Source organism: Peromyscus leucopus, chromosome 1 (assembly GCF_004664715.2).
Source record: "Peromyscus leucopus breed LL Stock chromosome 1, UCI_PerLeu_2.1, whole genome shotgun sequence".
NCBI lineage: Eukaryota > Metazoa > Chordata > Mammalia > Rodentia > Cricetidae > Peromyscus > Peromyscus leucopus.
This window is the reverse complement of record NC_051063.1, coordinates 179,572,737-179,639,446: the sequence shown is the minus strand read 5'-3', so window position 1 is coordinate 179,639,446 and position 66,710 is coordinate 179,572,737. Positions and strand designations below refer to the sequence as shown.

Sequence of the window (66,710 nt, the reverse complement as noted above, 5' to 3'; positions counted from 1 at the left end):
GCAGGAGTGATGCAGGCACCAAGGAAGAGTGCTGCTTTCTGGCTTGGTCTACAAGGCTTGCTCAGCCTGCTTTCTTATCGAACCCAGGACCAATAGCCCACAGGTAGCACCACCCACAACAGGCTGGGCTGTTCCCCATCAATCACTAAGGAAATGCCTTACAGGCTTACTACCTACAGCCCAGTCTTACAGAGACATTTATTTTCTCTATTAAGGCTCTCTCCTTTCAGATGGGCTAGCTTACGTTAACCGAAAAGTAGCTAGCACAGATGTCTTGAACTTTCCACTACCAAATCAATTAGTTCATCACCTTTAAACTCAGCCTCAGATGTCCATGTGCATGCTACGGCATATTGTTATGTGACATTATTCCTAGGAAAACATGGAACAATATTGCTCACCTCAGATAGGGAGCCAATGACTCAATCCCAAAGAAGGATACAACCAAAGTCAAACTTGGTGAACAAATGATTTTTATTTGGGTTACTTTCAGGGCTTTGGGTGAGGAGTTACTTATAGGGCCAGATGTGACTCAAAGTCAGCTGCATCACCAAAACCTACCCCGGCATTCGTGACCGTTCACAAAACTGGGAACCCAGAGCACACTGCACAGACTGCAGGCAGCGCAACAGTATCCTCTCCAGGTAGCTTAGCAGATTCCTGCTTCTTCCCCTCCTCTCCCCTCCCTCCCCCCTCCCCTCCCCTCCCCTTTCTCTCTCTCTCTCTCTCTCTCTCTCTCTCTCTCTCTCTCTCTCTCTCCCTCTCTCTCTCTCTTTGCTTTTGGATATTTGAGACAGGGTTTCTCTGTGAAACAGTACTGGCTGTCCTGGAACTCATGCTGTAGACCAGGTTGGCCTCGAACTCACAGAGATCCACCTGCCTCTGCCTCCCCAGTGCTGGGATTAAAGGCGTGCGCTACCACCTCCCGGCCTGGGTTGTTTGCTTTTTTTTTTTTAAGTATTTTTTTGAATCAATCATATACAAAAGGAATCCTCCCCCCTTAGAAAAAACAAACAAGACTCTAACCTGAGCTCAAAAGTTCCAGAAAATCAGCTATTGATACAGTTTCTGAAAGTTACAAAACACACACACACACACACACACACACACACACACACACACACACACACACACAAACTCAAACAAAAAAAAACCCAAAATCTAAACCAAAATAACTCCTAACCAACCAACTAACCAACCAAACAAACAAAAAGAGAACAGACCTATCCATTCCTCTACAGTCTCAAAAAATGACTTATCTAGAGAAACAGCTTACTTTCCTCATTCTGCCTGTGGTGGTAGTTTGGATGACAGTGGCCCTCATAGGCTCATATATTTGAATGCTTGGTCCCCAGTTGGTGGAACTGTCTGAGAAGGATTAGGAGGTGTGGCCTTGCTGGAGGAGGTGTATCACTGGGAGTGGCCTTTGAGGTTTCAAAAGCCCATGCCAGGCCCAGTCTCTCTCTACTCCCTCCTCTCTTTCTGCTGCCTGTGGATCAGGATGTAAAGCTCTCAGTTACTGCTCCAGCACCATGCCTGTCTGCTTCTCACCATGATGATCATGGACTAACTCTCTGAAAGTATAAGCAAGCATCCATTTAAATGCTTTCTTTTAAATTTTTTTTTAATTTTATGTGTGTTTTGCCATAGGTATCAGGTTCCCTACAACCAGAGCTACAGACAGTTGTGAGCTGCCATGAGGGTGCTGGGAATTGAACCTGGGTCCTCTGGAAAAGCAGTCAGTGCTCTTAACTGTTGAGCCATCTCTCCAGCTCCTAAATGCTTTCTTTTATGATTTGGTCACTGTGTCTCTTCACAGCAATAGAATAGTAACTAAGATACTGTCTCTAATGAAGCCCTATGCTCTTCCTTCCTTACCCTAGGCTACAAACCCACCTGTCACCGGGCAGTGGTGGCGCACACCTCTAATCCCAGCACTCTGGAGGCAGAGCCAGGCGGATCTCTGTGAGTTCGAGGCCAGCCTGGTCTACAGAGCGAGTTCCAGGAAAGGTGCAAAGCTACACAGAGAAACCCTGTCTCAAAAGAACAAAAAACAAACAAACAAAAAACAAAACAAAACAAAACAAAAAAAAACCAAAAAACAAAACCACCTGTCAAACTACATACTGTGTGCTCTCCTGTGATAAGGTAACTGAGTTGCTGGGCTTTGAACCCTGGTTATGGTGTAGCCAGACCTTGAGACACAACAATTCAGGCAAAATAAAGTTTGCTCTTGCTGGAGAGTTCACTCTAAAATTTTATTCATGTCCCTTTACAAACTTAATTATTGTATACACTATGTCACAATCATATGAATTGTTTCTGTTACTATGTCATATACAAGATGTTAAGTTTCTACAGTGTTATGGTCAAAGGATTTCATTGTAAGTCACATCCTTAGCATGAACTGTTTGGTGTGACATTAAGTTTTATGTCAAGATACTCAGTAAGGTATCACAAGGGTTAGATACTATCTCCTAGGAACAGATCGAGGACCAGGCCTTTGCTTGGGATGTGCAAGTGTTGGACAATTTAGGCCTGCTAAGTTAACTGTTTTGTTGTTTGTTTTAATGATTTATTTTGTTTTATGTGCATTGGTGTGAGGGTGTCAGGTCCCTTGGAACTGGAGTTAGAGACAGTTGTGAATTGCCATGTGGGTGCTGGGAATTGAACCCAGGTCCTCTGGAAGAACATCCAGTGCTCTTAACCACGGATCCATCTCTCCAGCACCATGTTAACTGCTTTTTTTTTTTTGAGACAGGGTTTCTCTGTGTTGTTTTGTTACCTGTCCTGGACCTCACTCTGTAGACCAGGCTGGCCTCAAACTCACAGAAATCTGCCTGGCTCTGCCTCCGGAGTGCTGGGATTAAAGGTGTGCATCACCGCCAGGCCAGTTAACTGTTTTTTAATATTATTTTATGTGTATGAGTGTGTTGGATCTGGGGTAGCTCAGAGATTCAGCATGACCATGAATAAAATTTAATAAGAAGAGGATTAACCAACATTACACCAGGACTGCAACCCAGAGTGCTTCCAAGATGCAGCATCTAGTCATGTCAGTTCAAGGCTTATAAAGTCAAACCCCACAGGTTTATACATATTCTGTCTACATAGCGACAGGTCTCATTTTAACACCTATGTCTTGCAGTTGTCCTAGTCATTGGGCAGAGTTAGCAAGTTTGGCTACAAAAGCAGAAATAGCAGTTTGTGTTATAACCTATTATCTTGCTAAAGCAGCCAGTTTTTACAGGATCAGTCAATTTAAGAATAGTCTTCAGCCGGGCGGTGGTGGCGCACGCCTTTAATCCCAGCACTCGGGAGGCAGAGGCAGGCGGATCTCTGTGAGTTCAAGGCCAGCCTGAGCTACCAAGTGAGTTCCAGGAAAGGCGCAAAGCTACACAGAGAAACCCTGTCTCGAAAAACCAAATAGTCTTCAAGCCAGGGTGTGGTGGTGCAAGCCTTTAATCCCAGCACTCGGGAGGCAGAGGCAGGCTGATCTCTGTGAGTTCGAGGCCAGCCTGGGCTAGCAAGTGAGTTCCAGGAAAGGCGCAAAGCTACACAGAGAAACCCTGTTTCAAAAAAACCAAAAACCAAAAAAAAAAAAAAAAAAAAAAAAAAAAAAAAGAATAGTCTTCAATGTCTGGGAAAAAAGGGAAGTGGGCTGCTAGGATACAGCCTGTGCAAGCTAGGGGCTTACTTGTTTTTTGGTCTCTCAAGCATGGTAAGTCTAAATTATAAATGTAATGTTAACCATCACAAGATGAAAGGCCTCCAAGGTGCAGCTTCCATGAGGTTGTCCTACACAATGGGGTAGGACTTGATATAATTGTTTGGGGTCTTCTATGCTTTTGTAAGTAACCTTTTACCTGTACTCTGTAAGGAAGCCCAAGCTGAACTTGGGTGGGATTGTACTTTTGTAAGTGTTACAGTTTGAATGGAAAGGTGTCCTGGCAGTTGGTAGGTAAAGAATACCACAAAATCACATCTCACACAAGAGCTTTATTGGAGGGGAAAAACCAGAAGGGTGGCTACTTCTGTCTGGACAAGAAATAGCAAAGAACTGAGCAGAAGGCAGGATTTTATATAGAGTTTCTTGTGTGTGTGTGTGTTGCTGGAGAATTTCTCTCCAGCTCCCGCCCAAGTCCCGCCAGTCCCAGAGCCCACTTTTAAAATAAACACACAGACTCTTACATTATTTGAACTGCTTGGCCATTAGCTCAGGCCTATCATTGTCTAGCTCTTACTCATATTTAGCCTATTTCTATTAATCTTTACTTTGCCACATGGCTCATGGCTTACCAGTACTTCACATCTTCCTTGTCCTTGTCTCGGCTCCATGCGGTCTCCTCTTTCCTTCCTCCTTCCTCAGTTCTCCTCTCTCCTTGTCCCACCCCTACTTCCTGCCTGGTCACTGGCCAATCAGTGCTTTACTTATATAGAGCAGTATCCACAGCATGTGTGTGTGTGTGTGTGTGTGTGTGTGTGTGTGTGTGTGTGTGTGTGTGTGTGTTTGTAACTTTTCAGGGTGAAGCTTTTCAGGGTGGGGATTGGTAGGATTTCAAGTCCAGAGTTTGGGCTTTTTACTCTGTAGGGCAGGGGCAGCTAGCCATTAGGACAGTTAGAGTGTTCTGTGGGTGGAACCTGGCAGTTGGAGGTCCTCAGAGGAGGGGCCAGGCCACTCATGTGCCTTGAGGGACCTACAGCTTTGGTATGTCACTAGTGTGTATTTTGGAGGGGGGGGGGCGTGTCAAGAGACATTTGTTTGCATCTTCCAAGGAAACTTAAAACTACAGGGTTGTTGAATATAAGCTTAGGGAATGCTTGTGGAGAACTACCACACAGGGTCCCTGCCTTCTCTGAGTAGACACTTCCAGATTAGATGCTTTAAATTCAGAGAGCGTATCAGTGTTAAGTACAAGTGTACAATTGAGAAGGAGCCTCGGGGGGACTGTAAAGGTGGGTGGAGGTGGTCTAGGCTACCTTTTACTCCTGATGGGAGGGCAGACAGTGCATCAAAGTCCCGCAGTGTTCTGGAAAGAAGCCCTGCAAGAAAGTGGAAAGCCAGGCTACAGGGAGAAGAGACCACCTGCTTCTGCTGTCAGCTTGTGATAATTCTGAGACAACCTGTGGGTGACCGTGAACAGCTCCACTGTAGGAGACTATGAGCTTACCTTGGGGATGCTATCACAGAGTACCCCTAACTCACCTAGCCCCTCACTGCTCCTCACTCTGGCACGTAGCTCCAGGGAGCCATTCATAACCTTAACTAATCACTTAATTAATTCACTCTTAATTAATCACGGTCAGCTGCTACTGGGTCCTTGCACCTGGCACCTGAGTGCTTTCTCTTCGGTAAATGCCCTAGACTCCCCTTTACAGGTAATGTCACTGTGTCTGCCATAAACAGTGACAGCCACTTGGGGGCTTTACTCTAGAGTTCGGTTCCCATATCAATGGCCACAGACAGCTGCTGTGCACTCGGATCTGGCTCCCCTGCTTGTGGCCACAGCGGTGGAGGTGAGCCTGTGAGGATTCCTGGGGTTCAAGTCCACAGGCAAGGACGCAGGTGAAGATTCACAAGGCAGAGCGGACATACTACTCAGAGGCAGGCTTTGTCTTTTTAGCTTTACACTGTAGCCAGCTCTGCCTGGGGCTTCTACCATAGACTGCTGAGAGGTGATTAGGCCAAGTGAGCACATCATGAGGACATGTGAGGATGGGAAGAGGGTGGTGGGGTTGAAGCTTGAGGGTTATCTTGGATAATCTGCACATCTCTGTCTGATTCTGGCAGGATGTATGTGAAGGGCTGTCATTCTGAATGCAAACCCTCCCCCAAGTCTCAGGATCTGTCATCTTAGTGAAGAAATGACAGGCTCCTGCCCCAGCTTGGTCTCAACAGGGATATTTCTGTTTTTCAGTAGTCAGGATAGATAATGTAGCTCCTAACTTATAACAGGGTCTCTCTCTTTCTCTCTCTCCCCCTCTTCCCTCCTCTCTTTTTTTCTCACCTTCCTTTCTTTCCTCCCCATCTCTCTCTCTTTTCAATATCATCTTTTTATTTTTTATTTTTAAAGACAGGGTTTTCCTGTGTAGCTCTGACTCACTCTGTAGACCGGACTGGCCTCAAATGCAGGCATCCACCTGCCTCTGCCTCCCAAGTGCTGGGGTCAAATGTGTGTGCCACCGTCTCCCAACTTCAATATCATGAGTTCTTCTTCTCTTCCCAAGTGCTCTGTTCTGTGTCTTTTCTTTGATGTTTGAGGTTTTAAATTTTATTTTAAAAAATAGCAAAAATTAAATGTATACCTAGATAATAAATGTATGGTTCTATGTCTTTTTGTTTGTTTTGAGACAGAGTTTCACTATGTAGCCCTGACTGGCTTAGAACTCGCTATGTAGACCAGGCTGGCCTTTTAGCTCATGATCCTCCAACCTCACTCTACAGAGTGCTGGGATTACAAGCATGTGACATCACATCCAGCTTCTGTTGATTATGCTTTTAAAAAAATACAGTTTACTGACCAAATGTGGTAGCACATGACTTTAATCCCAGCCCTTGGGAGGCAGAGGCAGGCATCTGGATCTCTGTGAGTTCGAGGCCAGCTGGATCCACATAATAAGTTCCAGAGCAGGCAAGGTTACTTAGTAAGACCCTGCCTCAAAAGACTGAAAAGAAAAATAGTTTTCACTTATTTAGTGCGTATGTTTGTGTGTGGGTGTGCACGTGGAGGTCAAAGGACAACTTGTGGTAGTTGGTTCTTTCCTTCCAGCATGTGGGTTCTGGGGATCAGACTTAGGTTGTTAGGCTTGGGAGTAGGTATTGTACCTGGCTAGCTGTTGACTTTTTTTTTTTTTTCTTAAATTATGTATCCTGCCTGCCAGAAGAGGGCACCAGATCTCATTATAGATAGTTGCCCAGAACTGAACTCAGGACTCCTGAAAGAACAGCCAGTGCTGTTGAGGTCTGAGCCATCTCTCCAGCCCCTCTGTTGAGTTCTTGAACCAACACCGTGTCAGAAAGCAGAGTCTGTGGTGAGTGTCTTCCTTGATGTTTACTTTGGGTGTTTACACATTTTTCAGAACTCTGTTTCTACTTGCATGTGTTCAGGTCCCATTGCTGCCCCGTGGAGCTGAAGGAGCTTGAGTGGCATGTGGGAGTTGGAAGGGAGGCGCTCAGCACTTCCTTTCACAAGGACGCCCCTGTTCTGCGTCCTCAGTATGTGTAGCAGATGCTTCCTCCATCCTGAGAATGGAACAAGATCTGAGAAACGGGTCACACACCCCGACCTGCTGTGGCATGTATAGTCCAGCGGGAAGGCCTGTAGTTTCGGGAGGATCGTGTAACACTGGGGACTTCCTTGTTCCCATCAAAGTCTTCATTATCTGCTCATGAAAGTCTATGAAGAGAACGTGGATGGTGTCTCTGCATGGCCATCATATGCATTTGGAGGTAAGACTGTGGGGGGATGTGGGGTTAGCTCTGGGGTACAGTGCCAATCATGCGTGAGGCTTTGTTTCATCTGAATGTCACAAAATAATGAAAAACACATGGGAATTGTGTTTTTGTCTGTTATTATAATAACATATTGTTATTTTTTATAACAGACAATATAATAATAGCAACCCGAAGTTACTGTCTGACTAAAATTTTAATTAAAAACATTTTTAAAAAAGAAAGCAACTCTTTATATACCCTAGACTAATTTAGAACTCATTGTTTAGTCCAAGCTGCCCTTAGACCCAGGACAATCCTCTTTTGTTGTTTTCTGTGTGTTTGGATGACAGGCTGGGTACTCCTAGGCCCAGGCTGTTGCAGCTTCTGTTCCACCAGGTTGAAAGCAAGGCTAAGGCATTTCAATGCTCATGTACTAATTATGATGGCAATAAAAATGTCTAATATAAAATCAGAATTTTGTTTGTGGTCCTGGGGATAAGAACGAAAGGCCTCATGAATGTCAGGCAAGCTCTTTGAGCCGTATCCTCAGTCCTACAAAACTGGAGTTTAAGCGCCAGAAACTTCTTAGCAGCTTTCAGTTCAATTAAAAATTAATGAAGGCTGGAGAGATGGCTCAGCATTTAAAAGCACTGGCTGCTCTTCCAGAGGATCCAGGTTCGGTTCTCAGTTCCCACATCTTGACTCACAATTCCCATGTGTTTTTCATTATTTTGTGACATTCAGATGAAACAAAGCCTCACATATGATCCATAACCTCCAGTCCCAGGGGAACCAGTGTCTTCTTCTGGACTCCTTGGGCACTACAGGCATGTGGTGCACAGGAAATAAAAATAAATGAACCTTTAAAAAGCTAAAAAATAGTACCTGGAGGCCATAGGCATAAAATCTCCTGGAGCGGGGAGTTAGAGACAGCTGTGAGCCTCCATGTGGGCGCTGGGGCTTGAATCTGGATTCTCTAGAAGAACAGCCAGTTGGTCTCTTAACCACCAAACCATCTCTCCAACCACTCAGTTTAACTTTTTTAAAAAAGACTTTAGTTTGTTTGACTTGATTTTAATTTATTAATTGAGACAAGATGTCATGCAGTGCAGGCTGGCCTGGAATTTGCCATGTCCTGAAGGATGACTTTGACCGTGGATCCTTCTGTGTCCATCTCCTGAGTGCTGGGATTGCTGGTGAGTGCCACCACGCCCAGCTTGGTGGTGCTGACATAGAATCCAGGATGTCTGCATAAGTCAGGCACGCACTCTGCCTACTGAGATACATCTCCAGCCCGTCAGTTTAATCTTTTAAGAAAGGAAGACTTGGGAGCAGGGAGGATGTCTGAATCGGTTAGGAACTCACATTGTAAGCATGAGGACCCAAGCGAGTGTCCTCCACACCCACGTCAAAAGCCAGATGTGACAGCAGTACCTGTAACCTTAGCGCTGGGGAGGTGAAGACAGGAAGGTGCTTGGAGGTTACTGGCCAGCTAGTTTTGTCAGTCAGTGAGCTCCAGGTTCAGTGAGCCACCCTGCCTTTTTTTTTTTTTGGGGGGGGGGCTCTGGCTATCCTGGAACTCACTCTGTAGATCAAGCTGTCCTCGAACTCACAGAGATCCACCTGTCTCTGCCTCCCCAGTGCTCAGATTAAAAGTGTGTGCTACCACCAGCCAGCATGAGAAACACTGTCTTAAAAAAAATAAGGTAGAATACAATAGAAGAAGATACCTAATGTTGACTTCTGACCTCCCCATACATACATGTGGGGCATCCATACATACATGTGTACACACACATGTGACACCTTCCACATCTGCCTACATTCATAAAAATAAATTAATAAAGCCCCTGGATTCACTGGCAGTTGTAATCAAGCACAGTAATATCAATGTTTTTCTCTTCCAGGACACAACCTGGATCTCCATAAACATGGCACAAATGACGGTTGATGATATGGTCCTTAAGGTTGTGTTCCTGCTGCAGGTGGGCACAGGCCTTCTGGCAAACACTTACCTGCTCTTCATGCATAGCTCCATCCTTTTCACAGAGCACAAACCAAAGCCTACAGACCTCATTCTGTCTAATGTGGCCATGGCCAATTCCTTTGTTCTTCTCTCCAAGGGAACACAGCAAATTATGGAAGATATGGGACTTGTGCATGCCCTGGAAGGTTCTGGGTGTCAAGTCTTCTTTTACTTCCATAGGGCGTCTCGAGAACTTTCGCTCTGCACCACCAGCTTGCTGAGCGGCTTTCAGGCAGTCACAATCAGCCCTAGGCATGGGGTGTGGACAAGGCTCAGACGCTGGGTCTCTAGGCATGTTGGCTGCTCCTGCCTCTTCTGCTGGACTTTCAATCTGACTACCAGCACCATCTCTCCCATTGAGATAAAAGTCTTCTGGGATAATAGTAGTGATTCCTCAATGGGGAATGGCATCGCTTGCCAGTATGTGGTTGCCGTGACTGGATTGTATGCAATCCCGTTATCCATTCTGGGTGCCCTGTTGATGACACTTATGGTGGTAGCCAGCATGCACATGGTGTGTCTCCTACACAGACACCACCACAGGGTCCAACATATTCGAAGTTGCAGCCTCAGCCTCACCTCCAGGACCTCTCCAGAGATGAGGGCCACTCACAGCATCCTGCTCTTGGTGGCTGGCTTTATCCCCTTTTACTTCCTCAATTCAATCTACATATTTTATGGTATGAAATCATTTAGCTCCTACTTGTGGCTGCAACACTTCCTGAAGTTTCTTGCTACGTGTTTTCCCTCCCTGAGTCCCTTGGTGCTGATTTTCCAGAACCCCAGAACTCTGAGCTCCTGCTTTTAGATTCTGGGAATGTCCAGCCTAATTGCTGATCCATGGATGAACATCCGTCAGCTCTCACAAGTCTTAAAGGCGTGCGCCACCACTGCCTGGCTCCTTCACCATCTTTTATAAGAAACCATAAGTTCATGTTTTTTTTTTTTTTTAAGATTTATTTATTTATTATGTATACAGCATATATAACTGCAGGCCAGAAGAGGGCACCAGATCTCATTACAGATGCTTGTGAGCCACCATGTGGTTGCTGGGAATTGAACTCAGGACCTCTGGAAGAGCAGTCAGTTTGCTGTGGAGGACCTGGAAGGCTTGTCAAGAGAGGCACCCTTAAACCAAGACACGAGGACAAACACCACTACTTTTAAACCCATGATGCTTGGAGGAATAATAGTTCAGTGTCTTTTAAAATTTTATTTTTATGTCATGGTTTAAAAATTCTTATTGCTTGACAGATGAATGTGTTTATATAGTAAATTTCAGGCCTTGTGTGGAAGCACACGCCTTTAATCCCAGCACTCAGGAACCAGAGGTAGGCAGATCTCTGTGAGTTCAAGGCCAGCATGGTCTACAGCACAGCAAGTTCCAGGGCAGCCAGGGCTACATAATAGACTGTTTCAAAATACCAAAATAAATAATACATTTCAGTCATTTTTCACCCTCACTTCTCTTTCTCCTCCTCTTCCTTCTCCCCTGGAGCCCTTCTTAGCCAGTCTACCCCTTCTTTCACTTCTTCTTGCGTGTGTGGCTCACTGAGTTTAATAAGAGTTTCTTTTTAAAAAGGGGTGTGTGTGTGTGTGTGTGTGTGTGTGTGTGTGTGCGCGCGCGCGCGTGTGCGTGCGCATGTGCCAGTGCTAGCGGAGGCCAGAGCATGGGAGCCTTGGAGCTGGAGTTACAGACAGGTGTGAGCTGTGCTCTATGGTGGGTTCTGGGAATCCAGCTCAGGGCCTCTATAGCAGCAGATGCAGCAGCACTCATGTAGTAATAAAATGTCTATTATAAAATTAGAATTTTGTTTGTAGTCCCCGGGATAAGAACGAAAGGCCTCATGAATGTCAGGCAAGCTCTTTACCATTGAGCCATATCCTCACTCCTACAAAATTGGAGTTTAAGCGCCAGAAAAACTCAGCAACTTTCAGTTCAATTTAAAAAAATTAATGGGGGCTGGAGATATGGCTCAGCATTCACAAGCTACTACTGAATTATGGAGTCATCCCTCCAGGTAAGTCTTTCTTGCCTGAGCAATGGTGGGAGGTTGCTTTCTGGAGCAAGAATAACTTACCAATGCTATCACACTGAAGAAAATGACACCTGTCCCCAACGACTCTTAATAGTCAGTGGTTTTTGTTTTGTTTTGTTGAGATAGGGTCTCCTGAAGCCCAGGATGTCCTTGGACTCACTTTGTAACTGAGGACAACATAAAGACCTTCCACCAAGCTAAAACCTATACAGTGTTTCACTCCTTCCCAACACCTTCTCATGAGGACCAAGACTTCAACTCTTGGGCCATTGCGAGTACATTTAACTTTTTTTTTTTTTTTTGGAGACAAGGTTTCTTTGTGTAGCCCTGGCTGTCCTGGAACTTGCTCTGGAGACCAGGCTGGCTTTGAACTCAGAGATCTGACTGCCTCTTGGCTTCTTAGTACTGGGACTAAAGGCATGTGCCTTCACTACCAGGCTTTCATTTAACATTTAAATGATAGCAGACTTTAAAAAATATTCATGTTGGAACAGGAAACTGAATAAAATAAAATACAAAGGTATAGCATTTGTGTTTATAAAGTGTTTGATTTTTTTTGGGGGGAGGGGCGTCTGTATCATGCAATTTTTGAAGCTACGTGGTTTTAGAAAGTCTAACTACCCTGCTTCAGTATTTTTTCATATCATAGTATTACAGTAATAAAAATTATAACAGTGTATTAAAAACTGTGTGCAGGGGCCCATCAAGGTGATTCAGTGGCTACAGTGATTGCTCCACACACCTGAAAACTGGAGTCAATGGAGTAAACAGACTGCCTACAGAATGCAGGGAAATATTTACCAGCGGTACTTCAGATGGAAGATTAGTATCTGGTATACATAAAGAACTACACAAATTAAACATAAAGATTATCTATTTTTCACTGCAGTATACACACATAGGTAGAGTTTTCCTGTCCCAACTGCCTGCTCCCAAACAACCGACACAGAAGCTTAATATTATTTATAAATGCTCTGCCAATAGTTCAGGCTTATTATCAATAGCTCTTATATTTTAAGTTAACCCATATTCCTTATTTACCCTCTGCCATGTGGTGGTACTTTTATTAGCATGGCACTTCCATCTCCTGCTCCCTTTGTGTGTGGCTGGTGACTCCCCCTGTTCTCCTGACTCCACCCTTTTCCCTCCCATCATTCTCTCTGTATCAGGCTGTCTGGCCCAACCTCTTCTTTCCCTGCTATTGGCCAGTCAGTTTTTTGATTAACAATGAGCATAATCCATAGCATTTCCCCCTTTTTGTCTAATTAAAAAGGAAGGTTTTAACCTTAATATAGTAAAACTATATAAAACAGTTATTAAGAATTATAGTAAAATATCTAATCAATTTGCATTTGGCAAAATTAGAGAAAAAAATAATCTATCTTATCTTGGTGAGTCTAAAGTTTTGTATATAATTTACTTCCTATTATAACTAAGGAAAACTATAATTATAACTATTTAGTCCTCAGCTCCATCAAAGACCCCAGAAGGGTGAAATGCTACCTAATGACAGAGACATCAAGCTACCTGGACAGTCACCCAAAGTTCCTCTGTAACATTGGGTCATCCAACTCTGGCCTACAGGCCTAGCATATCTGACAGACTTTGCTGTGAAGCAGGGAACTTTGAAGGACTGTCCTACCTTGTCTTGGTAAAGTTCAGTAGTCACCTTTTTTGCATCCTGCTGGTCCAGTTTGGATAGTAACTGTCAGCAATTGAGGCAAGGGCAGTTTCTTTGCCCACTTGGCTAACTTTTGCCATAAAGAAAACAAACTCCATATGGACTTTCTTCTATGTCCATCATCCTCTTTGAAGCAATTGGTGCTGCCAGGAGCAGACGGGCCTCACTGTCAAGAAAAGTTTAAGTTCTTGCATGGGACCCGACTAGATCCTTTGCATATGAGATACAGGTGTATAGCTGGGTCTGCTTGAGGGGCCCCTGGCAGTGGGACCAGGATCTATCCTTGGTGCATGAGCAGGCTTTCTGGAGCCCATTACCTATGGTGGGATGTCTTGCTCACTCTTGATGCAGGGGGGAGGGTCTGGTCCTGCCTCAACTGAATGTACCAGGCTTTGCTGACTCCCCATGGGAGAACTTACCCTTTTGGAGGAGGGGATGGGAGGTGAGCTGGGGATGAGGTGGTGGGGGGAGCAGGAGGAGGGATAAGAGGAAGATCTGTGGTTGGTATGTAAACTGAATACAATTTTTTTAATTAAAAAAAGAAGTCTAAGTTCTTAAAAATATTTTAAATGTCATATTCTGTAGGTCTTTGAAGTGTTTGAAGATTGCCTATCTATCTGAAATATATCTCTGTATGACTTTGAAAACCTAACTAACATGACTATAGATTTGCTATTATAGACGACTATTAATCTGTATCTTTTAATTATATTATTTTTTTAAATGAGTTGCATAAACATAATACCCTAAACAAGATTAGAAATACATGCAGTGTAAGAAAATTAACTTTATTTTTTTATATATCTTTTTTTCCTTTTATTTTATTTTACAATACCATTCAGTTCTACATAACAGCTGCAGATTCCCTTGTTCATCCCCCTTCCTGCCCCCTCCCCTTCCCCCCAGCCCACCCTCCATTCCCACCTCCTCCAGGGCAAAGCCTCCCCCGAGGACTGAGATCAACCTGGTAGACTCAGTCCAGGCAGGTCCAGTCCCCTCCTCCCAGATTGAGCCAAGTGTCCCTGCATAAGTCCCAGGTTTCAAACAGCTAACTCATGCAATGAGCACAGGACCTGCAGGGGAGACACCATGATCAAGAAAATTAACTTTAAATTTGTATCAATAAACCCAAATCCATACCAATGTAAAATATGTAAGATTAATAGTTGTTTTTTGGATTAAAGTAGATTCAGTAAACTACCCTTTTATCCTATCATTTCTACCTACAATTCCCAAAGTGTGGAATGGGTGTAATAATCGGGAATTGATTTCAAATAGGTTGTATGGCAGCACAATGGTACTCCATTTATTCAGCCAAAAAGATCAGTATTATGTTATTGGCAAGAGTGTGGGTGGAATTCAGCATCATCATATTAAGGGAAGTTAAATCAGAATAGTAAGACAAGGATGATATCTTCTATCTTAGGTAGAATATAGAAAAAAAGATACAATTAGATGAGGGATTAAAAAAGAGATTTATTTCTATTTTATGTATATGGGTGTTTTGCCTTCATGTACTTAAGTGAACAATGTGCATTCAATGTCTGTGGAGGCCAGAAGAGGGCACAGGATCCCCTGCAGCTATACTTAGAGATGGTTGTGAGCCAAGAAGTGTGTTTCCACTGAAAAAGCAATGTTGTGGAATATTATTTTAAATGTGTAAAGGTGTGTTACATTTGTTTCTGCTGCCTTTGTTAATGATGCAAAGATGTATTACAATAGTTTGATTAAATAAAATTCACTTGGGGTCGGGAGGCTGGGTCTGCCACTAGCTGACAGGAAGTGGTAGGGAGGAGCTAAATGCAGCAGGGTTCTTTAGTAGGGGCTGAGCAAAAGGATGGCCCCTTTCTCAGGAGATGCATGCAAGGAGGGAAGGTTGGCTGTTTGCTATTCAGCCTCTCAGAACTATCAGGATTTCACCTCAACCTTTGAATCTTGAGTTCTATAGGACAGAGATTTAGATGAAGTTTCCTTCAGCAACTGTGATAGAGCTGGTGCCTGAGGGAACAGAATTCCCTCCTGGCTGAGTCCTGTGCATCCGAACTGCTGCTGGTAGCTGTAGAGTTGCAACTGTCGGTTAAGACAGCAGTTGCTCTAGGTGCAACCACTGTATTGAATGCACAACCTCAAAGCATGTGTGCACTTAACTGCTGAGCTATCTCTCCAGCCCTTAGAGAAAACAATCAATTTCTTGGTTTTTCTAGACAGGGCTTTTCTGTGTAGCCCTGGCTGGCCTAGAACTCTGTGTGTAGACCAGGCTGGCCTTGAACTCACAGAGATCTGCTGGCCTCTGCCTCCCAAGTGCTGGGATTAAAGGTGTGTACCACCACTGCCTGGCTCATAATTAAAAATTTTTTGGATTCATTTATTTTATGTATATGAATGTTTTGCTTTCACATGTGTCTGTGTATTATGTTTACCCTGGAACTGTAGTTATGGATGGTTGTGAACAGCTGCGTGGTTGCTGAGAATCCAACCCAGGCCCTTTGTGAGAACAAGTGCTCCTAACCACTGAGCCATCCTTCCAGCCCCTAAATGAAGTTAAGTTCAGAGATGATGGAGATGAAACGGTGGGGTAAGGAAGTGAATACAGAGTAATGGGAGTGTGGATAAAACCAACTACATAATACCCAACTATGAAATATGACAACAAGACAAAGTGATCTACATAATGTATATACACTCACAAAAATGTGGTGGTTTTAAAAGATGCCAAGTGGGAGAGATTTATTTTACAGTTATTTATTTTATGAGTGTGTTGGGGCTTGGGGTTGGAATGAGTGCTGATGCCCACATGTGCAGGTCAGAGGAGAACTTGGAGTTGTGCTCTCTCCTACCATGTGAGGTGTTTTACCAAGCTTGGTAAGTGGCAAGTGCCTTTACCTGCTAAGCCAACTCATCAGCCTTCAAATCCCATGGTTTTATAGTTGAAATCTACATAGGCATTAAACCTAGAGAGTCTATGTGAACCATTTGAAAGGTTTGATCCAAGAGGAAAGGCAAGAACACATTGATGTTCGAGGTGCACATTTTAGGGTTTCTGAGTTATTGGCAAAATTTTGATAAAGAACTTGGGTTGGGTATACTTGCACAGACCATTTATTTTTAGGATTGCAATATACATTGAGTAGGAATATTTAACAACACCAATATTTGAGCAACCTCTACCTTCTTACTGTAGTAAACAACTTTAAAATAGAGCTTCAAGCCAACAATGTGTGTTACAACTGCGACTGATCCCTGTTCTGTAGATCAAAGTCAAACCCACATCCTGGCGTCATGTCCTCTGTGGAGCATGAGGGACTTTAAAGCACACTGTAAGAGCAGTGGCCTCGGGTGTAACAGTGAGAGTGTTCTCTGTGGCCCTGCTCAGTGCTCCGCTTGTTCCAAGGGCTGTCCTAATTCCCACAGTGGCACAAGAACTTTTAATGACTCAAGTTTTGGAAGTTTACTTTATGATGTAGTTCAACTTGGGAAAATGCACATCGTTGACAGATACTTTGCACTTTTAGCTTAATCAAGTCATCCGAGATATGTGTTGCATCTGGAAGAGAGATGTTTTCATCTGGGTGCATCAAAGGATGTTCAGTAAATAAGGTCATTAACATCATAGGTGACAAGCTGGTTTATGTGCACTGGGAGGAAGAGTCCTGTTATGTTGCCGAAGGGCTTCTCTGCAGGTTCCACCAAGCCTCACAGTCCCACAGTCCACGTATAAAATAATCACTCAGACGCTTATATCACTTATAAACTGTATGGCCGTGGCAGGCTTCTTGCTAACTGTTTTTATATCTTAAATTAACCCATTTTTATAAATCTATACCTTGCCACGTGGCTGGTGGCTTACCGGCGTCTTTACATGCTGCTTATCCTGGCGGTGGCTGCAGTGTCTCTCCCCTTCTTCCTGTTTCCCCAATTCTCCTCTCTCCTTGTCCCACCTATTCTTCCTGTCTGGTCACTGGCCATCACTGTTTTATATATAGAGAGTAATATCCACAACACTGTTATCCTGGCCTTGATTTAGCCCTTGATTTGTCTTAGTGTTCAGAGCAAGAGGGAGATTTGGCCACATTCCCACCACTCCTCTTTTCCAGTTTGACTTTGATTTTTTTTTTTTTTTTAGTATTTTCTCATACATGTATATATATATTTTTTGAGACAGGGTTTCTCTGTGTAGTTTTGGTGCCTCTCCTGGATCTCACTCTGTAGACCAGGCTGGCCTTGAACTCACAGAGATCCACTTGGCTCTGCCTCCTGAGTGCTGGGATTAAAGGTGTGTACCACCACCGCCCAGCCTTTAATAGACACTTTTACTGTTTTCTGTCTTTATTACTACTTCAACATGTCTTTTGGCCACTATTCAATTTCGTATGGGAGGATTATCTAGTGCTTCAATGAATTCTAAAACATTTCACGTAAAGTTTGGTCTCCAACTTACTGTTATCTATTAGATTTCTTCTCTGATTTCAAGGATGAGACTGTAAATGCAGTCTGCAGATAATAGACGTTTTCTTACTGTGAAATCACTGCTGAATGTAAGTGTAGAGCATAACCACTGTGTTCCATTCCTGAATAGAATGAAGCAACTCAGGAACCTATTTTTCATACATCACCGCAGTCATGGAGGTGTAGAGACACTTCTACCACACTGGAGAGATGGCTAAGCAGGTATGAGCACCTACTATGTGACCTTAAATCTCCAGCACCTCCATAAAAAGCTGGATGTGGTCCTGTGCACCTGTAACCCTGGTGCTGGGAGAAGGAAATAGGGAGAAAAGGCAGGAGGAATTCTGGGGCTTGATGCTCTTCAGGCTAGCTCTAGGTTCAGTGAGAGAGTCAGTCTCAAGGCAATAAAGTGGACAGAGACTGAGCAGGACACCTGACAACCTCCTCTGGCCTCTGTACCTGCACACACATATGTGCACATATGGGGCCCCAGACATATACCATAATTATCTCACACACAGCACACAGCACAATATACCATACACATACTGCACACACAAAGACAGATATAGAGACATACAGACAGACAGACAGACAGACACACACACATATATATACCATACACATGTACACACATACTGTGCGCGCGCACACACACACACACACACACACACACACACACACACACACACACCACTATCCTTAACACTTAAACAATGACATGAGTACAATAAAGCAAAAAGGATATCCAAAAACCTTACAAATCCAAAAAACAAAAACCAGACAAACAAAAAACTCCTACCCTGAAATAAAGCAAATACAAAAAATTTTCTTTTCCAAATATAAGCCTGTAAAAATGTTTTACATGGGGATGGAGAGATAGCTCAGTGGTTAAGAGCACTGACTGCTCTTCCAAAGGACTTGGTTTGATTCCCAGCACTCACATGGCAGCTCAAGACTGTAACTACAGTTCCAGGGGATCCAATACCCTCACACAGACATACATACAGGCAAAACACCAATGCACATAAAAATACATAAAGAAATAAAAAAATGTTTTATATGTTGCTGGGTATTGATGCCTTTAATCCCAGCACTTGGGAGGCAGAAGCAGGTAGGTGGATTTCTGTGAGTTCTGCGTCAGCCTTGTTGACAGAGTGAGTTCCAGGACAGACAGGGCAACACAGAGAATCTCTATTTTGAAAATTTAAAAAAAAAAGTTTTGTATGGCTGAAACCAGGCAATACTCTCATATCACAATTATGTAGAGTTCTTTTTTCTTTTTTCTTTTATTAAATTTTCTATTACAGCTGGGCAGTGATGGCGCATGCCTTTAATCCCAGCACTCGGGAGGCAGTGCCAAGCAGACCTCTGTGAGTTCGAGGCCAGCCTGGACTACAGAGTGAGTTCCAGGAAAGGTGCAAAGCTACACAGAGAAACTCTGTCTCGAAAAACCAAAAAATTTTTTTCTATTAATTTTACATAATTACAGATTGCACTCTCCTCCGTCCTCCCACTCCAGCCCCCAGCCTTCCCCACCATTCCACCTCCCTTTCCCCCATCCTCCAAGGCAAGGTTTCCCATGAGGAGTCAGCAGAGCCTGGTGCTTTCAGTTGAGGCAGGTCCAGGCCCCTCCTTGAGGCACCAAGGCTGCAAAAGGTGTTCCACCAAAGGGAGCCTGCCCATGCACCAGGGATGAAAGCTGATACCATTGCCTGGGGGCCCCACATATAGTTCAAGCTAAACAACTGTCTTGCCTATCTTAGTCCAGTACCATGGGGGCTCCATAGTTCATGAGTTCCCACTAGTTTGGCTTGGTCATCTCTGTATGTTTCCCCATCATGATCTAGATGTCCCTTGCTCATAGAATCCCTCCTGTCTCTCATCGATTGGATTTCTGGAGCTCAGCCTGGCACCCGGCCATGGATCTCTGCATCTGCTTTCATCATTCACTGGATGAGGGTTCACTCATGACAGTTAGGGTATTCAGCCATCTGATCACCAGAGTAGGCCAGTTCAGGCACCCTCTCGACTATTGCCAGGAGTCTAAGGTGGGGTCATCCTCGTGGATTCCTGGGAACTTCCCTAGCACTCTGTTTCTCCCTATTCCCATGGTGTCTTCATTTATCATGGTCTCTCTTTCCTTGCTCTCTCACTCTGTCCCTGTTCCAGCTTGAACATCCCATTCCCCTATCTTCCCATCCCCCATCCCTTACCCTTCATTACACTCCTCATCCCCAGTTTGTTCACATAGATCTCATCTATTTCTTCTTCACTGGGTGATCCCTGCATCCTTCCTAGGGTCCTCCCAGCTGGCTAGCCTCCCTGGAGCTGTGGGTTGAAGTCTGGTTATCCTTTGCTTTATATCTAGTATCCACTTATGAGTGAGTACATACCATGTTTGTCCTTTTGAGTCTGGTTTACCTCACTCAGGATGATAATTTCTAGTTCCATCCATTTGCCTGCAAATTTCATCATGTCATTGTTTTTCTCTGCTGAATAGTACTCCATTGTGTATGTGTACCACATTTTCTTAATCCATTTTTCAGTTGAGGGGCATCTAGGTTGTTTCCAGGTTCTGGCTATTATGAATAATGTTGTTATGAACATAGTTGAGCAAAAGTCCTTACGGTATGATTGAGCATTCTTTGGGTATACCAAGAGTGGTATAGCTGGGACTTGAGGAAGATTGATTCCCAGTTTTTTGAGAAACCACCATACAGATTTCCAAAGTGGCTGCATAAGTTTGCATTCCCACCAACAGTGGAGGAGTGTTCGCCTTGCTCCACATCCTCTCCAACATAAGCTGTCTTCAGTGTTTGTGATCTTAGCCATTCTGACAGGTGTAAGATGGTACCTCAGAGTTGTTTTGATTTGTATTTCCCTGATGACTAAGATGTTGAACAATTTCTTAAATGTCTTTTAGCCATTTGAGATTCTTCTGTTGAGAATTCTCTGTTTAGCTCTGTAGCCCAATTTTTTAATTGGATTGTTAGGTATTTTGATGTCAGGTTTCTTGAGTTCTTTATATATTCTGGAGATCAGCTCTCTGTCAGATGTGGGGTTGGTGAAGATCTTTTCCCATTCTGTAGGCGGCCTTTTTGTCTTATTGACTGTGTCCTTTGCCCTACAAAAGCTTCTCAGTTGTTGCTCTCAGTGTCTGTGCTTCTGGTGTTACATTTAGGAAGTGATCTCTGGTGCCAATGCGTTCAACACTCCTTCCTACTTTCTCTTCTATCAGGTTCAGAGTAAGTGGATTTATGTTGAAGTCTTTGATCCACTTGAACTTGTGCATGGTGACAGATATGGATCTATTTGCAGTCTTCTATATGTTGACATCCAGTTATACCAGCACAATTGTTGAAGATGCTTTCTTTTTTCCATTGTACAGTTTTGGCTTCTTTGTCAAAAACTAGGTGTTCATATATGTGTGGATTAATTTCAGGGTCTTCAAATTCTATTCCATTGGTCCACCTGTCAGTTTTATGCCAATACCAAGCTGTTTTTATTACTATAGCTCTATAGTAGAACTTGAAGTCAGGGATTGTGATGCCTCCAGAGGTTGCTTTATTGTACAGGATTCTTTTAGCTATCCTACGTGTTTTGTTTTTCCATATGAAGTTGAGTATTGTTCTTATGAGGTTGTTAAGAACTGTGTAGGGATTTTGATGGGCATTGCATTGAATCTGTAGATTGCTTTTGGTAAAATTGCCATTTTTACTATGTTAATCCTACCTATCCATGAGCATGGGAGATCTTTCCATTTTCTTACTTCTTCAATTTCTTTCTTCAGAGACTTAAAGTTCTTATTATACAGGTCCTTCATTAGCTTAGTTAGAGTTACCCCAAGGTATTTTATATTATTTGTGGCTATTGTAAAGATGTTTCTCTGATTTCTTTCTCAGCCCGTTTATCATTTGTATATAGGAGGGGTACTGATTTTTATGAGTTATCTTAGATTAATCGTGTATCCTGCCACATTACTGAAGGAGTTTATCAGCTGTAGGAGTTCCCTGGTAGAATTTTTGGGGTCATTTATGTATATTATCATATTGTCTACAATCAGTGAAAGTTTGACTTCTTCCTTTCCAATTTGTATCCCCTTGATCTCCTTCTGTGGTTTATTGCTCTAGCTAGAACTTCAAGTATTATATTAAATAAATATGGGGAGAGTGGATAGTCTTGTCTTGTTTCTGATTTTAGTGAAATCGCTTTGAGTTTCTCTCCATTTAATTTGATGTTGACTGTTGACTTTCTGTAAATTGCCTTTATTACATTTAGGTATGTTCCTTATATTCCTGATCTCTCTAGGACTTTTATCATGAAGGGGTGTTGGATTTTGTCAAAGACTTTTTCAGCATCTAATGAGATGAGCATGTGGTTTTTTTTTCTTTCAGTTTGTTTATATGGTGCATTACATTGACAGATTTTCATATGTTGAACCATCCTTGCATCCCTGGGATGAAGCCTACTTGGTCATGGTGGGTAATCTTTTTGATGTGTTCTTGGATTTTGTTTGTCAATATTTTATTGAATATTTTTGCATCAATGTTCATGAGGGGGATTGGTCTGTAATTCTCTTTCTTTGCTACATCTTTGTGTGGCTTGGGTATCAGGATAACTGTAGCCTCATAAAAAGAGTTTGGTAATGTTCCTTCTGTTTCTATTGTGAGGAACAATTTGAAGAGTATTAGAATTAGCTCTTCTTTGAAAATCTGGTAGAATTCTGTCTTGAAACCATCTGGTCCTGGGCTTTTTTTTTTTTTTTTTGGTTGGGGGATTTTTTTTTTTTTCTCGAGACAGGGTTTCTCTGTGTAGCTTTGCACCTTTCCTGGATCTTGCTCTGTAGACCAGGCTGGCCTCAAACTCACAAAGATCTGCCTGCCTCTGCCTCCTGAGTGCTGGGATTAAAGGCATGTGCCACCATTGCCTGGCATGGTTGGGAGAATTTTAATGACTGTTTCTATTTCCTTAGGGATTATTGGTCTATTTAAATAGTTTATCTCATCTTGATTTAACTTTGGTATGTGATACCTATCCAGAAAATTGTCTATTTCTTTCAGATTTTCCAATTTTGTGGAGTATAGGTTTTTGAAGTATGGCCTGATGATTCTCTGGATTTCCTCAGTGTCTATTGTTATGTCCCCCTTTTCATTTCTGATTTTGTTGATTTGGATTCTCTCTCTCTGTCTTTTGGTTAGTTTGGATAAGGGCTTGTCTATCTTGTTAATTTTTTCAAAGAACCAACTTTTTGTTTCATTGATGCTTTGTATTATTCTCTTTGTTTTTATTTCATTGATTTCGGCCCTCAATTTGATTATTTCTTGACATCTATTCCTTCTGGGTGAGTTTCCTTTTTTTCATTCTAGAGCTTTCAGGTGTGCTGTTAAGTCAGTAGTGTGAGATTTCTCCAACTTCTTTATGTGGGCATTTAGTGCTATGAATTTTCCTCAGCACTGCTTTCACAGTATTCCATAAGTTTGGGTATGTTGTACTATCATTTTCATTGAATTATCGGAAATCTTTCTTTATTTCTTTCTTGACCCATTGGTGATTCATTTGGGCATTATTCAGTTTTTAATGAGCTTGTAGGAGGTTATTCCAATTTTTTTTGTATCTGTTGAGTTTTGCTTTGTGACCGAGCATGTGGTCAATTTTAGAGAAGGTTCCATAGGGTGCTGAGAAGAATGCATATTCTTTTGGTTTTGGGTGGAGTGTTCTATAGATACCTATTAAGAACATTTGAGTCATAACTTCTGTTAGGTCCCTTATTTCTCTGTTAAGTTTCAGTCTTGTGGATCTCTCCAGTGGTGAGAGTGGGTTGTTGAAATCTCCCACTACTAGTGTATGGGATTTGATGTGTGATTTAACCTTTAGTAATGTTTCTTTTACAAATGTGGATGCCCTTCTATTTGGGGCATAAATGTTCAGAATTGAGACTTCATCTTGATGGATTTTTCCTGTGATGAGTATGTAATGTCCTTCTCGATCTCTTTCAGATGATTTTAGTTTGAAGTCTATCTTATTAGATATTAGGATAGCTACACCAGCTTTCTTCTTAAGTCCATTTGATTGGAAAGTCTTTTCCCAGCCTTTTACTTTGAGGTAGTATCTGTCTTTAAAGGAGAGGTGTGTTTTTTGTATACAGGAGAAGAAGGATAAACCCCGCTTTCATATCCATCCTGTCAGCCTGTGTCTTTTTGCGAATTGAGACCATTGATATTAATGGATATTAATGACCAGTGGTTGTTAATTCCTGTTATTTTTTTGGTGGTAGTGTTGTGTGTTTCTCTTCTTTGTTATTTGTTGGTGTGGAATTATCTATTGCCTGTGTTTTCATACGTGTATCTAACTTTCTTAGGTTGGATTTTTCCTTCTAGTGCTTTCTGTAGGGCTGGATTTGTGGATATTTATTGCTTAAATCTGGTTTTTATCATAGAATAAATGGTTTAATCTGTCTATGTTGATTGAGAGTTTTGCTGGGTATAATAGTCTGTGTTGGCATCCATGGTCTCTTAGTGTCTGCATAACATCTGTCTAGAACCTTCTGGCTTTCAGAGTCTCCATTGAGAAGTCAAGTGTTATTCTGATGGGTCTGCCTTTATATGTTACTTGACCTTTTTCCTTTGCAGCTCTTAATATTTTTTCTTCATTCTGTATGTTTAGAGGTTTGATTATTATGTGGTGACGGAACTGTTGTTTTTATTTTTATTTTTTTTAGATCTAGTCTATTTGGTGTTCTATAAGCTTTCTGTACCTTCATAGGCATTTCCTTCTTTAGGTTGTGAAAGTTTTCTTCTCTGATTTTGTTGGATATATTTTCTTTGCCTTTCAGTTAGTATTCTTCTCTTTCTTCTATCCCTATTATTCTTAGGTTTGGTCTTTTCATGGCATCCCAAATTTCCTGGACATTTTGTGTTATCACTTTTTTGGCTTTAGTTTTTCTTTGACTGATGAATCTATTTCCTCTATTGTATCTTCAACACCAGAGATTCTCTCTTCCATCTCTTGCATTCTATTGGTTATGAGTGCATCTGTAGTTCCTGTTTGATTACTCAGATTTTCCATTTCCAGCCTTCCCTCAGTTTGTGTCTTCTTGATTGCCTCTATTTCAGTTTTCACATCTTGGACTGTTTCCTTCACCTGTTTAATTGCTTTTTCTTGTCTTCCTTTAAGGGGTTTATTAATTTCTTCCAATTTTTTTGTTTGTCTTTTTTTCCATTTCTGTAAGGGAAATTTTCATTTCCTCTTTAAAACCTCTATCATTTTCTTTTTTAAAAATTAATTTATTTATTAAAATTATTTTTCTAGACAGGGTTTCTCTGTATAGCTTTGCACCTTTCCTGGAACTTGCTTTAGAGGCCAGGCTGGCCTCGAACTCACAGAGATCCACCTGCCTCGGCCTCCCAAGTGCTGGGATTAAAGCCGTGCACCACCACCGCCCGGCTCATCTTCTTAAAGTCATTTTTAAGGTTGTTTCCTTCCGACTCTTGTGCTTTGGGATGTTCAGGTCTTGCTGATGTAGAACCACTAGGCTGTGATGGTGCCATAGTGGTCTTTATGTTGTTGACTGTATTTTTGCACTGGTGTCTTCCCATCTCTTCCTCCACTCCATGCAAGTGTTGTCTGTGTCTGAGGGAGCCTCTCTTGGTCTGATTGATATTCTTGGTCTAATGGGAGCTTTTGGTCTAATCTGGACTCTGGGTCCAATGGGTGCTGATGGATTCTGTGTCTTAGTGAGCAGCTATTCCCAATCAGTGTAGGGTGGGACCTGTTTTCTTGGTGAGGGGGCGGGGGAAGAGGCAGCTGCTCAGTCCCTGGGGCTCAATGGTTTGAGGAAGGGGCATGTAATGTGCCTCCGGGTCCTAGGGGCTGGAGCCCTGGTCTGCTCAGTCTGGAGATGGGTCCTTATCTGTTCCCAATCAGTGCAGGGTGGGCTTGTGACTCTGGTTTTCACTTGTGTCTTGTATAGAGTTCTTAAATACTACTTGGAGCACTGACTTCCTTATATATGGAATCATTTAAGTGACACTTGCTTATCAGTTATCTCTTGAGGTCTACTACATGGTTTTGATTATTATTATTTTTTTAATGTGTGATGGGACTATGATATTCCATTTCTTCTGTGACTCTCATTGAGTTCCACATGCCATCTTCACTGTCAACTTATTTGGATTTAGAATCGCCATGGAAACCTATGTCTGGTTGTTTGTGAGGCAGAAAAGCTTCAATGAGGAGGAAAAATGACCACCGGTGTATGTGGGCGGCATTGTTTCATGGCCTGGAATCTTGGACTGCATACAAAGAAGCAAGTGAGCTCAGCGTGGTCATTCATCCATCCCTCTCCACTTCTTGACTGTAGCATAGAAGTCCTGCTACTGTGACTTCCTCACGGTCATGGACAGCACCTTACTTAAATTGCTTTTCTTAGGCATCTTGTCACAGGTATGAAAGAAGACTCACTAATATGTTTTCTTTCTCACTATGGTGGTTAGTATTGATAGTCCAATACACAGTACAAAATGTTCCAACCACATCTGCATGCTCATTTGTACCCATTTGTACCGAATTAAACAAATTCCTTCCTATTTGCATATTAATATTTAACTTTCTTGACGTCTAAGCTTCATTTGCATGTGGTGTATGTGTGTGTGTGTGTGTGTGTGTGTGTGTGTGTGTGTGTGTGTTTACATGTGTGTTCATGTAGTTGGGAAAGCCCACAGTTGACTTTGGGTGTGAATGTTCCCCATTTTATGCATTGAGGCAGAGTCTGTCACTGCGCCTGGAGCCTTTCAACTCCGGTTAGCTTGCTATCTCACCTTGGGTCTCTGGACTCTCTGTTTCTGCCTCCTGAATGCCTGGATTATAGGTGACCACCAAGCTCAGGTTTTCTGTGGGTTTTGGGGATCCAAAAGCTTGTTCTCAAGTGCTTTATTTGCTCAGCCACCACCTCCTCAGCCCTGGTGTAAGTTCTTTGCCCATCCCTTTCAAGTCCTTTGCATGATCTTATTTTTCTGCTCAGAATTAAATCATGGCCTGGCTCAAGAATCCGAAGATTAACATTGGTTTAGAGTCCACAGAAGTATATCCCACGGAAGCCCAGAATCCAGGGTGTGCCTTGTGCATATTCCTTCATATCTCAAACCTCAGAGAGTGCACATGTCTGGTTCCTAAGCTCTTGGGAGTGAAGAACCTCTCATTTCTTCTGTCTAGAAACATGTGATCGCTCTGGAAATCAGTAACTGAGCCAAAGCTTTTCAAGAATTACTTTGCCTCCCCGTGTGTGCCCCATCATTGTTATCACAGGTGAAATAATTGTCATCCCAGGGGGAGATGAGGTCACAGGATCACAACATCATATCCCAGACCTGACTGCCTCCTTTCACAAACCATGGTTGGAGCATCATCCAGGATCACTGCCCCGACAGTGGGAAGAAGTCAGGTGAGCATTTTATAGTTTGGTTTGTGAGGCTCAGTTTGCAAGCAAGGAAGTGAGTCAGGGGGCAGGACTAGTGATTTTTTATCAGAGTAAAGTGATTCTTCTGACCTGGAAACTGAGAGATGCTGAGTCACACAGGAAAAGGGAAATAATTACTGAGTCATTTCAGGACTTTGTGGAAAGCCAAAATTATAGACCCATCTCTAGGTGCTCTTTAAATTTCTTAAATTACTTTCTTATTACTATGGGTGTTTTGCCTACATGTATGTTTGTTTACAACATAGATAAATGGTACCCGTGCAGGCACAAAGAGGGAACTGGAGTTACAGATGACTGTGAGCAAAGGGGTTCTAGAGGGAATCAAACCTGAGTCCCCTGGAAGAGCAGTCGATGTTCCTCACCACAGACTCATCTCTTTAGTTGCCTCCTTGCCCTGTGTTTTAAATTAGTTCTAATAAATTTTTATTGTTCTTCAGTGTGGGTATAGGGAAAAGGGGCTGACTAAAGAAACCCATCCTCACCCTGGAGCCCAGAACTAGGGAAAGATGGGTCAGATCAGGGCAGAAAGTCAGATCAGAGCCATCTCTGCCCCTGGCCAACTGACATGAAACCAACCAATCACAGAGCATGATAGTAGGACCCTGGTCCCGGGATTGACTCCACCCCCAAGACATTGGATGTAAACCGCTCTTACTGGTCAGTTAGTTAGAAAAACGGCTGTTCTCTCCATCCTGGTAGGGGCAGCTACTCTCCAGGACTCCTCCTTCCCAAATAAATGTCTTTCCCAAAATAATTTTGGGTGTGAAGATCTTCATTCACTGGCATAGAGAAGATCCTTGCTGAGACGTCCCTCAGTGGACAAAACAAGGGAGAGTTTGGTGAAAGAGCAGAGCAAGGAGGAGCTGCACAGAAGATCTTTTCTGAGATCTAGGGGACACAGCAAGAGACAGCTGAAAAGTCACACTTTTCTCCAGAGCCTGAGGAGATTGTAACATTTCTGCAGGGGTTTTCCCTTTTGCAGAGTGAAGCAAAAGAAGCAACATCTTAGGCCGGAGAAGCAGAGTTCTGCTAGGAAGCCCCCTTAAGTGGTGGCTGAGCAAACCTCAGCTGTAGAGGCGCTACAGGAAAGGAGCAGGATTGCTATATTCTGCGGGGAGACCATCCCCCATCACACCAGGTATACCTTAACTTTCCCAAAGAGTCAGAATAACCTTCCATGCTGAAGCAGTTCCAGGTCTGACTGTCCTGAGAAGTCAGAAAAACTTCCCTTCCAGGGCCGAGCTGTCTCTTAACATCTCCAGCCATCAGAGCTGTCCTAAGCAGCTCAAGGCTTTGCCTGACTCCCCAGGTAGTCGGGACACCTTTCCCCAGTGTTGTTACAACCAATTTACTTACATTTTTGGTGCCAAAACCTGGGACCAAACCCATAGAGTTGCAAAATTTACTTACAAAGAGTTGGTTCTTTGAGAAAATAAACAAGATAGACAAACCCTTCTCCAAACTAAAAAAAAAAAAAAAAAAAAAAAAAAACAACAACAAAAAAACCACAGAGAGAATATCCAAATTAACAAAATCAGAAATGAAAAGGGGGATATAATAACAGACACTGAAGAAATCCAGAAAATCCTCAGGTCATACTTTGAAAGCCTGTACTGCACAAAATTGGAAAATGCAAAAGAAATGGATATTTTTCTGGATAGGTACCACATACCAAAATTAAATCAAGATCAGATAAACAATTTAAATAGACCTATGACCCTTATGGAAATAGAAGCAATTATCAACATCTCTGAATGTTGATAAAAGGCCAGGGCCAGATGGTTTCAGTGCAGAATTCTACCAGAATTTCAAAGAAGAGCCAACACCAATACTCTTCAAATTGTTCCACACAATAGAAACGGAAGGAACATTACCAAAGTCTTTTTTTTTTTGAGGCTAGAGTTACCCTGATATCCAAACCACATACAGACACAACAGGCAAGAGAATTACAGACCAGTCTCCATCATGAAGATAGATGCAAAAATTCTCAATAAAATACTGGCAAACTGAATCCAAGAATCCATCAAGAAACAATCCACCATGATCAGTTAGGCTTCATACCGGGGATGCAGGTATGGTTCAACATACAAAATCTGTCAATGTAATCAGCCATATAAACAAACTGAAAAAAACAACCCACATGATCATCTCATTAGATACTGAAAAAGCCTGTGACAAAATTCAACACCCTTTCATGATAAAGGTCTTAGAGAGATCAGAAATACAAGGAACATACCTAAACACAATAAAGGCAATTTACAGCAAGCCAACAGCCAACATCAAACCAAATGGAGAGAAATCAAAGTGATTCCACTAAAATCAGGAACAAGACAAGGCTGTCTACTCGCTCCATACCTATTCAATATAGTACTCAAATTTCTAGCTAGAGCAATAAGACAGCAAAAGGAGATCAAGGGGATACAAATTGGAAAGGAAGAGATCAAACTTTTGAGATTTGCAGGTGATATAATATACATAAGTGATGCCAAAAATTCCATTAGGGAACTCCTACAGCTGATAAACAACTTCAGTAATGTGGCAGGATACAAGATTAACTAAAATAAAAAATCAGTAGCCCTCCTATATACAAATGACAAATGGGCTGAGAAAGAAATTATAGAAACATCACCCTTTGCAATAGCCACAAATAACATAAAATATCTTGGGGTAACTCTAACCAAACAAGTGAAAGACCTGTATGACAAGAACTTTAAATCTTTGAAGAAAGAAATCGAAGAAGATATCAGAAAATGGAAAGATTTCCCATGTTTGTGCATAGGTCGGATCAACATAGTAAAAGTGGCAGTCTTACCAATAAAGCAACCTCTGGAGGCATCACTATCCCTGACTTCAAGCTCTATTATAAAGCTATAGTAATAAAAACAGCTTGGTATTGGGATAAAAACTGACATACGGACCAATGGAATCGAATTGAAGACCCTGACATTAATCCACACACCTATGAACATATGATTTTTGACAAAGAAGCCAAAATTGTACAATGGAAAAAAGAGAGCATCTTCAACAAATGGTGCTGGCAAAATTGTATGTCAATATTTAAGATTGTAAATAGATCCATATCTATCCCCATGCACAAAACTCAAGTCCCAGTGGATCAAAGACCTCAACATAAGTCCAGTTACACTGAACCCAATAGAAGGAAAGTAGGAAGTAACCTTGAACGCATTGGCACAGGAGAACACTTTCTAATTATAACATCAGTTGCTCTCACACCAAAAGCAACAATTAATAAATGGGACCTCCTAAACTGAGAAGCTTCTCTAAGGCAAAGGATACTGTAAAGAAGACAAAAAGGCAGCCTACAGAATTGGATACGATCTTCACCAACCCTACATCTGACAGAGGGCCGATCTCCAAAATATATAAAGAACTCAAGAAACTAGACAGCAAAATACTAAATAATCCAATTAAAAATAGGTTACAGATCTAAACAGAGAATTCTCAACAGAAGAATCTCAAATGGCCAAAAGACATTTAAGGAATTTTCAACATCCTTAGTCATCAGGGAAATGCAAATCAAAATGATTCTGATATACCATCTTATACCTGTCAGAATGGATAAGATTAAAACCTCTCCCTGAAGCTTTGCCAGCATTTCTTGTTAGTTGTTTTCTTGATCTTAGTAAGATACAGTCTGAAAGTAGTTTTAATTGGCATTTCTCTGATCACTAAGGATGATGAACACTTTTAAAGATATTTCATAGCCCTTTTTGTTTCTTCTTTTGAGAGCTCCCTGTTCAGAAACACACTTCTGTAGATGAAATTCTAAATGGTTTTACTAAATAAGAAACACAGAGCCAAATACAGAGTTAAAAGCCCAAGAGATCAGAGCAATAGCGAAGAGCCAAGACCACCTTATCTTACCACCTCGCTGCCATCGCTTCCTCAGAGAGAGAGAGATCTTCTTCCTGTGTGACTTATCTTTTTAGTGCCTCTCTGTTCTGCCTTCTCATTGGCTATAAACCCAATCACATGACTCCCTTGTCACTGCCTGTCTATACAGACCTCCAGGTCCCTATGGTTGGTAATGGGATTAAAGGTTCGGGTCACCACACTTGGCTGTGTCCTTGACCACAAAGAGACTCTGCCTATGATTGGATTAAGCACGTGGGCTACCACCACCTGAATTCTGTTCCTGACTCACTAAGGACCTCTGATCTCCAGGCAAACTTCATTTATTAACATACAAATAAAATCACATTTCAGCACAATTATTAATCACAACATTCATTTTTTAAATAGTGCTGCTCTTTTCCTAAACTACATAGTTTCTAACTGTATTCTAAACATGTATATTTACATCCACAGTGAAGCTCTCACCCCTAATCAATGAAGGTTGTTTTGCAGCAAGGCTACAGTAGAGATACACAACTTGTCAAAATACAGAGGGTAAGTGATTTTGGGGTCCCCAGTCTCGATTGATTTGCAACACAACGCCTATTCCTAAGTCTCAGAGAACACTGTGGAAGAGTGTTCTGAAAGATTGCAACAGCCAACATACTAAGATGCTCACTTCTAGGTATGACAGGGAAGCTGCACCCTTGAAATTTCAACACTATGGTTGTCCATACAAGGCCTTCATAATGACAACACCAGTTGAAATGCCAACATCGTTGGAGGAATTTTGACAAGGCTTCACTCCTAGATGAAGAGCTACAGATAATGGCTACTGAGAGAAGAAGAATCAGCACTTTCTAGGGATAAAGCCCCTGATAGTTTATCAGCCTTAAAACATATACATACAAGCAACACTAACTGACTCAGCTGGTTACATAGAAATGTAATGTGTAATATGAGTGTGTGTAATGTATGCATATAACAATAATTATAGAAGAAGAGGTCCTGACTTTGAGAAAGTGTAGGGGTGATGGGAAAAGTGGCAAGGTCAGAGGGAGAGGTGGAAATGATGTAAATACAGCACTAGGATTTTCTTGGCAGACACTCCATCCCAATTCATATTTAAATATATAATGTTCTGTTTAGTTGTCAGCTGTTGCGAATGACCTTAACTTGGGTTATATAAATCTACACATCTATTCACTCCACATAGAGGAGGCCATAACAGATCAAAGGATTCTGGCCAAGGACAGATTGTTGAAAATGTTTTATTTGAAGAAAGAAGTTTTATTTGGATTCATTACAAAAGTATGGGTGACCAGACACAGGTAGGCAAATACATGTTTTCTTTTCTCTTCATTTCTTACTCCAAAGCCTCAGATGAATAGGAGACCATCACAGAAAACCACAACTGGTCACAACGTAGTAATCGACAGGTCGGGAGAGCCCAGCTCCAGTGGTTACATCTCCATCCCAGCCCCTGCATTGATGGTTTAGGGAACATTTCAGAAGAGGGTGTGAAAAAGGTTCTAACAGCCAGGATATCAGTAAGTCTGCTGTGAATGAGTCTATCCTAGAAATGTCTACATAATTAAGACTGGATCAATGGCAACACCAATGGGCATATTAACACGGAAGGGGGAAATTTCATGGGGTCCCACTCCTGGATAAAGAATTAGAGGTAACAAATGACTGCAGGGAGTAGAATTAGTCTCCCCCAAGGATGAACCCCCTTATTGGTTGTCCAATACAGATCGATCAACACTGAAATAGTATACAAACAACAGAAACAGACACAGCAGATTGTATCTATATTTATTGCTGCATGTACATATGTATACACACATATGTGTATGCAACAATAATAATAAGAGGAAAAGTGGCTATCAACTTGAGAGTGTGGTTTGGGTATATGAGAGGGAGGGGTTTGAGGGAAGGTATTTGGGAGGGGCTGGAGAGAAGAAAAGGATGTGAGAAAGTGATTTAATTCTATTTCAATTAAAAAATACTAAACAGTCAGGCTTGTGATAGTCTATGGGTGTAACTTCTGATACTACCAGGTGACACCACCCCACAGCAGATTCCCTCATCCTCTGGCTCTTATAGTCTTTTTGTTCCTCTTTCATCAACGTTCCCTGAGCCTTAGGTGCAGAAGTTGTCCTGTAGCTACATGCACTGGGACTGGGCTTCACTACTCTGCAGTTGGATTGGTTGTAGTGTTCTGTAATAGCCTCTATTGTTGCTAAAGAAATTTCCTTGATGCAGGCTGAGGACTGCACTTAGGAGGCCTTAGCCTTACACAAAGAACTACAGGCAACTAAGGAATGTCAGGAGTGGGAGAAAGTCATCCCCAGGAAAAAGCACACCAACTAGTTATTCAATATGGAATGGTCAGCCCTGGAAACATATGCAAGTGTCATTATACAGACTGAGCAGGTAGTACTTAAGTATTTAGTGATACACAGATACACACTCATGTATATAACAACAATTAATAAAAAAAGAGGCCATGAATTTGATAGAGAGCAAGGAGAGGCATATTTCTAGAGGGCTTAAAGCGAGGAAAACTAAGGGGGAAATTCTATAATTATAACATAATTTCAAAAATAAAAATATTTAAAAGCATACTAAAAATGTAAAGAAAATATGGGTGACTCAAAGACAGCTATGGTAGGAGGACGTTCATTGGGTAACTATCAGTTATTCCACAAAAGAGTCCCTCCCACAGCAGTATTTGAGGTAGGTAATAGTTAAGACAGGGAAATTTATTTGTTCAATGATAAAAGACGTTCCTGAGGACAGAACACTCCATAAAAAACACAATACATTCTCCAAATGTTATTTTAAATCTTTGCTTAGAAATATATATGTATTGTTTTTTGAGACAGGGTTTCTCTGTGTAGCTTTGGAGTCTTTCCTGGAACTCACTCTGTAGCCCAGGCTGGCCTGGAACTCACAGAGATCCACCTGCCTCTGCCTCCCAAGTGCTGGGATTAAATGTGCGCCACCACTGCCTGGCAGAAGTATTTTAATAGGGAAAAAAAATCAAGAAGTAGAACATTGTTCAGAATACTTAAAATATAGTCATTTTGCCCAAAGTTTTAAATCTGAGTGGGTAGTAAATGTCGATTTTATTAAAATTATGTACACAGAGTTATATTTAAGAAAAATATTCACTACCTGAATTTTAATAGTATACAGAATGTCTGAAGTATAACTAATGTTCCATCAGGCATTCAAGGTCCACATTCAAATTCTTTATCCTATAGAAATCATTAGGACAGTGTTCTAATGATATGAAAATGTGGGTTTCAGTTCAGCCATGAAGTGCACTTTGAAAACAGGTCTATTCTCACTACAGAAAAGAAAGAAGTGAATTGCAAAATAAGTTTATTATTCTTCATTAGTAAAAAAGGGCAGATGGTTGGGTAGCATGTTGTCAAAATTACATTAATTACTTCCAATCTTGGAAGTTTTGTTTGTGCATAAAAACCACAAAGGGTGATGAAGTTGTGCAACAAATAAACAAACACAAAAATGCTCACCATCAACAAGATGCTGTGAGTGGCTTTGCGTTCAGGAGATGGCTGACAGGAGAGGCTGGAGCTGTGGAGATGCTGGGCTCTCTTGCGGTGTCTGTAAAGGAGAGTCACCATGTAGAGGCTGGTCCACATCATGAGGGTCAGAAAGACGATGTCTCCTATTATGATAAGACTCAGGAACAACCCTGGATTGGGGTACTCAGGTGGTCTCATTTTACAGTAAGCATGAGAATATCCATAATCAAGATCAGTGTAATTGATTTTTGCTGCCACAGTCTCCACGATTTGCGCATATATGAACAGGTTGATGAGCCAAGATAACAGGAAGGCACAAAAAGTCCAAGTCGAGAGTTTAGGCTTGAGCCACGCCCACTTAGAATTACTGGGCATGATGGTGATGGCTTGGAATGCGCTTAGAATAGAGGTGGTACAGATGGACAGACCCCGGGTGACTCTGAATAGGTATAAAACTGCCTTACAACCAACATCATCTAGAAACCTGGGTACTCCAAAGGATGACATGATATGTGATATCATAGCAAATATGATCGTCAACACATTGACTATCATCAGGTGCATCAAAATGGGATCGATAGGTCTGCTAAAGTGAGATTTGACTAAGAAGCTGTACACATACATCATGAAGAGCAACGAGTTTCCTATGATACCCACACAGAGCTGGGATACATAGAAACCCCCCAAGATGGTGTTTCTTCGAAAAATCATCTCAGTAATGCTTAGGATATTATTAGGCTTGTCAGGTCTTCAGTGAAAGCTAAGTGGATTTGAATTATAGAACTAATTACATAGTGATGTTCATGGGAAAATATACCGATTGACACTTGAGAAGGAGAGAAGGTTGGAGAAATGTTAAACTCTGTTGTTTTTCAGATCTGAGAACCTCAGAGGACAGAAGGTGTTGGGGCAGGTAGGCTCAATGCAAAAGTCTTCTGAGGGCTGTTATGTTAAGTGTCAGGATCGGTTAATAACCTGAAAGGCAAATTTGCATGTTATAGAGTTTTATTCAGTAGATCAAACTGTGTATTTAAAAAAAATCCCATTTGAAAGTTGTGATCTTTCCCCAGATATTGTGTAAAATACAGACAGTAACATGAATATTTAAAAACCCTTAGAGACTCAATTGCATGCAAAACTCTTCCAAGATAGTAATCTTTAAATTTTCCACAAAGTGGCTGCAGAGTTGGCTCAGCAGTTAAGAGCACTAGCTGCTTTTCCAGAGGACACAGGTGTGATTCCTAGCACTCACTTGGGGGGCTCACATCTGTTTGTTACTCCATTTCCACATATGCTGGTACCTTCTTCTGGCCTCTGTGGGCACCAGACATGCACAAACTGCACAAACATACATGCAGGCAAAACACTTGTACACCATAAAAGAAAAGAATAAATTAAGAAAACGGTTGTCCACAAAAGTAGATTTTCACATGGGCTTTTGTGTCTAAGTCTAGTCTATGGTCACTAGCAAATTTCTGCAGCATTTTAAGGACTCAGGCCAGTGTAGAGCTGCAGAGCACAAAGAGACAGAGCTACTATACAAGCCCCAGTGTTGAACACATTCTCAGAGAAATATATTCTTGTCACTATTTCTATTATTTGCAGGGAAATGAACAGAACTGCAGATCATCGTGTTATGTGAAATAAGGCAATCTCACACGGATAAACACCATATGTGTCCTCACATGTGGAATCTGGTAGAGAAATTTACAAACCCAATGGGGAGACTCTTAACCGTGTATAAGAAATGGAGGTTGGAGAGTGATACAGAAGTGGACTATGGGAGAATATAAGGAATGTCACATTTGTGCATGTATATAAATGTTATATTGAGACATACAAATAAGGTGTGTATTTGTCATTATGATTCAATAAATTTGTCAATATGATTCAATAAATTAACAACCATAACAACAAAAACCAAATTGTACTAAATGGATTAAGTGTATGTTTTATTTTTATCATATTTCGAATATGTCATGTATCATTACGCAAACATCACGTTCCAGCTACCTCTTAGTCTATCCATAGTTTAACAAAAACAGAAACATGTCAGCAGTAATTGATGGGTACAGTTACATTGTGTAAATGCTGATGAGCACAGAGCTGCACTGCCCAAAGGCACATTAAACATTTACTCCTTACTACAGTGCAGACAGTTTGGGTGGCAAAGGAATGGCAAAGGGGCTGGGGACATGATGGCTAGTGATTGAGAGCACTGATGGGTTCAGGTCGCAGTACCCACATGGCTGCTAACAGCCATCGGTAACTCCAGCTCAAGGGGATTCGGCCTCTGAGGCTCTACACACGGTGCACAGATATACATGCAAGCAAATTATCCAGACATATAAAATAAAGGGAAGGGCCAAACAGCGGTAGCAATACCTTTAATCTCAGTACTCGGGAGGCTGAGGCAGGGAGATCTCTGTGTTTGAGGATAGCCTGGTCTACAGAGTGAGTTCTAGGACTTTTAGGGCTACACAGAGAAACCCTGTCTTGAATAAACAAACAAACAAACAAACAAACAAACAAACAAATGGAATAAACTTGGGAAGCAGATGATAGGGGGACAAGGGGAGTTGGTGGGAGGTTTTAGTGGGTGCAAATGATCCAAATATATTGTATAAATGTATGAAAATTTCAAATAAGGAATAAAAATACTAGTAAAACGTTTTTCAACTTAACCAACAAAAATCTGTCACCTTAAGTAAATAATGTCACACAAGGAAATTGTTAAGGGAACAGAATTACTTATATAAGCAATCCGATGTCTTTTTTACATTCAAGTTGTATCATTTATCTTCTTTTTAGTGTTAAATACATATTGTTTTATTTTTTAGAATATAAGATAATTCCAAGAATATAAGATAAGGTCAATTCACCTTCTCTTTCCTCCCTCCAAATCCTGAAACATACCATCTCTTTCTCTTTTTTAAATTCATGACCTCTTTTCCTTAATTGTTGTTATGTACATTCATAGTACATGTATGGAATTCCTAAGTACGTAAATACAACCTGCCCAGTCTGTATAATGTTACTTGCACGTGTGTTTTCAGGGCTGACTTTTGGTATTGGATAATGAATTGGTGTGCTCTTCCTTGGGGAAGACTACTCCTCCCACTCAGTATTTCTTGCATTCCCATGTCTTTAATTACAGAACATTGATATCTGTGTACAGAAATATTATGACATGTAACACTATATATCAAACTTATGAAATTACAAAGAGGAAGAAGATAATGAATAATACAGTGAGGTTTTTTGAGAAGTCTTACAGTATTCAACAAGTGTAACAGACGTAAGAGCAATAGCATTTAAGAGGTCTGAGTGAGACCATTTATATATTCTTTTTTGACTGGGTCTCTCTAAGTAGCCCTTGATGTCTTGACCACATAGATCAGACGGGCCTAAACTGGCCTGCTTCTGCCTCCCAAGTGCTGTGGTTAAAGGCATGCTCTATCACGCCCAGCCTTGAGACCATTTATATCCTTAACCTGACAGCACAATCAGCACAAATACACATCCTTCTCTATCAGACACACAGGAAGCAGGTGGAAAACAACACTGAAAGCCATTTTGCAGAAAAGTTTCATTTTTTTTGGTAGCAATTATGAATTCTAGAGAAATTACACAAGCATTTCCCAATACATTGAAAACAAAAGTCACATATTAGTAACCACATAATGAAAAAGTTCATGATGAAAATGAGTTACAGAGTGTCTGTTACAGGAATATGTGTGGGTAACAGATGAGAGGTTTGAAGGTGCAACGACATTAAAAGGGAAATAAAAATGGACTTTTAAGTAGCGAATTGATTTGAAAGATGAAAGCAGCTTCTAGGAAACAACTGAGGATGAGACATGACTTTAGAGACAGTCCTATGTAGAGATAGCATCAGCATTAGAATGTTGGGGCTAAGATGGGTGTGGTGGGGCACACTTTTAATCCCACTACTGGGGAGGCAGAAGCTGTCGGATTTCTGTGAGTCTGAGGCTAGCCTGATCTACAAATTTCCAGGACAGTCAGAGCTGTTACACAGAGGAACCCTGTCTCTAAAACAAACAAATAAACAAACAAGCAAGCAATCAAACAAGCAAACAAACATGTTGGGGATAGAAACTGCAAAACTGCAAGCATTTTTTTTCAAGATTATAGTATAATTACCTTTGCAGTGATTTTTGGAAGTTTGAGTGACGGCAAATTTCTCTGAGCTTGAAGTTCTATTGCAAGAAGATAAAATTATAGAAAGGAATAAGTGTCTATGCTTCTCAGGAAATTGAAGAGATGCAAATAGATAGATAAACAAACAAACAAACAAATAAATGGAAAAAATAGTGAAAATAATATGGATAAAAGACATGTATTGTTACGAAAAACCAAAAAGATACAATTTAGTTGACTTGAAAGAAAGCCATGAGAAAAAGAAATATGAAAACCAAAATCCTCTGTTTAAGAAAGGGTAGACTGGGGAAGAGGAGCAGTGGGGTCATCATAGCTGTTTGTTGCAGTGAGAGCTGAATACTGGGAGCCTTACTCAGGGCAGTGTGAATCCAAGTGTCTTGGAAAGGCTGCCTAGTAGGAGCCATGACTAAATCAAGGACAGGGTAACAGGACTTGTCCTCCCAGTGGACTTGAATCAGCTTGTCACCCATGGTGTAAATGACCCTGTTTACTGTGCATCATTTAGTGCACCCAAGAGGAAAATAATATTCTACCTGATGAAATGTGAATCTCAGGTATCTTGAGGAGGCTGAGAGTGTCAAGTCTGTATCTGAAGATGTGTAATTTCCCAAGATGAACTATTCCAGAAAGTAAACTTGAGGACTGAGGAAGTTATAAGCATTGCAGCTTGGATGGAAAGGTATCCTGGCAGCTGGAAGCCAAAGAATACCACAAAGTCACACTGCACAACAAACCTCACACAAGGGATTGATTGGGATGGAAAAAAATTAGGAGTGTGGCTGCCTCTGTTTGAATATGAAAAAGCAGCAAACTAAACAGGATAGAGGGCTTATATAGAGCTTCTTGGGAAGAGGGTGTAGCTTTCTGGTGTGGAGATTGATGGTATTTCATGTCCAGAGATTGGGCTTTTTGTTCTGCATGGTGGGGGCAGGGTCCAGCAGTTAGGGCAGTTAGAGAATTCTGTGGGCAGAACCTGGCAGTTAGAAGTCCTCAGGGGAGGGGCATGGTCACAGGAAGGGGGGCTATGTTATCATTAGACTACTTCCTGCTAAATCAGGGCATGGAGGTTCTTTGGGCAATCTTCATCTTCATCATCAGGATGTAACTGGGTGCTGCAGGTCTCTGGCTCTGTAGCTAGAGGCTGGTAATCCTGTAATAGTAACTGGTTAAAAGTCTGGTTATAAACCTCTTGGAGCTGTTGTTGAAGAAATTTAGAGAAGAAATTTCCAAGGCAGGGTACAACAAGTGGGATTAAGAAAAGAAGGAAAGAGGGTTTGAGAAGGGCATCATCAAGTTTCATATTGGACTATCAATGATCTATTGGCCAGAGGCATCAGCCTGTTTCTTAGGTTTTTGAAGGTCTGTCTGAAGTTGTTGGATCTTATCTTTTATAGGATTGCTAAGGGCAGTCTACACCTGGTCAATGTGGATGGTGATCTCTAGTTTGATCATAGAGAAAGAAGCAACAGGGGACAGGCGTTTTAAAAGTTGCTTTAGGTGTCGCAGGGATACGTAGCTCCTTTTGGTACCCGGTTGGTGAGCAGTCTCCAGACCTCACCGTGCAAGTGCTCTGGTTGAACCACTAAGTATAGATTTAACAGTAGCATAGAGGGGAAAGAAATCTGAAACATTTCCATCACCCTAAATCACTTCCTTACACCTTCAGAACTTTCATTTACATGACACTTTAAAATACTTTCTTATTCCTTCAGAACTTTCATTTACATAGCACTTTCTTAAACCTTGAAACTTACTTAAGCTTTCACATCCTCAGACAACACTTTCTTAGACCCTCAGAACTTAACTTATCCTCAGTCCTTCCTAAGATTTCACATTCTTAGATCTTTATAACTCTTGTACATTCCCGTATGAATACACGGAGGTGCAACTTTAATACCTTATGAAACAAGCATTGTTTTTTAAATTCTATCACAAACCCTGTTTTTATGATTTTTATCTTCAGTAGTGGAATTACACAAGAATAGAGAAAACATGCACAGGTGATAAGGTACACTGAAGGAGAGATGGATAAGGGATTTAGGGGACTGAATGAGCCTTTGACAGCCTGGTATAATTTCCTGACCCTATTAGGATGGGCTGCTCATTAGAGATGAGAGTTACTTGGACGATAAACATCCATATGTAAGAGCTAAGCCGATAGGTGTAGGTAAGAAGTAGAGAAGAAAGCATGTTTAGATATAAGAGAAGTTTGGATACTTGGTGCAGTGGTAGAAGTCATTATTGAAACTTAAGAATGCCAATTATGACCCTTTGAATTGTACTTCTGCCAGAGAGAGGCTTTTAATAAAATTGGAGTCTGGAGGAAGAGGGGAAGGGTCTCCAAGTGAACTCCGCAGGAGGGACTTTCTACAAGCTCCAAGTGGGAGAGACAGGGGGACAAGGTTGCAGAGGCCCAGATGGGCTTAAGGAAGCTGTGGGGACTTAGGAATCAGCTCCTAGGGGGAGGCGGCCAGGAAACAGGGATGGTTCCAATAGTTGCCCACATGGTGTGGCCCTGTAGTGTGCAGCAGGCTAGAGGAGCCAGTGAGAGGACATTTACCAAATAGGTGAGGAGAGATGGATGGTTAGAGTAGGTGGAGGAAGAAGCAGCTGAAGAATTTGGAACCAAATATGATGGGTAGCAGAAGCCAGCAGAAGCAAATGGTCTGTGCACATCTTAAGAGTCAAGTCAGCATCTTGAAACATTTTGAAATGTTAAGACATGGGCACTAGGGGCTGAAGGGAAACTACCTCTGAGTTGATAAGTTGGAGATCCTAAACCAAGCGGTAGGTTCCTTTGGTTTTTATAACTGAGAGTATGGGGGTATTAAAGGGAGAAGTGGGGAGCAGAAGATTCTTTCTTAGAGGCCAGAGATGGGAGGCTAAAGCCTCCTGAGGCTTTGGAGAGAAAGTGGGTATTGAGCCCAGATAATATATTTGGTGGTGTTTTGTAGTTGAATGATAAGGGGTGTGATGATTGGCTATAGAGGGATTTGAGGTGTCCCCTACCTAGGGATCTACCTGAGAGGTTGGTAAGGGAAGAGGTGTGTTAGATCGTGTGGTTTGGGGGAGAAGGAGGAGGGAGATGGCTGGCAAGCCTGGGGTCAAGTGGATGGGGGGAGCTAAAGAAAGAGAGGCTCCCACTTTAGCCAGAGAGTCCTTTCCCATCAAGAGGATGGCACAGGTTGGCACCATAAAGAAGGAATGGGTTAGGGGAATACCCCTAAAGATACAGCTAAGTGCTGGGGTTTGGTGAAGCTGGTAATGCTGTCTCCTTACTCCAACAACCGAGGAAAGAGAGGGAGAAGTGTGTCCCCAAAACTCCATCAGGACCAAAGAAGTGGCCCAGTGTCCAGAAGGAAGGGGATGAATCACCCTGATACTGTGATAACTACCTGAGGCTCCCTGTCAGAGATATGGTAGTCAGGCCAAGGAAGCCCAGGCCCCCTCAGTTGTTCACAGCCAGACCAGAAGAAGGGCGATCTGGGCTTGAGGTCCCCATCCTGGAAGGGACATAGGGCAAATCAACACCCCAATGCCCGTCTTAATGGCACCTTGGACATGGTCTGGGTGGTTTATGAGGGTTTGGACAGGCCCAGGCTCAGACCCAGTGACCCTTCTGGCCACATTTAAAATAAGGACACCAAGGTTCTTGGACTTTAGTAGGAGACCTGTAAAGGTCCCAAAAAACATTAGGATCTAAGGTACTATTAGGTGGCCCTGTGGACTGAATATCTAAGGGGTATTGGAGCCAAATTTGATTGCAAAAGTGGATAAATTTAGGCTCCTTAGGTCGGGTGTCAGGTGGAGGCTGGAGGTTTTCTAAGAGGCATCTGAAGGGGGAATGGGAGGTTATGGAGTGCTGAGTCCCATGGATGAGAGAGGTGAGGAAAAAGGTCACTGCAGCCTGTAGTCTCGGGCATCCCCTGAACTCAGGGAGGAGAGAAGGAGGACCAAGCCATTCAGAGGGTCGTCAACCAACTCAAGGGTGGTCAAGTGTAGCAAGTTTAGCATGGCTAGGCTGGTTGAAGAGACTTCTGTGCCTGGTCCCAGGGCTTCCGTAGAAGCAAGAAGGCAAGAGAAAACCATGCTCTAGGAGGGCGGGTCTCATCCAGAGCCAAGGGATAGATAAAGGAGGCTTTTGTGGCATCTTTTTCAGGGGAAGACATGGAGAAAACACAGGAAGGGATGCTGTAACCCAACTGGGCCTAAGAAAACTGTCTGATTGCCATTCCAAGGGTGGGGAGAGTGTGGTCAGGTGAAGAGGGCCAGCCGTAGCCTTAAAGACCGTGGCTGGGGGTACCTCCGTTTCCAAGAGAACTAGAGGGGTGCCGGACACTCAACGGTCACTTCCTCAGACTCAGGGAAACGATTACACTGACCAAAGAGAAAACTTACCCAATTGATGCTGGTGGATGGGATGCAGAGCAATCAGTGAGGCAGAAGTTGAGTCTGTTGCGGGTGGACTGGAGAGGAGAGATAGGGTCCCACCCAGTGCAGCTTCCTGCGGGAGGGGAAATGCAGGCACTACGAGAGCCTATCTGAGTCCCAGCACCAGATGTAAGCATTTCAGCTCGTATAGAAAGGTATCCTGGCAGCTGGAAGCCAAAAATACTAGAAAGTCACACTGCACAAACCTCACACAAGAGATTTATTGGGAGGGGAAAAAAGCAGGAGTGTGGCTGCCTGTGCTGGAGCAAGAAACCGCAGCACACTAAACAGGATAGAGGGCTTATGTAGAGCTTCTTGGGAAGGGGGTGGAATTTTTCAGGGTGGAGCTTTCCGAGTGGAGATTGGTGGGATTTCATGACCAGAGATTGGGCTTTTTGCTGTGTAGGGTGGGGACAGGGTCCAGCATTTAGGGCAGTTAGAGTATTCTGTGGGTAGAAGCTGGCAGTTAGAGGTCCTTGGGGGCGTGGCTTGGCCACTCATGTGGCTCCAGGGGCTTACAGCAGTCATTAAAAGTTTTAAGACAGTGGTGGGAATTATTACAGCTGTTGGAACAAGCTGAGCACTGAGCAAGGCCACAGAGAACACTCACACCGTTTCATTGGAGACATTGGGCTTCTGCTCTTATGGTGTATATTCCTTAGAGAACATGGTCTTCTGCTCTTATGGTGTATATTAAGGTTCCTTAGAGAACATGACACCACACTTGGAGATTTACTTTGACCACGTAATATGGGGATTAGTCATGGTTGTATCACATGTGTTGCTGAAGAATAAAGTTTTATTTTAAGATTGCTTAGTTTTGCAAAACAGATTAACCCTAATCATCTTCCAAATATTTATGATTATATCCACAGACAAGTCCTGATTCTGCCAGGATCAGAGAAACTTCCTATCTGAAGTGGATGGTTAATACAGAGATTCTTAAGCATTCAAAGCTCTGAGGATAAGTGGGTACTATGTCTGGATACCTAAATATGACACCCATTACATCATCTCCAAGACCCAGAAAATACTGGGAGGAGAGGGGCAAACGTTCCAAGATCCAGAGGAGCAGTGTCATCAAGACCTGCATACAAAAAAGAGCAAAAAAGGATGGTGGCTGGGTGTAGTGAGTCCCTTTAATCCCAGAACTTGGCAGGCAGAGCCAGGCAGATCTGTGTGAGTTCAAGGCCAGCCTGGTCTACAGAACGAAATCCATGACAGGTACTAAAACTACACTGAGAAACCCTGTCTCAAAATAAATAAATAAATAAATAAATAAATAAATAAATGAAAAGAAAAAGAAAAAAGCTTACATGCTTCAGGTGCATAATTGATGGTCTTTTTGTTTTCTTTTTTGGCAGGGTCTCTCTGCAGAGTTCTGGATGTCCTGGAACTTACTATGTACACCAGGCTGACCTCAAACTCACAGAGAACTGCCTCCAAAATGCTGAGAGTAAATGTGTGTACCAGCACATCCAGCTGCATGATTAAATGATCAATTTGATATCACTCAAGATATTTTTTGAACAAAACAAAGCCATTTATTATAGGAATATTTTCAAAGCATGTTGGAAAAGGCCCACTCTGGCAGATGTGGTGGGGTGGAGATCACACAGTTCCCATTACCATTTTCCCATGTGTCATCATCTAGGCCAGTTACACCCTCTATACAGGGATCTTCTCCAAGTAACCACACTGCATCAAGGACAGTCCTTTGCCTTTATGGCAAGGGCAGTTCTTATTCCCAGCAGGACCCCAACCCCCATCCTGATTCATGCAGATCTTTGCTGAGTTTCAGGGATCACAGAAACGCCTTGCTGCGTGAGGCAGGTATTGCAGGGTACTGGGGGACTAGGGGAAGGTGTCTTGAGCCTGGTGCACCCCGGTACCATACAGTCCTCCTTCCCCTTGATCTGCTGCAACGTCAGCACTTGAAGCTGCACTCAGGTCATGTGAACCGGCTTCTCCTCCTCATCTGTCTTTCCCTCACCAGACTCACTGAGAGTGCCTTCATCAGCAACTCCACTTTGTTCACAGTGACGTTAACACTTTTAGAAATTCTTCAAAAGAGAGCTGTCCCTGTTCATCCATTTACCTGCAGTTTTTTTAATTTATTGTTTTACAGCTGAGTTATAATGTGTAAAGGTACTATGTTTTCCTTATCCATTTATCAGTAGATGTAGGTCCAGTTTGATTCTATTACATAGATTTTGTGAATGTTGTTAAAATTACATTAATTCCCTCTAATCTTGGATTTTTCCCAGGTGTATAAAACAAATAAATAGTGACAAAGTAGTTCAACCATTAAAAGAACACAGCAAGAGGGTGCTGAGCGTGGCTTGTGTGCAGGAGAAGGCTGGGAGGAGAGGCCACAAAGAGACCTCTAATCAGTATATTAAGATATAATTCCAGGGCACTGGACCCATAGCTCACAGGTGCAGAGCACTTGTTGCTCTCTCTTTGAACCATGGTTCAATACCTGGTGTCCACATAGTGGCTCACAGCCATCTGTAATTCCAGCCACAGGGGATCTGGTGCCCTCTTCTGGCCTCTGCCAGCATAGCACACATGTGGTGCAGGCAAAACTCCAATACACATAAAATAAGTCTAAATAATGAGTGATACCCTGGGTTGCTGTGAAAGCTAACTTCCTGGATTCACAATAAGCACGAAACTATCCATGACCAGCATCATTAGAATAGTTTTGGGTTGTGTGGATTATTCCTTTACACTGTGTGATTTTATGTCGTTATGATTGTTTTAATAAACAAGATCCAGTAGCTGAACAAGATAAGGTTAGGTGGGAGAGCCAAACTGAAAGGAGAAAGAAGGGTGGAGTCTAGAGTTGTGTGGAGATGCAGAGAGAAGCAAGATGGCCATGCCATGAAGAGAAAAGGTACCAAGCCACGTGGCAAAGCATAGATAAGATTATGGGTTAATTTAATGTAAGAGTTAGCTAGTAACAAACCTGAGCTATTGGCCAGTCATTTACAATTAAGTTTCTGACTGGTTGTTTGGGATCAGCTGTAGGCACAGGAAAACTCTGCTTACAGGTCTGCATGCTCATGTGCACATTTGTGCTTGGGCATGTGGGGGCCAGATATCAGTCTTGGTATATTTTCCTATAAGCTTGTTTTTAATGTTCATTGATTTTTAAAATAACATTTTTTAATGATTTTGAAAATTGCATACAGTGTATCTTGATCATGTCCCCTATCTATTCCAAGTTTCTCCAATTTCCTATAACAACTTACAAACACATCTCTCTCCTAAGTTCATGTGCGTTTTTAAAAAATTAACTCGTTTCATCACTCAGTGCTTTCCATGTGCTCACAGGTGTGAGACCAAGCAATGGGGCATGGGCAGTCTGCCAGTAGCTACACTCCTATAGAAAAATGACTCTCCTCTCTTAGTGGCCATCAACTGCCTATTGCCCCAAATATATGATTGGGGTTTTAGTAGTGTCTCTCTCATTCCCTGCTAGGTTTTTATAAATTAATGTAGTGATAAAATGACTCCTAATGAAATTTTGCTACTAACAGTGCATGAACAGTACCTTGTTCAGCTATGAGCAGAGAAGCTTCCTCTTACAGCAGATGGGAACAAATATAGGGACCCAAAGACACATTATGCAGGAGACTTTGGAAGTTTTAGCCCTAAATGGGATGTCTCCATCAAATCCTTCCCTTCAAATCTAAGGGAATTGCATGAAAGGGAAAGCAGAAAGAATGAAAGAGCCAGAGCTCTTTAAATCAACAGGAACAAAACTCACATGAACTCAAAGAGACTGAACCAGAACGCACAGAGCCTACATGGGTCGGCACCAGGTACTTTGACATACATTATGGCTTCTAGATTAGTGCTTTTGTGAGATTCCTGGGTGTGCAAGTGGGCGGGGGACTGTTTCCTGTGCCTTCTCTTTGGCCCTTTTCCTTCTGTTGGTTTGTCTTGTCAAACTCGAATGTGATAGGTTTTGTTTTTAATTATTATATTTTATTTTGTTATATTTTAAAGTAATGAATGAATAAATAAAAAAGATCCATCATAAAAAAAGAAAAGAAAAACAAACTTTTGACTGTTGTAAGCCTCTACCTGGGGTTCTGGGAACTGAATCTCCATACTCTGCAAGGGCAGCACGTGCTCTGATGAGTCATCTATTGACCCCCTCAAAAATATTTTCTTATGTTTTTTTATTTTATGTATTTGAATGTTTGCCTGAATGAACGTATGTGTACTACGTGCATGTCTGGTGCTGGTGGAGTTCAGAAAGAGTGCCAGATCCCCTGGAACTAGAGTTACAGACAGTTGTAAACCACCATGTAGATGCTGGGAACTGAAACTGGGTCCTCTATAAGAGCAATAAGTGCTCTTAACCACTGAGCCATCTCTCATGCCCCTTAGAATTTTTTCATTAATACTTTGAAAAATTCATATAATATGTTTTGATCATAAATCACTCCTCACTCTTCCCCCCAATTCCTCCCAGATCTTTCCCTCACTCCTTTTCATGTTCATGTTCCCTTAAAAAAGTCCAGTGGGTCTAATTTGTGCTATCCATAAACTCCTGGGTGTGGGGTCATCTATTGGAAAATGATCAGCTTACTAGGGGCCACAACCTTAAAGACTATTGTCTCTGTCTCTACATCAGAAGCCCTCAACTATCAATAGCTTATCATTAGAGGGTGGGGATTCATGATCGATCTTCAATGCTGAAATGATGAACTGCTTTGATTTTGTGAAGGTCACCAGGGCTGCTGTGAGTTCATATTTACAACAGCCATATCAGGTCTCTTAATCAGCACTCACTCACTTATTTTCAGCCTTATGTCCTTTCTGAGCTTCTTCTGTTCCATTTTGAGACAAGCTCTCCCATGAGACTTGGGTATCATCAATCAGGCTATACTGACTGGCCTGAGGGGATCAGAAATCTTGGTGTCCTCACACTCCTATTGCTGCAGGTACAAAGACATGTCCCTGTGCCTTGGTCTTTACCTGGGTGCTGCGGATCACACTCAGGTTCCTCAATCTTCTGCAGAAAGTACTTTACCATCTATGTTCATGTGGAGCCCTTGGATCAATGCCAAAGAATGTTACAACTGTTTCACAAAAAAGGTATTTCTTTTTCTTAGTTTAATTTTTATTTATTCAAAAATATTATTTGTTTTTTGTGTATATGATTTCAGAGCTCACTATTCTGCATTGGACAACCCATAATGGGTTGCTCATACCTGGGAAAAGCTAATTATCCTTCTCCAAGCCATCATTAATTGTCTGTAGTTTTCTGTCTTGGAATGGTCTCTCAGCAATATATCTCCCATATATATGAGTACTGAGGACACACATATATGTATCTGTGCACACACATACACACATATATAATCAAAGAAAAAGAAACTATCAACTTGAGAGTTGGAGGTCATGGCAGGGGCGTTAGGAAGAACAGCTGGTAGGGTTTCAAAGTAAGAAAGCTTAGGGGGAAAGTGATGTCATTCTAACTGGGGCAAGACGGAATTTCACTGTGGTTTGGATTTACACTTATTTGATGTCTAGTTTATGTAAATATACATATACATGTTATGCAGACTTTTTAGTTAAAATGTTTTTCATACAATATATTTTGATCATGTTTTCCTTTCCCTCAACTCCTGTCAGATCCTCCCCACCTCTCTGCCAGAATTTTTTACATGAGTGCTCTATTTATGTCCTTTTTACCGCTCCCTCTCCCCCTCCAACACACCTCCTATGTCCCTTCCCAGCTCCCTCTCAGATTAATGACCTCATCTTCTTCAGTTATTATTGTTATATATACTCATTGAGGTTTTTTTTTTTTTTTTTTTTAAGATGAGGTTTCTTTGTGTAGTACTGGCTGTCCCAGAACTCACTCTGTAGAGTAGGCTGGACTTGAACTCAAGAAGATCCACCTGCCTCTGTTTCCTGAGTACTGGGATTAAAGGTGTGTGCCACCACCACCCAGCTGCTCATTGACCTTTTCTGTTTTGTATTTGATATCTGTCTGTTCATTTCAGTAGCCATTCACTGGTTGGGTTGTTTATTTTCTCTAATTCTTAGAGTTCTTTTAACTTTATATATTCTTAAATATCCTCTATCAGTTGTTATAGCTAGCAATGATTTTGTACCATTCTGGGTTTTTTCTTTACTTGATTTACTTTCCTTTGCTGTAAAGAAACCTTTTAATTATTTGAGGTCATGTTTGTCAACTTTTGACATTGATTCTTGTGGGACTGGAGTCCTATTCAGAAAGTATTTTTTGTGTTTACCTCTTGTTGCTTTCTTTTATTTTTCCTCTAATAGTTTCAGAATGTTGGGTCCTGTATCAAGATTTAAAATCTAACTTGAGATTTCTCCAAATTCTTTATGTGGGCACTTAGTGCTATGAACTTTCTTCACACTAGCTGCTTAACAGTACACCCGAAGGCTCTAGAACAAAAAGAAGCAAACTCAGTCAGGAGGAGTAGATAACAGGTAATAATCAAATTGAGGGCTGAAATCATTAAAATAGAAACAAATAGAACAATACAAAAAAAAATCAATGAAACAAAGAGTTGGTTCCTCGAGAAAATCAACAAGATAGACAAACCCCTGTCCAAACTAACCAAAAGTCAAAGAGACAATATCCAAATTAACAAAATTAGAAATAAAATGGGGGACATAACAACAGACACTGAGGAAATCCAGAGAACCATCAGGTCATACTTCAAAAACCTATACTCCACAGAATTGAAAAATGAAAAGAAATGGACAATTTTCTGGATAAGTACCACATGCCAAAAATGAATCAAGAGCAGATAAACAATTTAAATAAACTTATAACCCCTATGGAAGTAGAAGCAGTCATTAAAAGTCACCCCCGCCAAAAAAAGCCCAGGGCCTATGGTTTCAGTGCAGAATTCTACCAGAATTTCAAAGAAGTGCTTATACCAATACTCCTCAAATTGTTTCAAACAATAGAAACAGAAGAAACATTGTCAAGCTCTTTTTATGAGGCTACAGTTACCTTGAAAACCAAACCACACAAAGATGCTGCAAAGAAAGAGAATTACAGATCCGTCTCCCCCATGAACATTGATGCAAAAATACTCAATAAAATACTTGAAAGCCAGGCGGTGGTGGCACATGCCTTTATTCCCAGCACTCGGGAGGCAGAGGCAGGCGGATCTCTGTGAGTTCGAGGCCAGCCTGGGCTACCAAGTGAGTTCCAGGAAAGGCGCAAAGCTACACAGAGAAACCCTGTCTCGAAAAACAAAACAAACAAACAAACAAACAAACAAAATACTTGAAAACTGAATCCAACAACACATAAAAAAATTATCCACTATGATCAAGTAGGCTTCATCCCAGAGATGCAGGAGTAGGTCAACATACAGCATTCTGTCAATGTAACCCACCATATAAACAAACTGAAAGAAAAAAACCCACATGATCATCTCATTAGATCCTGAAAAAAGATGCTTCTGCAAAATCCAACACCCATTCATGATAAAGGTCTTGGAGAGATTAGGGATACAAGGAACATACCTAAACATAATAAAGGCAATTTACAACCAACATCAAATGAAATGGAGAGAAACTCAAAGTGATTCCACTAAAATCATGAACAAGATAAGGTTGCCCACTCTTTCCATATCTGTTCAACAAAGTATTCAAAGTTCTAGCTAGAGCAATAAGGCAACAAATGGAGATCAAGTGGATACAAATTGGAAAGGAAGAAGTCAAACTTTTGTTATTTGCAGATGATATGTTAGTATACATAAGTTACCCCAAGAATTCTACTGGGGAACTTCTATAGCTGATAAACACCTTTAGTAATGTAGTAGGATACAATATTGACTAAAAACCCCAACAAACAAACAAACAAACAAACAAACAAACACACACCAGTAACTCTCCTATATACAGAAGATAAATGGGCCAAGAAGAAATCAGAGAAACATCACCCTTTACAATACCTATAAATAATATAAAATATCTTGAGATAACTATAGGACAAATTGCTAAACAGTCTTATAAATAAAAAACCTGGAGCCAGATATTGGGGTTAAAACCTTCAAGATCAGAGGAAAAGGAAAAGCCACAGCCAACCTCACCTTACCAATTCCTCAATCTCCAAAGAGACCTACTTTCTGTACAACCATGCCTATATGCCTTTCTGTTCTGCCATCTCATTTCCTCTCTCTGCCCAGCTACATCACTTCCTCTTCCTGCCCAGCTCTGTCACTTCCTGTCTGTCTGTACAGACCTCCAGACCTTTATAGTTAACTAGTGTTATAATTTGAGGCATGTGCTACCACACCTGGCTCTGTTCCCAGTGTGGCCTTGAACTCACAGAGATCCAGATGGATCCCTGCCTCCTGAGTGACAGGATTAAAAACGTGTGCTACCATTGCCGGACTTCTGTTTAATAAAGTGGCTGGCTTTTTTCTCTGATCTTCAGATAAACTTTATTAGGGTGTACAATATTTTGGAGGACACAATACATCACCACAGATAACTAGTCAAACAAGTGAAAGACTTGTATGACAAGAACTTTAAGTCTTTGAAGAAAGAAATGGAAAAAGATATCAGAAAATGGAAAGATCTCCCATGCTCTTGGATAGACAAGATCAATATAATAAAAATGTCAACCTTACTAAAAGCAATCTACAGATTGAATGCAATTTTCATCAAAGTCCCACCACAATTCTTCACAGACCTCATAAGAACAATACTCAACTTCATAGGGAAAAACAAAAAAACCCAAGATAGCTAAAACAATCATGAATAACAAAGCAACTTCTGGAGGTGTCATCATCTCTGATATTAAACTCTACTACAGTGCTATAGTAATTAAAATACTTGGTATGGACATAAAAACTGACATGTGGATTAATGGAATTGAATTGAAGACTCTGGCTTTAACTCACACACCTATGAACTTCTGATTTTTGATAAAGAAGCCAAAACTGTACAATGGAAAAAAAGAAAGCATCTTCAACAAATGGTGCTGGCATAACTGAATGTCAACATGTAGAAAACTGCAAATAGATCCATATCTATTGCCATGCACAAAACCCAAGTCCAAGTGGATCAAAGACCTCAATATAAATCCAGTTGCACTGAACTTGATAGAAGAGAAAGTAGGAAGAAGCCTTGAATGCATTAGCACAGGAGACCACTTCCTAAATATAACACCAGTAGCACAGACCCCGAGAGCAACAATAAATAATTGGGACCTCCTGAAACGAAGAAGCTTCTGTAAGGCAAAGGACACAGTAAATAAGACAAAATGACAGCCTACAGAATGGGAAAAGATCTTCACCAACCCCACCTGACAGAGGGCTGATCTCTAAAATATATAAAGAACTCGAGAAAGACATCAAAATACCAAACAATCCAATTTAAAAATGGGGTACAGAGGATTCTATGAGCAAGGGACATTGAGATCACGATGGGAAAATGTATAGAGATGACCAGCCAAACTAGTAGAAGCCTATGAACTGTGGATCAATAGCTGAGGAGCTCCCATGGTACTGGACTAGGCCCTCTGGATAGATGAGACAGTTGTTTAGCTTGAACTGTTTAGGGGGTCCCTAGACAGTAGGATCAGCATCCATCCCTGGTGCATAAGTGGGCTTTTTGGAGCCTAGTGCCTATGGTGGGACACTTTGCATACCCTTGGTACAGGGAAGAGGGGCTTGGACCTGCCTCAACTGAATGTACCAGGCTGTGCTGACTCCCCATGGGAGACATTGCCTTGGAGGAGGTTGGGAATGGGGGTTGGGTTGGAGGAAGGCTGGAGGGCAGGAGGAAGGAGGAGAGGTTAATCTGCGGTTGATATGTAAAATGAATAGAAAAGTCTATTAATAATAATAAAAAAATGCCGGGCGGTGGTGGCGCACGCCTTTAATCCCAGCACTCGGGAGGCAGAGCCAGGCGGATCTCTGTGAGTTCGAGGCCAGCCTGAGCTACCAAGTGAGTCCCAGGAAAGGTGCAAAGCTACACAGAGAAACCCTGTCTCGAAAAACCAAAAAAAAAAAAAAAAAAATAATAATAATAAAAAAATAAGAAAAAAAAAAAAGAGTAAAGCCGGGCGGTGGTGGCGCACGCCTTTAATCCCAGCACTTGGGAGGCAGAGGCAGGCAGATCTCTGTAAGTTTGAGGCCAGCCTGGGCTACCAAGTGAGTTCCAGGAAAGGCGCAAAGCTACACAGAGAAACCCTGTCTCGAAAAACCAAAAAAAAAAAAAAAAAAAAAAGAAAGAAAATAAAAAAATGGGGTACAGAGCTAAACAGAATTTTGAACAGAAGAATCTGAAATGGCTGAAAGATGTTTAAGGAACTGTTCAACATCCTTAGCCATCAGGGAAATGCAAATCAAAATGACTCTGAGATACCATCTTATACCTGTCAGAATGGCTAAGATCAAAAACACTGAGGACAACCTATGTTGGAGAGGATGTGAAGTAAGGGGAACTCTTCTCCACTGCTGGTGGGAGTGCAAACTTCTACAGCCACTTTGGAAATCAGTATGGTAGTTTCTCAGAAAATTGTGAATCAATCTACCTCAAAACCCAGTGATGCCACTCTTGGTCATATACCCAAGGAATGCTCAATCATACCACAAGGACACATGCTCAACTATGTTCATAGCAGCATTATTTGTAATAGCCAGAACCTGGAAACAACCTAGATGCCCCTCAATTGAATAATGGATAAAGAAAATGTGGTCCATTTACACAATGGAGTATTAGTTAGCAGTAAAAAACAATGACATCATGAAATTTGTAGGCAAATGGATAGATTTAGAAAAATACATTCTGAGTGAGGTAACCCAGACCCAGAATGACAAGCACACTATGTTCTCAGTCATATGTGGATATTAGATGTAAAATAAAGGATAACCGGACCACAATCCACAGCTCCAGAGAAACTAGGTTTCAAGGATTACTCTAAGAGGGACACACGTGGAGCTTCCCAGGAAGCAAAAATATTTAAGATCTCCTAAGCAAGCTGTGAAGGGGGTAGAAAGGAGGGGATGGGGGATGGGAACAGAAGGGACTGTGATGGCTGAGTGGAGGGAGGGACGGAGAATCAGAGCAATGAAATATATGTGAAGTAGGAATTCAGCTGATTATGACAAAGCTAGACCTGAACTCTTCCAAAGCATGAGGCCAAGTGTCTTGGTGATAATTGGCTTTTGATTATTAGCTGCTTTCTGCTATTAATTTCTCATGTGCTATTGTAGCTTTTCCATCAATCATTGGGTACAAGTTCCCCTCTACAATTAAAGTATTTGTATAACTTTCTCCAACTGTGTTACAGCAGACATAGTCAAAATCCCTGATTTCAGGCCTTTCTGTAATTATTGTCTTTAGCAGCATCCATCCAGGAACATCTTCAGACAGAGGGAAGTATCTGAGATACATCACAGATTCTCTAAGAACAGACTTAAGCATCCAGGCTATCTGTTTGAGAAGTCCTGGTGGATGTGCTAAGTAACCTTAACTTTCTCCTTTTCCAAATCTTATCTCTAGTTTTAGATCTATTTAAAAAAATTGCCAGGTACTTCTAGTTGTGAAGGAAGTTGCCTAGCCAAGTTGTCTAGTGACTGAGTACACTTCTCCTGCCATCTCAGAAAATGGTAGACAGCTTGAACAGATAAGGAGCCATGAAAAAAAGAAGGCAGTTTTATTTTCACCCATGACCCAGTGACTTATAGGTTCTATAGGTTCTTAACATTTCAACTAAACACTTCTAATAATATAGTTTGAGCACATAAACCTCCTTTGCTTAAATATTTAGCCAAATTTAGCCCTTAGATGATTCATTTCCCCATTAGTCACTTTCCTTTTGGGTTTCAGATGATAGCTGACAATCACTGCTCTTTTGTGTGGATTTATTGCCCCTCCTTTTGACCCTGAGGGAATTCAAGCCTGGTGATCTTGCTTTAGCCAGAGCATTGCTATTGCATGGGTATATAATTGTAATCCTCAGAGACTTGAGGACATTTACTGTAAAACTAGATGGAGAACTAGAGGGATGAGATGGAAGATGAGGAAGAGCCAGATGAGAAAGAACTAGGTGGGTAAAAATGAGATGAGAAAGACCAAGATGGGGTAGAACTAAGATGAAGGAACTAAGGCAGTATTTAGAGGGTACAGCAGATAAATGCATAGAGAAATCCAGCAAGAAAGGAGCTAGGCATGAGAGCAGAATGGAAGCTGTGTAGAGAGAGAACTGACTCAGAAGAATAAAGTGAATGGACTAAGAATTTCACATATGTAGATTCATTTCATATCATCTAAGGTTAGATTATCAGATTGTTGTAGATTCTTCCACAGACCCTGGGAGAAGGCTCTTGAGGGGCTAAACCCCAATAGTCCCCGTTAGTAGAGGAAACCATTAGGGCATTAGGGAGAAACCTGATGCTAGGGAAATCCCTAGGAATCCACAGGATAATACTAGCTGAGACTTCTTGCAATAATGAAGAGGGTGCCTGAACTTACCTTCTCCTTTAATCAGATTAGTGACTACCCTAATTGTCATCACAGAACCTATATCCAGTAAATGATGGAAGCAGATGCAGTGATCCACAACCAAGCACTAGGCTGAACTCCTAGACTTCAGTTGAAGAGGAGAAGGGACCACAGGAGCAAGTGAGATCAAGATCATGATGAGGAGAACCACAGAGACAGCTGACCCAAGCTGGTGGGAGCTCATGGACTCTGACCTGTTAGCTGGAAAACATGCACAGGACTGAACTAGGCCCTCTGATTGTGGGCAACAATTATGAGTTATGTGACTAGATCTGTTTGTGGAGCCCCTGGAAGTGGGACCAGGACTTATCCTGGGTGCATGAAATGGCTTTTTGGAACACATTTCCTAGAGTGAGATACCTTGTTCAGTCTTGACACGGGGGCGGGGGCAGAAGGGGGGCTTGGTCCTGCCTCAACTTAGTATGCCAAACTCTGTTGACTCCCCAAGGGAGGTCTTACCCTCTCTGAGGAATGGATGGGGGGGAGGTGGGATCAGGGAAGGGGAGGGAGGGGGAACTGGGATTGGTATGTAAAATGAAAAAAAAACTTAAAAAATAAATAAATAAAAAGGAAAAAACCTGTGTTGGTTGAGCAATGGCTTTTAATATCAGAGGAACTACAGGCCTTAGAACAGCTGGTATAGGAGCAGCTAAATGCTCAGCATATTGAAGAATCACCAGCCTTTGGAACTCTCCTGCATTTGTTATTAAAATGAAATCTGGAAAGTGGAGACTGGTAACAGATCTAAGAGCTGTTAATAAGATGAGTCAGCCAATGGACTCTCTATAGTCTGGAATTCCTTTGCCTTCTCTGTTACCTAAAGGATAGCCTCTTATAGTTATTGATTTAAAAAATTATTTCTTCACTATATCTTTATAAGAAAAAGACAGAGAAACATTTGCCTTCATGGTGCCTACATATAATAATTCTCAGCCTGTTAAGAGAGATCAATGAAAGGTCCCCCCACAGGGAATGTTACATAGCCCACCCTATGCCAATATTTTCTAAATCATTCATTGAAAATGATATGCAGGCAGTTTCCTCAATCTATAATTTACCTTTACATGGACAGCAACTTACTAGCTGATTCAAATGTAGATACTTTAGAAAGAATGTTTGAAGAAGTAAAGAAAAATTTGCCTTGTTGGGGATTACAAATTGCTCCTGAAAAAATACAAAGAGGATATTCTATTAATTATTTAGGATATAAAATAGGTCTACAAAAAGACCCCAAAAGGTGCAAATTAGGAGAGAGCAATTGCGGACTCTTAATGACTTTCAAAGATTGTTAGGAGAAAATTGCCGATCTATGGCCCACTATTGGAGTAGAAAATCAAGAAATGATTAATTTTTTCAAAACGTTAAATAATGACAAGGACTTAAGTATTCCAAGAGAATTATCAGCTGAAGTTGAGAGAGAATTGGCTTTGGTGGAAAAGAAATTACAGGATGCACATGTGGATTGTTTGGATCCAGAGCTTGATTGCATTATGGTTATTTTACCCTCTACACATTTTCCTACAGGAATATTAATGTAGATGGAAGATATTAGCTTAGAATGGATTTTTTTTACCACATAAACAGTAAAAAATTAAAAACTTATGTGGGAAAATTCTCTAAGTTGATTCTAAAAGGAAAATTGAGACTTCATCAATTAGCAGGAATATATGGAAATTGTAGTACCTTTCATTAATGATGAAATTGACAAATTATGGGCAGAAATAAAACCTTGGTAAAGAGCTTGCTGTAATTTTTTTTGGGACAGGTTAACAACAAATATCACAAAAGTAAGATGATTCAATTTATAAAGAGAACTAACTGGATCCTTCCTTACATTGTATGAGAGCACCAATTTCTGGAGCTCCTACATTTTATACTGATGCAAATAAATCAGGAAAGGCAGGTGGATCAGAAAATTTAAGTGGATCAAAGTCCTTATGGTTCTGTTCAAAAGTCAGAATTGTATGCTATTCTGCTGTGGGATGTTCTGTATGTCCTGTGGGAGCCCGTTCTTGGGTTCCTTGTGGCTTTACCCAGCAGGTCCACATAGAGGATGATTAGGACCATGGGCCTGAGTGCAGGTGTCTGAGATGGTCTGCACTTGGCTGTGCTGCGGGATGGTTTGTATGTCAAGTTGCTCTGATTGGTCAATGAATAAAACCTGATTGGCCATGGCTAGGCAGGAAGTATAGGCGGGACTAACAGAGAGGAGAAATAAAAGAACAGGAAGGCAGAGGGAGCCTGCCAGCTGCCCGCCAGGACAAGCAGCATGTGAAAATGCCGGTAAGCCACAAGCCGCGTGGCAGGGTATAGATTTGTGGAAATGGATTAATTTAAGATATAAGAACAGTTAGCAAGAAGCCTGCCACGGCCATACAGTTTGAAGCAAAATAAGTCTCTGTGTTTACTTGGTTGGGTCTGAGCATCTGTGGGACTGGTGGGTGAGAGAGATTTGTTCTGACTGTGGGCCAGGCAGGAAAACTCTAGCTACACTATTCTGATGTTATTAATGGATTTTATGGAACCTCTTAACATAGTTACTGACTCTCAGTATGCAGAAAGTGTTGTTTTACACATTGAAATTGCTGAATTTATTCCTTATGAGTCATAATTAGCTTCATTATTTATTCAGTTACCAGAAATAATAATGAGTAGGAATCATCCCTTATATATAACACACATTCAATCCCCTATGGGTCTGCCAGGCCCTATAGCACAAAGTAATGATGAAATTAGAATTTCATAAAAAGCATCATGTCAATAGCAAGGGTTTGAAAAAGAATTTTTCCATCACTTGACAACAAGCCAAGGAAATTGTAAGGAAATATTCTACTTGTACTTTATACAACTAAGCTCCACTACTTGGAGGAAGTAGCACAAAGGGTACTCAAAGGAAGGAAATCTGGCAGATAGATGTGTTTCATTTTGTAGAATTTGGAAAATTAAAATATGTACATCACACCATTGATACCTATTCAGGATTCTAATAGGTGACTGCTTTGAGTTCTGAAAAGGCCGATTCTGTAATCACACATTTGCTAGAAGTTATGGTCATCAGGGGTATACCTGTACAAATTAAGACTGACAATGCTCCAGGATATGTCTCTGGTAAAATGAAACAGTTGCTTGCTTATTACAATATAAAGCACATCACAGTTATACCACATAATCCTACAGGCCAAGCAGTCATTGAAAGATCAAATCAAACTCTAAAGGAAATGCTAAATGAACAGAAAGGGGTAATAAAGATACTCAGAAATAGATTGTGTAATGCTTTATTAACTTTGAATTTTCTAAATGCTAATGAGAAAGGAACAACGGCTGTAGAAAGACATTGTATAATATAAAAAAAACCCTACAGAATTAAATCAGCTTATACACTTTAAAGATGCACTGAACTCATAATGGAAACCAGGATATGTGTTATGTTGGGGTAGAGATTTTGCTTTTATTTCCCAGGAGAAGAAAAGCTATAGATACCATCAAAATTGACAGAGGTTCGATTTGAACAAGAGAAACTTCATAATTAGAAGAGGTGCTAGTTCATCAATGGGCATGACCATTTATTTTAAATTAACTTTAAGACTAACAAGTGCTCCTCATTTGATCAGATATAACTTGCCAAAAGGGAACCTCACAAAAGTTAGGGTTGGGGCAGAGTTTTGTTTTTGTTTTTCAGGAGAATAAAGGCATCCAGGTAAGAAATCTGAAGACCACTGGACAAATGAGACATCTGAAGAAAAAGGACAAATCATCCAGAAAAAAATGTACCAAGAAAAAGAGTAAACTGGCCTATTGGAATATCATATTTCTAACAGGATAAAATTTCATAAATCTTCCCAAATGTTTGTTTCTGCTTTTCTCTACAGACATATAATGCAAATTGTCTTTTTGTAGTCCCAGTTCAATTAAAAATTAAAACTAGCTTTGGAGTTGGAATGTTGCTCTCTCCTTCTCTAAACCCAAGCATGCTTGTTAAAGGAAAACCCAAAATCTCTGTCTCATGTCAGAAAAGCCACCTGATATGGGACAGAAGAAAAACAAAAAATTATGGACTATTTTATTACAACTAATTTTATAGCCCTTTTTTTTTTAAAAAAAAAGCTTAACTCTTTGGAGCTTTTCTTAAACTATAAATATTATCCCCAAACTTATAAGATTAATATATATATAACTATATATATAACTATATATATATATAACTTTTTATCATGATATTAATGGTCAGATAGAGTACTAACTAATTCTAGAAAAAGGCTTCATCTAGGTTCTTGTACATGATTTCAGATTTGAGTCTCCATCAGGTAGCTAGAAATTAAGTTTTGTACTCTGGATGTACATAACAAATATTGATACATTAACCTCTTTGAGATCTGCAGCATATGACATTTAAAATGTCTAACTTTTCTGCAAATAACCATGACTATGCCTAACAGCAACCTTTGAAATTTCCAAAAGGATGATGGGGTCCCATAACAATGATTCCACATGGACTATGATAATGCCACTAAGCTGACAAACACAATCCAAAGATCAACTTTGGACTACAAACTGCTCAGGATAGTTTTGCGGTGGCTAGCTGAGATGATGCAGCCTCACAGACTATTCTAGCCAGAACTTGAGACAAGTCCTGCACTTTCTTATTACACAGAGACTGGACAACAAATAATGCAGCTACCTCTCCCAGGACTTGGTAACTAAGCCCAAATTTTCTTTTCAGGATCCCCTAAAGATGCTGTTGCACCCAGCAGGAAGTAAATTTAAGGACACAATGTTCATAATCCCAAGAGGTGGGGTAGGCAGGTTTTGGTTATTCAGTGGGTTATGAATATTTGTCATTGTTTAGGGTGGTTGGTTACAAGTTGCATTGGTAATGGTCAGGAAAAAAGCTGAACAAAGGAGATTAGATTCAGGGTTCTTGTTTGAAAAAAAAGAAAGAAAAAGAAAAAAGGAGATGCAGATATGATAGGATAGATACATATAAACTGAGAAACTCCAGGCCTGTAGGCTGAAGATGGATGCCCCAATGTTGCAGAAGAACCTTGGGTGACTGTCCAGGGAGCCAGCCATTTCTGTCATTTCTCACAATTTTGGAAGTTGCTTGTTTACACTTCCTGCTTACTCAGTTAATATTATTTTTTTCTCAAGTCTCTGGAGTTGAAGACTAGTTTTCCTTGTTATCAAATTCAGAAAAGAATCTCACTAAAGAGGTATAAAGTGTGTAAGTTTCAGAGACATCAAAAGATAATTTTCAGTTGGTAATACAAGTTAGGATAGAAAGTGAATTCAGTACACTTTGGACTCACCAAAATAGGATAAATAATGGAGTATTTTCTCCGAATTTGTCAAGTGGTAATAGACTAGACATTATTGATGTAATTATTGCTTATATATTATATATAGTTATTGTATTTATTGTATATAATTTTACTTATATTAATTATAATATCTTTTTTATTTTAGACAAAAGGGGAAATGTGATAATATTTGTGTATGCTTTAACAAATAAAGCTTGCCTGAAGATCAGAGGGCAAAGCCTGCCACTAGTTAGCCATAGAGGCCAGGCAGTGGTGGCACACACACCTTTAATCCCAGCACTTGGGAGGTTGAGACAGGAGTTGATATGCCTGGGTGGAGAAAAGGAATATAAGGCAGGAGGAGACAGGAGCTCAGTCCTTTCGGCTAAGGAGTTGGTGAGGTGCAAGGTGGCTGTGGATTATTCTTTTGTCTCTCTGATCTTTCAGCATTTACTCTGATACCTGGCTCTGGGTTTTTATTAAGATCAATTAGAATTCATTATATATCTGTCTTTTAGTGTAGCTGGAAAGTTTCTCTGGTCCTGCCAAGCCCCCATAGACCTGTGGCCTGCTTGTAAAATAATCACTCAGAAGCTTAATTAATTATGACTGCTTGGCCAGTAGCTCAGGCTTAATATTGACTAGCTCTTACACTTAAATTAACTTAATACACTTAAATTCTTATTTATGTTTAGCCATGTGGCTTGGTACCTTTTCTCAGTTCTGTCTTGTCATCTTGCTTCCTCTGTGTGTGGCTGGTGACTCCTGACTCAGCTCTTCCTCTTCCCAGCATTTTCCTCATCTCTCACTCCACCTATACTTCCTGCCTAGCTACAGCCAATCAGCATTTTATTTATCAACCAATCAGAGCAACACATATCCCACAGCACTTCCCCTTTTCTGTCTAAAAAAAGGAAGGTTTTAACTTTAACATAGTAAAATTACATATAATAGAACAATTATCAATCAAGAATTACAGTTATAATATCTAGTCTATTTGTATTTTTTTTTTTTTTGGTTTTTTCGAGACAGGGTTTCTCTGTGTAGCTTTGTGCCTTTCCTGGAACTCACTTGGTAGCCCAGGCTGGCCTCGAACTCACAGAGATCCGCCTGCCTCTGCCTCCCAAGTGCTGGGATTAAAGGTGTGCACCACCACTGCCCGGCTGTCTATTTGTATTTTGCAAAATTAAAGAAAATATTCTATCATCTATCCTATATTCCTGAGTATAAAGTTACATATCTAATTTATCTTTTTTCATAACCAAGGAAAATTATAACTAGTCTTCAACTACATCAAAGACCCCAGAAGAATATAATATTACCTAAGTAAACAGGAAATGCATTGTAAGCAACTTCCAAAACTCTGGAAATGAGAGACAGCTGCCTGCCTAGACAGTCATCCAAAGTTGCCCTGTAATGTTGGGGCATCCATCTTCAGCCAATAGGCCTAGAGATTTTTAGTCACTTCTCCCTGCGTCCTGTAAAATGTCTGGCAGTTTCTTCTGTGAAGCAGGAACCTGAAGGACCATCTCGCTTTGCAAAGTTCGGTGGTCACCTTTCTATGGGTCCTGCTTGTCTAGTTTATATAACATATTATCAGCAGTCCAGGCAAGAGCAGTTTCTTGCCCAACTGGCTATTTTTGCTGAGAAGATAAACTCCATATGGAGTGTCTTCGATGCCCATCTTTCTCTTTGAAGTAAATCAGTGCTGCCAGGAGCAGATGTGTCTCACTGTCCAGAAAGTCTAAGTTTTTAAAGCATTTTAAATGCCATATTCTGTGGGTCTTTGAGGTGTTTGAAGATTACCTACCTAATTGAATTATATCTATGTATATCTAGAAAACTTAACTAACATGATTATATGTTTGACTATCATAGAAGACTAATTATTATTATTTTTTATTTTATTTATTTTATTTTATAATACCATTCAGTTCTACATATCAGCCACGGGTTCCCCTATTCTCCCCCCTCAAACCCCCTCCCCTTACCCCCAGCCCACCCCCATTCCCACCACCTCCAGATCAAGGTCTCCCCCGAGGACTGAGATCAACCTGGTAGACTCAGTCCAGGCAGGTCCAGTCCCTTCCTCCCAGACTGAGCCAAGTGTCCCTGCATAAGCTCCAGGTTTCAAACAGCCAACTCATGCAATGAGCACAGGACTTGGTCCCACTGCCTACTTGCCTCCCAAACTGATCAAGCCAATCAACTGTCTCGCCTATTCAGAAGGTCTGATCCAGCTGGGGGCCCCTCAGCCTTTGGTTCATAGTTCATGTGTTTCCATTCATTTGGCTATTATTTTCTCAATAATTGAGTAAAACTGAAATTTATTATAAGCCACAGTCGTCCTAGGGACCTCCATGCTATATATATCGCCTCCATGGTTCTATGGGTTGTGGTCTGATTGTTCTTTATTTTATATATCTAGAATCCACTTATGAGTGAGTACATACCATGACTGTCTTTCTGGGTTTGGGTTACCTCACTCAGGATGATTTTTCCTAGTTCCATCCATTTGACTGCAAATTTCATGCTTTCATTGTTTTTCTCTGCTGAGTAGTACTCCATTGTGTATATGTACCACATTTTTTTCATCCATTCTTCCGTTGACAGGCATCTAGGTTGTTTCCAGGTTCTGGCTATTACAAATAGTGCTGCTATGAACATAGCTGAGCATGTATCTTTATGGTATGAATCAGCATTCCTTGGGTATATGCCCAAGAGTGGGATGGCTGGGTCTTGAGGTAGTTCGATTCCTAATTTTCTGAGAAACCGCCATACTGATTTCCACAGTGGTTGTATAAGTTTATATTCCCACCAACAGTGGAGGAGTGTTCCCTTTGCTCCACATCCTCTCCAACATTGTCATTGGTGTTTTTGATCGTAGCCATTCTGACAGGTGTAAGGTGGTATCTCAGAGTCGTTTTGATTTGCATTTCTCTGATGATTAAGGATGTTGAGCATTTCTTTAAATGTCTTTCAGTCATTTGTGTTTCTTGTTTTGTGAATTCTCTGTTTAGCTCTTTAACCCATTTTTTAATTGGACTGTTCACTATTTTGATGTCTAGTTTAGAAGACTAATTATTAATCTGTATTTCTTAATTGTCCATTACAATTTAAATGAGTTACATAAACATAATACCTTAAATGAGAGTAGAAATATATGTTCAGTGTAACAAAACTAATTTTAAATTGTATCAATAAACCAAAATCCATAGCAATATAAAACATTTCAAATAAGTTATTATTCTTTAAAAGTAGATTAAATAATCTACCCTTTTTTCCTATCATATCTATATGCTATCCTCCTTTTTTGACCATTTTTGAATTTTTTTGACAGCACTAATGCAAAAATGGAGGAGTAAGTATCAATAATCACATGGCTATATTTTTGGCATCCAAAAGAGGGAACATGAGTAAGATCCATCAGCTAAAGAGAGTAAGGGCGCAGTCCTCCAGGGTTTGCGACTGTGGGCTGTAAAGGACCTCATGGGAGGAGTGGTCCACAAAGGAACAGCTGTGAACTAAGTGCTTGCAAGTGACTTTTCTTAAATTTGGAAACAATCTGTAGAGGGAGGAAGCAGAGTTATGAAAGTGAGCATGTAACTTGGTCTAGTGGCCAGAGCCTGAGGGCAGACACAGCTTGAACCACCAATGCATTTCCCTCTGGAATTACTCCAGGGAGGTTGTGATGGGAGAGGATATGTTGTATATAGAAAAGAGCAGATCATTGCTCCATTAACATCTGGAGCTGAGTCATAGCCATAAAAAGTGGGCCCTCTGTTGGTTTTCATATAGCATGGGGCAAGGATTTTTACCACATTAGCAGCATACTGACTATCACTAAAAATATTGAGAGGGTCCTGATAGTCCTGGATCGAGATGGCCAAGAATTCACTGAGCTGAACTGATCCTTTATAGGACTGAGTGTACATCTGTGGTTTGTTTCCTATTAAATGTGAAATAGAGCCAGACTTTGTCTTGGATGCATCCATGAACCCTGAAGGTGCATCTGGGATGGGGGTGGAACCGAGAAGCCTAATATGTAGATTTGACAATTGTGGCAAAATAGACAAAACCTTGTTTTTGGGGGTTAATGATTATCAATCTGACCATGAAACATCAATGGAAAAATTTGTGCTGCGGGATTAGAGGAGAAATTCCAAGTTAATAAGTCCTGTGATGTGGGAAGTACAATTTGATCTGGGTCTTTTCCTAATATTAACTGGGAGGTCTTAAGAATTTTGAGAGCCAATGTAAAAATACCATCTATGAACAGAGTAATTGTAGGAGCAGAGGAGTATGCTAAATGTACCCAGTAAACTGTCTGATCAGGGATTGATATTTAGCCCTCAAGGGTAATCCAGATGTGAGCATGATCAATCCCCAGAGTTCTTTATTTGAATCGTCAGGTTTAAGCCTGCCTGAACTATTCCTAGGCTTTTTGAGCCTCCTCCGTGATAGAAAGGAGTTCCTCAGGCCTCTTTGCACTGCACAAAAGGGCAAAAAGAGGGCTCAATTGGCCAGCGGTAACAGGAAGGCAAGGTTTCCCAAAAGGTCTGCATGGATGATAAAGTTGAGGGAGGTAGGAATTTGAATTGTAGTTTTTGTGGTTTTATTGTATTATTATTTATAGTGTGCCCCAGAAATATATAAGGCTCCTGACATTGCACCTTTTCAGCATCTACCTGTGCTCCTTTTTTAAAGTAGGACTTTTTTAACTTTGTCAGCAAGGTTTTTTTTTAAATGGTCTGCATTAGGATTGTCCAATTAGAATGTCATTCATGTAATGGGCAATGTAAGAGTCTTTAGCTACTGGTTTTAATGTCTTCCATACATAAAGTTGACAAATCCTTGGACTATTTTTCATGCTTTGTGGGAGCATCCTCCAATGGTATCTCTGTTGTTCTCAGCTGAGATTGAGGAAGTGAATCTCTGCTTGTCATCAGGATGTAGAGGGATGGAGAAAAAGCAGTCCTTATGTTGGCAGTTATATAATAATTATTGGGAATGGCAGAGAGCAGGGAGGCTGGGCTGAGTAGCTCCCATGGCCTTTATGAATGCATTAATTGCCCTTAAATCAAGGAGAAAACTGAATTTGCCTGATTTATTTCTTTATAACAAAAACTGGAGAGTTCCAGAGGCTAGTAGATTGTTCAATGTGTCCCATTTCTAATTGTTCCTTAACTAGATTTTGTAATGTTTGGTATTTTTCCTCCCATGATTGGTCACTAATCTACCCAAATTGGGCTGTTGGACTTCCCAGAAAGTTTTAGGGGGAAAGGGATCGCCTTAGTGTCAGTGGCCGTTAGAATTGGGGGTAGCCTTTCATTTCAAGCTTATCATGTATTATGCAATCATCATAAAAGGCTTTATTGTTCGTAGTGACTACCACATCCATATTGTCTAGAAGAACTCTTCCCCATAGGCTATTGGGGGAGGTCTAGCAAAACTTGGGGGGTAATTGTCCTCATTATCTACCCATATCACAGGTGGAGACACCTACCCAGATGATGACTGTTCTCCAACACTATAGGGCCAGGGCAGAGTTTCCAGGAGGCAGGTATCTCCTCCTTCTTCAAACCCGTTCTTTCCACACCCATGTCAATAATGCCTCCAAATATGGCACCACTAATTTTAAGTCTCATTCTTGCTTAATGGGTTCCTATGGGAATGACCTAAAGTATTTAAGAGGTTTCCCTTACTTGTGGGTCTGGGGGCTACCCCATTGGAAGTTTAAAGGCT

General features: G+C 41.1%; 2 protein-coding genes across 2 annotated transcripts; one reads left to right on the top strand and one right to left on the bottom strand.

Moving 5' to 3' along the window:
* The first annotated feature begins 9,335 nt into the window (after positions 1 to 9,335).
* Positions 9,336 to 10,369, top strand: LOC114703934 (vomeronasal type-1 receptor 1-like). The gene has a single exon (XM_028884981.2). The coding sequence runs from the start codon at positions 9,367 to 9,369 to the stop codon at positions 10,267 to 10,269; it is 903 nt and encodes a 300-aa protein (XP_028740814.1). The 5' UTR covers positions 9,336 to 9,366; the 3' UTR covers positions 10,270 to 10,369.
* Positions 10,370 to 32,111: 21,742 nt separating this feature from the next.
* Positions 32,112 to 39,632, bottom strand: LOC114703875 (vomeronasal type-1 receptor 4-like). Its single transcript, XM_037202089.1, has 4 exons — positions 39,237 to 39,632; positions 38,686 to 38,741; positions 34,510 to 35,496; positions 32,112 to 32,444 (listed from the first exon to the last, which is right to left on the bottom strand). The coding sequence occupies exons 3-4, from the start codon at positions 35,230 to 35,232 to the stop codon at positions 32,328 to 32,330; spliced, it is 840 nt and encodes a 279-aa protein (XP_037057984.1). The 5' UTR covers positions 35,233 to 35,496; positions 38,686 to 38,741; positions 39,237 to 39,632; the 3' UTR covers positions 32,112 to 32,327.
* Between the last annotated feature and the right edge of the window lie 27,078 nt (positions 39,633 to 66,710).

Coding starts and splice junctions, on each gene's coding strand:
- LOC114703934 (XM_028884981.2), top strand. CDS start 9,367: ATGGCACAAATGACGGTTGATGATATGGTCCTTAAGGTTGTGTTCCTG.
- LOC114703875 (XM_037202089.1), bottom strand. CDS start 35,232: ATGATTTTTCGAAGAAACACCATCTTGGGGGGTTTCTATGTATCCCAG. Junction 32,445..34,509: donor CTCACAGCATCTTGTTGATG/GTGAGCATTTTT, acceptor CCATCAATGCAG/GGGCTGGGATGGAGATGTAA.